General features: G+C 40.1%; 2 protein-coding genes and 1 pseudogene across 2 annotated transcripts; 2 read left to right on the forward strand and 1 right to left on the reverse strand.

The window, feature by feature from the left end:
* Window positions 1-4,012: 4,012 nt before the first annotated feature.
* On the reverse strand, window positions 4,013-13,623 carry LOC139455759 (t-SNARE domain-containing protein 1-like). Its single transcript, XM_071237302.1, has 4 exons — window positions 13,384-13,623; window positions 11,910-12,042; window positions 11,455-11,602; window positions 4,013-5,257 (listed from the first exon to the last, which is right to left on the reverse strand). Exons 1-4 carry the CDS (start codon window positions 13,528-13,530, stop codon window positions 5,050-5,052), a joined length of 636 nt encoding a protein of 211 aa, XP_071093403.1. The 5' UTR covers window positions 13,531-13,623; the 3' UTR covers window positions 4,013-5,049.
* A 5,799-nt stretch (window positions 13,624-19,422) lies between these two features.
* LOC139455073 (acyl-coenzyme A amino acid N-acyltransferase 1-like) lies at window positions 19,423-48,272 on the forward strand (annotated as a pseudogene).
* Window positions 48,273-52,151: 3,879 nt separating this feature from the next.
* LOC139455761 (acyl-coenzyme A thioesterase 2, mitochondrial-like) lies at window positions 52,152-57,334 on the forward strand. Its single transcript, XM_071237304.1, has 8 exons — window positions 52,152-52,350; window positions 52,655-52,918; window positions 53,406-53,575; window positions 53,857-53,970; window positions 54,559-54,647; window positions 55,456-55,537; window positions 56,356-56,557; window positions 57,234-57,334. The coding sequence occupies exons 2-8, from the start codon at window positions 52,666-52,668 to the stop codon at window positions 57,332-57,334; spliced, it is 1,011 nt and encodes a 336-aa protein (XP_071093405.1). The 5' UTR covers window positions 52,152-52,350; window positions 52,655-52,665.
* The last annotated feature ends 3,614 nt before the right edge of the window (window positions 57,335-60,948 follow it).

The raw sequence follows: 60,948 nt of genomic DNA on the forward strand, positions 1-60,948 counted from the left end.
TCGTTGACAGAAACCGGTTGCAAAATCTGGTTGCGCATGAATATATTGATATATGCCCAAATGTGGGCATTATTGACATTTCTATGCATACGCATTAACAACATGCGCCTGCAGTTGTGTTGTGCAAAAATAACAGCAAGAACGCTCAAGATCCTTTTGGAAGAATGTTTGTTACTGAATGTATAACAAAATTTCGGTCAACATTTATCAGTGTCTTCTTTTCAAACCAATTTAATATTTGCAGTTACATTTACACCACCAGATAGGAAATTCAATATTCTACATCTCCACGTAATTGTATAGTCGGAGGTAGATCCTATGCCGCTCGGGCGCGATTCTCGGACAACGTTAACTTTTCAGGCCTTATGGAATGAGCACATAAAATGTCTTAAAAACGTTGCCGACACGTTAGGGGTGAGTGAGTATGATTTTACCCAGGTTTTAGCAATATTCTAGCACTATCGCGGCGGGGGGCACCAGAAATGGTGCCGAGTTGTTAAAGCGTTCGCTCGTCACACCAAAGATACAGGTTCAATTCCCCACATGGGTACAATGTGTGAAGCCCATTTCTAGTGTCCTCCACCGTGATATTGTTGGAGGTGAGGTGAAAAGGGGTTTAACATCGCAATTACGTGTGTGCGTGTCTGTACTAGTCTGGACTAATGCCCACTGAGACACTATATTCACTGGACTCCGAAGTGACCAGGGCCTACTTGCACAAAACGATCTTAGCGCTAAGACTATTATAAGTCTATGTTAAAGTATGGGAGTTAAGATCATCTTAGCGCTAAGATCGCTTTGTGCAAGTGGGCCCAGTTTTACTCAGGACCTACGGAAGCCTTTTGTTTTTATCTTCTTCTTGAAATTTCAAGATACTAAGTTCAAATTTCAAGATGCTATGTTGAAATTTCAAGATACATGCTAAGTTGAAATTTTAATAAGTTATCTTGAATTTGTTTACTTAAGATTTTTGATATTTCAACATTTTTTTAGAAAAACAAGTGGCCCTAAAAGGCTTCTGTACTAGACACTACAACCAAGAAATTGGGCAGCACCTGGAACTGGATCATCGATCTGTGAATTCGGATGGGGGTAGTCAATTTTACTAAAGCAGTCCTCACTGTATGTTGTTTATGGGCATTTCCATATTTACGTCAATAATGTATCGTGTTACTCGAAGTCGCGGGGTTCCAGAAACGTACTGTTATCACGACAGGGAACATGATGTATACAGTTGTGAAGGAGGCCTAAGTGGGGTTGCAACATGTATTATAATTTTGGATACTAGGCAGTATATATGATTAACCAGTATTTCATCTTCCCGAGGCAAGTGAGTTAACTGACTATAAAAATCCAGTTTCCACCCTTGCCGAACTAGGCTGGTATTATGGAGTTACATTTTGGCTGGACTAACGAGTCTGTCCATAGTCCAATCAAAATCGCGCACCGAAATCGAAATCCGGTTCGTAAACTGTCATGCAGATTTCGGTCGACTGCAGGATTTGAAAAGCATGTGCACCGCTAACTCGTTGTCAACAGATATTTTCTAAATCTTTTCATCTTTTTAATCAAAGTGCTTACGTGATTTGATGCACTTCGCGATGTAAGACTGGTTTTATCACAATATAGATCTTGATTATCGATCAGATCGTCTTGACTGGGCGCCACCGTTTTGTTTGAAACAAATGCAAGTGATACGAGAGGTTGAATCTGATTGGTCAATAGGAGAGGCATAGAAAGGACATAACCCGTAATAGCCACTGGTGGCGCTACGGTCGAGCCCAAGAATTCCAGGCTAGTTCGGTAAGGGTGGAAACTGGACTTTTAGAGTCAGTTCACTCTCTTGCCTCGGGAAGATGCCAGTGTTTAGTCAGGCGCCGTTTTATGGCCACCATTGTGTTAGGTTTTCGATTGTAAGCATCCGATATAGCGTGTGCATAGCCTACTTTTATACAAACCAATAACAGTTATCCACATTTCTTCCGTGTTATTCCTGAAATATATTACTCAAAGTGTACAGTACTACTAACTTTGATTTTTTTGGTGAAACTATGAACAGTTTCGCTAATTTCAGAAAAGAGGCGAATCAAAACATTGGAAATATTTTCCTGTCGACTTACTATAGGCAACGAGTTATTGCCATAATCAAAAGCACAAAATTAGGTTATGGTGAGGGTGGCTCCCGTCAAGGAGACCCATTGGCCCCATATCGGTTTGTTATTTGTGTAGAAATGTTAGCTATTGTGGTTAAATCGAATGAACGTATAAAGGGAGTAGATGTCAGTGGAAAAGAATATGTTATATTTAAGTATGCAGATGAAAAATATTTCACTTAAAATGGATCTGAAAATTGACCCATGAATCAGTGGCTATTATACGAAAGTTATGCCGCCTAACTATCAATTGTGTCAAAACAACTGCGGTTGGTTTGGATCAAAAATAAATTCTGATAGTCACCTTTGTCCACACATGTGAATCTTTTACTGTACTTTTACATTGAAATATTGTTGATTTTCACTTTATTCTATGGCATAGCTACTAAAAAACTTTTAAAGAGAACACACTAACAGATCAATATTACAAGATTCAGTAACATACAGCAATACAACTAACCCCATCAATAACAAACAAATGAAGTACAATAAATACAAAGCTACTTTCATTTTGGTGTGTAATAGCAACACTATATTAATCGCTGATAAATGACTACAATTTTCAGGATACAAATTGCTTCTCAGAGTGTATATTGGGTAAAAATGTTAGAAAATTGAAAATGTTATCTTCAATACTAAATTACAAATGTTTTACCCGGGGGAGATAAACTGGGCGGCAAAAGAAAGCATAGGTCGAGTTCCATGATCGATAAAAAATTAACAAGAGGTTTTGTTGTGAATTATAATATAATCTAGGGAGGGGTAACAAATGATTGATCAACCACAGTATGAATGAAATTGTGCAATCACAGGTAATGTAAGCTCAAGGTAAACAATGGTGGGGTAAGAAATTTCATTTTCAAAAGCTGTCTGAAATGTCACCAAAAAATTGTCAGACAAGTTCATTGTCGACACAGTTGCCTTCAATAGCGTGTATGACCTCCAGTTGCCCCAATGCATGCTGTGATACGCCGCCTCATCGATGACGTCAGTCTTCTTATGACGTGGACTGGAATCCGTTGCCACTCGTCTCTCAAGGCCTGCTGCAATTCTTGTCTGTTGACGGAAGGCTGATGGCGTGCTCTAATCTGTCTGCGAAGATGCGAGGGTGAAATTCTCTATTTATCAGAAGATATAGAGAATCTCACCCTCGTGTCTTTTGATATCAAATATATCAACACAAGTTGAGAAAAGTGGAAAAATACCGAGGCTTGTCGAAGATTTTTGCCACTTTTATCAACGAGTGTTGATATATTTGATATCAAAAGACACGAGGGTGAGATTTTATTCATCATCCCACATCATTCTTCCAACTTTTTCAATTTGTAGAGAGTAATTAGCAGTGTCTTCATATCAGTGTAAAAAGTACTGCTGACAGCTTCAGTAGCAGAGCCATAAGTGATGTCATTTGATTGTGACGTCATGTAACCAGTGACGTCACAATTGTCTGCAAAGCATTGTGATGTCATTTCATTGCAGAAATATCTACAGTGTAGATATCGCTTGGTCTAATCCAAGGATATCTAATATCTACGGTGGGAGCCAGTTTGGGATGATAAAATCATATAAAATTAAAATTGGGAGAATAAGAAAAAGATGAACAAATTATGCTATGTTCTCAGTGATAAAAACTAACATTTTCTCCTCTTGAGTGGAGAGGGGAATTGGGCAGTTGTAACCACGGTTTCATGTATTACATAGGGAAATCAGACTTTCCCTGCAGAAGTCATGCAAGGTATAGAAATAATAAAAATGTTTTTTTTTCTCTTTTAAGTCAATTTCAGTTAAAAAAAACAGAGAGTCTCAATAGACTTACATTTTAATAGAATAATTTGTTTTTCACAATAATTATTGTCAGGACTAGATATACTGTTGGTCGATAATTAACAAACACAATTCAGTGAACATTGATTTTTATTCAATGAAGACAGAAACATTTCATAAATTTGACATCAAATTCACTCACTCACCCACTCAGCCCGTGAAGATCCGGGGTAGAATAGGTCTTCAGCAACCCATGCTTGCCCTAAAAGGCAACTGCTTGTCTTAAGAGGCCACTTACGGGATTGGGTGGTCAGGCTCACTGACTTGGTTGATGGCATCATATCCTAATTGCGTGGATAGATGCTCATGATGTCAATCACTTGAATATCTGGTCCAGATTCGATCATTTACAGACCACCGTCATATAGCTGGAATATTACCGAGTGCGGCGTTAAACAACAAACCAAACCAAAAACTCACTCACTGTCATGTGTACTTGTAGTGATTGAGTTAAAATTTAACGTCACATCGGAAATATTTCAGCCATATCGTGACGAGAGCATTAATAACATTTGAATTTAGATGAATAAGAACCTGTCATCAACGGAATTTGTACTTGTAAACAAAGTCAATGCGATTTCCAAATTGGTATTCTGTATCTGTATTGATGTTCAATATTTATTATCTTTTGACATATTTTATATCTTGCTTAAAAACTTTTTAGGCAAATCTATCTGAGCTCAAATGGTACATAGTGACATAATTGAAATGCAGACCATACATTTCACTCTTTGTCAAATTCAACACATTCAAATATTTGAGTAGTGGCCCAAAAAATATATATGGCAACCAAATTAAATTGACAATAATGCCAGGCTCAAATACTCAAATTGTCAGCTTAGTGAAGGCAGTGTTTTGGAAATGCCTCATCAACAGATTAATGGCTGTAAAACATGGTCTGGGAAACATTTCACAAGCAACATGCCTTGGAAGTGTGACTGCATTATCCCTGGAAAATATGGCAAACATATTTAACATGCTCCATCACCGATCTTAATTGGAACAACTTTCAATTTAACTGACACACTTAGAAATAGGTTTGATTTGCATCTTAACTGACACCATTTTACCTTTACACATATTCATCTAGTTTGTAAATTTTCTTTTTTAGATACTTTTTTTTTAATTTTAAACATTCAATTTCTAATAAAAGTTTTTCTTTGTTTAATTCTTCCATAGATGGCTGTTGCTGTTGCTGTTGCTGGCACTGGCAAGTCGTCCTCTCCGGCAGGTGGAATGCATTGGCCATGTCCTCAACATCACCGCTGACCAGGGTCGGTCTGTAACAAATGAGAATATGTTTTTTAAAATATCATATAGAAACATATATAGAATGTAAAACAGTACAACAGTGTAACAGACCAAATTGTGGTACTTGCCCTCATGTTTTACAATGTTGTTCTTTTACATTCAAAGACGGAATAACTTTCTATGTCCGTGAAAATATGAATTGTGCTTCAAAAAACTTGATTTATGTCATACAATGTGCTGGATGCAAGGCCAATTACATTGGACAGACAGGGGACACCCTAAGAGCGAGAGTGAGGGCCCACCGACAACAAATAAGGGACCCCTCTTTCCGGTGTATCCCACTCAGTCAACACATTGATCAGTGTGCCGGGAATAAAACACCAAATTGTGTGATATTTCCCGTTTACAAATGTGACAATGATGCACTGAGAAGATAGAAGAAAGTTATTTTATTAATACTTTCAAACCAAAATTAAATGGCCTGAAACAATTGAATTATTTTATAGAATTACATGTATTGTACATTTTACTGCCACTACAATACTTATTTCTGAATGTGTCGTACGCCTGCCCTATCGTCTTATGCCTGTCTTATTGTGACGTCACTGTGACATCAAAACAGCGTAACTGTATAACTGTTCTCTTGAAAATCACATGCGTGAAACCGGTTGAGTAAATTATACAGCTCATCTCTCTCTCTCTCTCTCTCTCTCTCTGAGATATATTTTTATTATATATATATAACATGAACACCGAGTGAACATTTACCTCTTTTGTATATATTATGGGCAATTAAATAAATCCTGGAAAAATATATCTGTCATACGCATATATAAACATTTCGAACATGTCAGCATAAACCTCGAAATTTATCTTTCAACTGTTTTTTTCCACTAAAATAATATTCTAATAAGAGCCCCTTATTTCTAATTGTGAGAGCACCCTGTGCGCTTATTACGTCGAATACAGTATATATATATATACTACTATATACTACTATATAGAAGTTATCACGCGAGTGTGTTTGGGGATGGTAAATATCCTGCATTAGGGATAAACATTGTATTTAGCGAGCCTTGGCGAGCTAAATACATAGTGTTTATTCCTAATACAGGATATTTACCATCCCCAAACACACAAGCGTGATAACCTCTTTATCATATAATATCATTCTTTAATTCTGTGCTTAAAAATCGCTTTCCCTCTCTCACAAACATAACCGAAACATTGAGAATTTTCCTGCAATGCGCGCATTAATATTTATGACGTCAGAGGGTAAGTGACGTGTCAGTCGGACAGTGACAGAAGCCAATATAGTTCCAACTGAAATCTATTTCTTATACAGTGGCGAAGCAACATAAACGCAACACAACAATTGTTTTTAATGGCCTTTTGCGGCAATCAATCGGTCTGTTAACTAGAGTAACTGCCCTTTGTCAAAGGGAAGCTACTCTAACCCTAGTCTCTGAGACGTCACGGCCAGTCAGACCTTGTTGACAGTCGGTCTGTCCTGTCATAATGTTAAGAAGTGTAGTCAGATGTACAAACAGCGACAAAACGCAACAAGGTAACAATTCACATATATTTCGGCCAAATCCAACTATTTTAATTTGTGGAGAAGGTTTCAAGCCGCAGAGGTCTACAAGCACAGATATGGCTACTGATCCCGCTTGGCTAGGCCTCATGCCCTCGCAAAATTGTTTCGAAATTTATATCTCCAAAGTTGCCAAAACTTCTAAAATGCCTTATCTACGTCACAGTTAGACACTGCTTTTCAGTGTATTAGACTGTTCTTTTGATAATGATAGCAATTATCCCTGTAGTTTATCCAGATTCCCGTTGGTTAATTCTGACTCGATCGCCAAATGACGAGGGCGACACCATGTTTGTTTATAAACAGTGAAAGTAGTCCCTACTTGACCTTTGATATTTGCACCTCTCTCCGCATATGACCCCAACGGATATCGTTTTTATCTGCTGGCTTTATCCTGCCGAGAAACCTACCCATTATATGATAAATACCGTTATTCAATTATGGCCTGATGAGACTTGTCACTGTGTTCAATCTTACTCCACTTATTGATTTATTACTGCATATATTTATATACATATTTGTAAATTTTCCAATAAATTTTATATTTATATACTTATCCTATCTCACACTATGCATTTCTTCTTATTCTTCGATCTTGGTGTGGAAACGTACTAGAACAAATTTTCCAGCTTAAAAAAACACCACTCACCCAAACACATCCCATACATCACCAAATCACCACTGCGATCATGGTTCACGCACCACTAAAATCCCATGTGACACGACTCCAGCGACCTGATCACCTGACATATCCAGCACCCTCATTCTCAATCTGGATCGTACAGGCTGGTGTAACCGTGATGCGGGGTTGGTTGGGTGGGCATGAAGCGTGTGAGATAGGATAAGTATATAAATATGAAATTTATTGGAAAATTTACAAATTTTTAAACTTATTCAATCTCACACTAGACAGACGTACACGAGGAAGCTGGAACTAATCAGGAAAATTCAAATGATTTTACAAGGATTAGTGATAAACTCGTGAATGGGTTGCTTCAAAAAGCCTCTTTGTGCTACCAAGAGATATACATCGTGACATCGGGAAATCATGTGTTCTTTGGTTTCACACAGGACGCCGTTCCAAGAATGACCGCGTAACCATGAGCCAGGTGACACCTACTCGGTCACGACTTAAACCTCACCCCGGATAGGAGCAGGTGTTTTGTTTCAAACACCCTGTACGCGGCATAGGTTCTACAAGACAGACCTCGGATATACGGTCCCAAGGACGTAAGGAGGACCAGCTTTAATAAGGTAAGAACGAGAAGAGGAAACGATTGACGATACCCGTTTATCACACAGGTCTTCAATCAAGTTCTGAGTCATCACATGCGTAAAGACAGAGGTGAGCAGGTAGAAGATCGGGGCACCATTTAAACAAATCGCAGCACCAGAGGGTGACTTCTGTTGGTGTAGACCCGTTTATCACACAGGTCCTCGATCAACTACTGTGACATCACATGCGCAAAGACAGAGGTGAGCAGGTAGAAGATCAGGACACCATTTAAACAAATCGCAGCACCAGATGGTGACTTTTGTTGGTGTAGACCGAAGTCACAACAGACAGGCATATATACCCTCCCAATGGGAGCTTGTCTGGGAAACCTGTGTAACATAAGCAATAAATGAAAATATTGCAGTATATACAGGAAACCAGACTTGGGACTTTTAGTCCACTGGGCTTCCTCAACTGCGCTGTGTGGCTGCAGTGACCTTGGACGTCGGCGACTGAGATTCCGAAAGGAGTAGGAGGCAAAGACCATATCAGACACCAGAACATCCCTCAATGATGGCTGAAAGTGGGCAATACTATGCAACGCCAAGGTGGAAGTCACTTCCCTCGTCTCATGAGGATTGGAAGCAGCTGGGGTGGTAGTCCCTCAAAGGTGTAGACCCTGAGGATGATAGAACGCAGTCATTGGAGATGGTTGTTCAAGTTACATCAGAGGTTGCAGGCGTCGACAAGTGGATGAAAACATGCTTGCTACAGCGACGGATGGTCTGAGATACCTTCAAGTAGATCTTGTAGGCTCAGGCTGGACAAAGTGAGACGTCTTCCATGATATCAGCTCTCAATCAATGAGGGTGGTGGAGGCGGAAAATACGATCCGGTTGTCCTTGAAACAGCGGGGGACACCAGAAATGGGCTGTCTTCGCCATGACGAGCTAACGCTTTAACCACTAGGCTACCCGACCGCCCCTGAAGACACTGGAACCGGACTCAACCGACGTCTAAGCACGAGTTCCTCTAACACGAGCTGCAGGAGCCAACGCAAGCAGGAAGATCGTCATGTGCATTCCAGTATCGATGCGACGACAAAAGGCGTTGTGAAGATGTGACAGACCGTACGTATAGTCATTGACTACTACTGTAAATGCTTTGCACGGCTCGTATGAGGTCAGCCTGTACCAAAGTCAGCATGGTAGTCTTGTTTACAAACAGCAATCTCGGTGTGATGTGTAATTCACTCTTGTGGAAATACAGTAGTCTTTCAGATCACGTGGTCAAAAGCTCCCATCACACAAGCGGTGTCTTGAGTAACGAAAAACACCAGTGTATAGGCAGTCAGTTCCTTGTAGAATATGGGACGAAACCGGTGTAGTACCTAGGTGAGCCTTGTATGACGCTTGAAACCATCTTCAGACATCGAACATCTGCCATTTGTATCGATGAAAGACTGACGATCTCCCCAGTCGTGTGTGACGATTCAATTCTGTCATAACCTTGTAATTGTGATTTCTCATAGGAGAGTATTGTAAGACGATTCATGACTGGCAGCCACATGTACCGGATCCATGAAGATCCCAGTAGAGAGGAGACGTCAGTATCTCAAACTCCCCATATGAGGTGATTATGCCTGTAAGAGATCAACGAGACCGGTTGGTCAAGTTCACTGATAGGTTTGGTGCAGGTCATCGTATCCCAAGACGAAGACGGATGCTCGTGATGACAATCACTGGATTGTCTGATCTAGACAACGGAATGCAGTGAAGGCCTTGTCCAAATTCGCGTATAGAAGTCGATGCACGATGAGAGGGAGGTCTATTGATTCCGTGGAAGAATGACGATCTTATGACTGAGGAGGATCTGTCGTTCGTCTGTATTATAAAACAAAGTTATATCTGGGATAACATCTTCTCAGTAAAGTACATGAACATACTTTATGGGGTTGAGTCCCGTCCGGGATTTGAACCCACACTGCCAGAGTAAGGGACCTAATCACCAGCACACAAAGTCAGCGATATAACCCACTCAGCCACCGAGGCTTCCTGCAGGTCAAGTCGAACTAGCGGATGAGTTCTTGATCGGACGATGTGTCGATTTATTCATGTATCGAATTATCCATGTGTCGATGTATCGATGTATATCGTAGAGTGGAGATCCCTCAGTATCAATCTGTAGGAGAGGCGAAACTCCGAGGTACGATCTGACGGACTGTCCATCCAACATCAGCGTCTTGTCGATAATGGTGAAGTATGTCAATAATGGTGAAGTATGTCGATAATGGTGAAGTAAGGTTATCTGTCGATCTGTCGATCCCTCGGTCGTCTATGATCCCTTGATCGTTACGATCCAGCGAAGGCTGACGATCCTGTGAGTGAAGATCCGTCGTCAGCTGGCTATCACTTCCTCGCCGATGATTGTAGTGTTTTCGGTCAGAAGGGTTGTCACCATTAGAAAGCCGGAGAGGTGTAGCTGTATCCTCCGAGAGAAGCGATGACCCGAGTAACAAACATGTTGGGGGAAGAGGCAACCCTCAGTTGACGGCTTGACAGCGATGAACTGGCCATTTAAATGAGGAACGACTGTAGAAGCCAGGGAGCAGGCACGTGCACAGGGGCGTGGTTCGCACAGAGACGGGAATCTCAGCAGTCAAACGAAACGGAAAGCGATCCTCCTCTACGGATGGCGATGTCACCATCGCCAAATTGACAATTATATTTTGTTAAGCAAGAAAACGAAGGTACAGCCACAGGGGATAACACAATCGTTTGGGTCTCAAAGCGGAAGAAAAACAACATGCACAGAAACCGTTGACAACGCCTTGAACCGACGAACAGTCGCATTTATCAAACACTAAGCTAAGTAAGTTGAGATCCAATTCTGGCAAGGTTGTACACAGTAGACATCGTTATTAATACCACTCTCTCTTCATGGTAAAGGTAAACTTTAGTAGTGATGTTGTGTATTTAAATTTTATATATAAAAAAACCCCAACAAAACAAACAAACAAAAATTAGTGGTGCGTGAACCATGATCACAGTGGTGATTTGGTGATGTATGGGATGTGTTTGGGTGAGTGTTGTTTTTTTAAGCTGGAAACTTTGTTCTAGGACATTTCCACATCAAGATCGAAGAATAAGAAGAAATGCATAGTGTGAGATAGGATAGGTTAAAAAAATATATATATTATTTGTGTATTGTGTTTATACAGAGACTTGTCAGTAATTGCAAATTGACTGCCTGTGACAGGCACATTGGGAACAAATTATACTGTAAATTTTGATTTCTTAAATATATTTTGGAATGTTTATGTATGTAATAAAGCTGGCAAACATGAAATACTAAGTGATGCAGTAATTTTAGTACAATATCAAAATGATTAACATAAACATTTTTGTCATTTGTACCTTTTCTTTGATGTCATGACATCAATCAGTTGTAGGGCTGTTGATTCACAGAAGTCGGATATTTCTGTCAAAGACATGTTGTCCCTCCCTATGGCCTCTGCAACTGCATCTGTGACAGGACTTACAGGGATGGGAGGTGGTCCGCCTTCTGTAAGTGCAAGAGGCAGTATAGATTATAGTGTGAATGGTGTTATAGTATTTAGAATCATATCACAAAATCAACAAAACATAGAGAAAAGTGCTCATTTTACCTTTAAACATTGAGATAGGTTTGTGTTGGTATATTTATACTCAAAATATACAGCAACAAGTTACAATGTAGGTCTCAATAATAACTGTGAAGGAACTAAAATATCCCATTTTCCACTTTCACATTAACTATATCCTTTTAGGTCACCCTTTTTATCAAAACTGTTTGATAACTAAACTATAAATGTAGCCATTAGTTTGTTTACCAGTGGCAATGGTTTGCTGCCTGAAATTCGAAAAAGTTTGCTTCGACTGGCTCTTCAGGTTTTTCCATTTCTTTCTAACCTCCTCCTTGGTCCTCTTGTACTTTTTGCCTTTATTGAATGTGTTTGTAATCATCTGCAATGTAAACATAACAACTCAAATGAAAAACACTTCAAATTACATTAATATTTTTTGTCAGTATTAAATCATGCCATATCCACATTGTACAATGCACACAGTTTTAAGACTTAATTTCTGTCCTAGACTTTTCCTAAGTGGTATTAACACTCAAGTTGATTTCTGAAATAAAGTACTGATTGAAATGAGATATCTCTATTTATAAATATGAGACCAAATATTCAGGATGTTTTTAAGTCTTTAAATAGTTTTATGCCAATTGAAATATAAAAATTGAGGTGAATTATGTATCGCGATACATATTGTATCATGAGTGAGTGAGCATGGTGAGTGAGTATGGTTTTACGCTGCTTTTAGCAATATTCCAGCAATATCACGGTGGGTGACGTCAGAAATTGGCTTCATACATTAATATTGTACCCATGTTGGGAATCGAACCCGGGTCTTCAGCGTGACATATTGTATCATGAACTGCGTATTGCGATATGTATCATATTTCTTATCCAAAGCAAACAAATGATTACAACCCAAAATACTATGCGATTGTGTTCCCAAGAAAATAATATAAATACATATTTCAGTATATCGTCATAAATATTTTACATCAATATTGTAAACAAGAGTATATGTGCATAACAGAATAACACATTTCATCATGTTCATATTGTGACTATGCAGCACCAGATCGAGATGTATGAGATCCATCACAATATATTTATTACTAATAAATGCATAGGAACACATTGGTCTTGATATGAAAATGACATCTTGTCACTGTAATACGATGCTTGTTAAATTAGTTAAACTTAAGTTAATTGTATGCTTTTGACATGAAAGTGATAGTAACGAAACTTTAGGATACTTACATCAGGCCTTCAGACTAATGAATGCTTCAGAAACTAATCCAAATGCCAAAATGAGTACAAAATGACATAGACCTAGGCTACTACTTTGGGGTCAAAATCACTGGAAATTTTGGGTAACCATTGTTTGGGGTACAACATCACTGTATAAACTACACTACCGACAATAGGCATACCATGATGAAGATATAAACAATAATGCAATTTGAGAAAAAGGAAAAGAATTGTTTGGGTCTCAATGTCTAAATATGACCAAACTGTATTATTCCCGTGACATGGACTTACAAAGTGTATTGATCATGTTGATGGAAGGTTGGAAAACGTCTTGGTTATTATTCGACCACATGCATTCATAGCTGCACACTACATGCTTGTATTCTACTTATGTACATGCAAATGTAATGATGACTGAAGCCAAACCTCTCAAAACCGATGAAGACAACACTCAGTCACCTCCGCGGAACAGACCACGTACCTTCCATGTCTGTCGTCGCTTCCAGGCGGTTACGCCGGGGCCCAGCTTTCCCTCAAGAACGTCCCTGTTTGCTGCCACCAGCCCTGAAAGTAACAACTGTTCTTCTTGGGTAAAGTTTGGCTGTCTCTTTTTCGTGTCTTTGGTCATTTTGTCGGCCTATCTTGGAGCTCGCCGCGTTTATTATGGTCTGCGCTTTCCGGGATTTCACGATGACGTTTTTCTCTCTCTTAGTGAAAAGATTTCCACTGGTAGGCTAAAAATAGCTGGGCGAAACCGCATTATCAGTGGTTCATATCAAGCTCCTCACAGCGATAGTACGTTCCCGGAGCTCTCTATATATGTTACAGAGAGTGTAACGAAGGTGTCACGCGCTGGGAAGGAGCTTGTGGTTCATATTGGGAAAGGAGGTCACTCTAAATTCAAACGGGAGCTATCTCCGTTGTTTTCGTATTTGCGAGAAATGGCGCCAGTCACGCTGTACGTTGTTGGTCTAGCGATTAAATGCCCAGCTTATCCCTAAGGTAAAACGTATTCTTAATTAAATGTTTGAATGCATTATATATTTATGTTTCCATCCGTACATCTTCTTTGATTGGTTTAGTGCTGACAGAGACCATAGATACCGATATATATGGTCGGTATATGGTCTCTGGTGCTGATAACCATTTTCTAAAATGTGGGCCCACATTGTCATTGTCATATATGGTGATCGAAACAAGTGGGCCCACATTTGTATATACCCTAGCTTCGTTAGGTTGTTTAATTAGTTCTGATAATCAATTCCTAAATGTGGGCAGACGTTCTTCCGTCATATTGATTGCAACAGGAGGGACCACATTTATTAATCGCGAAATTCTACTTAAATATTGATAATAATTTTCTCAAATGTGGGCCCACATTGTTCCCGTCATATATGGTGATCGAAACAAGTGGGCCCACATTTGTATATCATCTAGTAGGAAGACGTTCGTCCGTCATAGTGATTGCAACAGGAGGGACCACATTTATAAATCGCTAAGCTTCATTAGCCTGGCTTACTTATAACCATTTTCTAAAATGTGGGCCCACATTGTTCCCGTCATATAGTGATCGAAACAGGTGGGCCCACATTTGTAAATCGCTGGGCTTCATTGGGTTGACTGAGTCATTTAGACTAGTGGGCTCACATTTGCATGGGTATGTGACATTATATATTATTCTCATTTTGTAATATTGATGGGAAATATCTTTATAAATGCACACAAAGTCTTTGAAGTTTGAATAACGTCATCATAGCTGACCACACTAGTTTTGCAAAAATAGTTACAAAGCAAGAAACTTCGATCTACTTCAAATTAAATTTACAGAGGCAATACCACTCATTCTACTTTTTACAGTATAACACATCAATCTGATCATAAGTTTCCCGCTGGAAATATGTCTACACTTGAATTGATCTCGGACATGACAGTCATGATACAAGCCTCAAAGGAATAACTCATGAATATTAATGACCCCACGACCTAGTTTGGCGATGTTCGTAGAAGTGAGTTCTGCTGTATTGTCATCGCATTTGTACATTCTAATCCAATTATAAGTCATTATACTTATTTTTAATAGACAAAATAACAGTTCATAGTGCGAGTTTTCTTTACATTGTACATATTCTCAACAACAAGTGCGTTTAGTTTCGAATGTGGGCCCGAACTTTCGATTAGGCAAACGGAGTTAGCTCCCTTCTCAAACCACCGATCAAGCTCCTCACAGCGATAGTACATTCCCGGAGCTCTCTATACTATCGCTGCCACCAGTCAAAACTACCCACTGTGAATAGGTGGCCACAACCATGCTTGGAGTTGAACTCGCAACCGAATGACCGTTGTGTTAACAAACAAGTGTCGACTGTCGTGCGCCGAATACACTTATCGCTGCTAAATTACTTTCTTCGTTTGTCAATTTGAATTTCTGTTTCATTAAAACTATCGTGTTATTGATATAGTAAGAATGTAAGGAAGAAGTTGGTTGATTTTCCGTTAGTCTGCAAACTCGAACCAATCTGATTACCAAAACAACAAATTTAATTCGTCTGGAAAACATGGTCAGTCGTAAACCTTTTCAAATTGAAATATGATGGCATTCCCAAAGACAAAATCAAAAGTATAAACGTTACTACATATGGGGTTGGATGCAAATTTCAAGATTCTTGTAATCGCCGCGCCCACACTGGTGGCAGCGATGTTACTGAGAGTGTAACGAAGGTGTCACGCGCTGGGAAGGAGCTTTACCACCGATAATGCGGTTTCGCCAATAGCTGAGATACTCCTTAGTGATCACGTGATTGCATTCGGTGAAGTCGACTCAGTTTCTCACGACCGACTTAGCTAAGTTTTTGACTTAGACGCTTCGTGAATATCAACTGAATTTTTTACTTGGCTAAGTCAATTTTCAGAAACTTAAGTTTTTTCTTAAGTCAAAACCATGTTGTTTGATAAATACGGCGCCAGATTTAAATTTGTCAATGCCAGAGAATCAGCTAGGCTCGACTACAAGACGTAATGGGCAACATAGCAGTGGAAATTGCACAATATGCGTAAAACAAGTAAAAGTGCTTGTTTATTGAAGTTGGGCACAAATGGGATATCTCTTCGGGAAATCCCTTGCTGAAGAATAAAGCACATTGAACAGTATGACATGTCATAAACTCAGTTTTATGTCGCTAGACATAGATAAATAGGAGTCGTCATGATTTTACTAAACATATGGGGTAGCCTTGTGGTTAAAGCGTTTGCTCGTCACGCTGATGGCCCGGGTTCAATTCCCCACATGGGTTCAATGTGTGAAGCCCATTTCTAGTGTTATTTCGAGTGTTATTTCAGTGCTATTGGAAGTATACCGAACCAAATTAAAAACTTCACAATCCTAAAATTTTAACATTTTGACCAGTTATCATTGTGGGCCTTATTGTGTATTTAAACAGTAATGGCCACGTATTGTCTTCCGATAACACCCGTTTTTGTGCAGGTGAATCGATCAAAATCATGCACAGCACTATAGTGGCAAAAGTGGTTTTTCACGTGCATCTGGTGCATCTGGTCACATACGTGGCCATACCGCACGTGTTTTCAGCCATACTTGTCAGCAGTCATTAACAAAAAAAGAAAAACACAAGAAAACAAAACTCTTTACGGCCATTTGTCATGCCACGCCTTTCAAATGTGCAACGTGAACGTGCCATCGGCAGGTTGCAGACGGGAACGTCCATAGCTGAAGTCGCAAGGACGATGGGTTGTAGTCGACGGACTGTTTATGATTTACAGAGCGTCTACAGCAAACGGGTACCACCGCTGATCGCCCTCGGCCAGGTCGACCACGTGTGACGTCACATGCAGAGGGTCGTCAGATTGTCTTACGGCACCTCCGTAACCGATTTTTGACGGCTACATCAACCAGAAATGAACTGTTTAGGGGTAGACTGAGTGCGCAAACTGTTCGAAACCGTCTGAGAACTGCCCACCTTCAAACACGACGGCCATACTGCGGGCCGATTCTGACTCAATTACACCGACATCAACGTCAAATGTGGGCACAGCGACACTTACGATGGACTCAGAGGAATTGGAATCAAGTCGTCTTCAGTGATGAATCCCGATTTAATCTTCGATTTGCTGATGGTAGGGCGAGGGTGTGGAGGCGTCGTCATGAACGTTACGCCCAGTGTTGTGTACAGGAAGTTGACAGATATCGAGGCGAAAGTGTCTTGGTGTGGGGTGCTTTCTGTGGCAATGCACGTTCCAGGCTTCTTGTCATCCGTGGCAACCTCAACACTGCTGCTTACCGCGACCAGGTAATGACACCAGAACTTCTGCCTTTTATGGCAGCACATGGACCCGGTTTGATCTTCCAACACGGCAATGCCAGATCCCACACAGCAATTTTGACAAGGAATTTTCCTTCAGAATGCGGGAGTCAACGTCATGGACTGGCCGTCAAGGTCTCCCGACCTCAATCCCATCGAACACATCTGAGATGCTCTTGGCAGAAGTCTGCGCACTCTCCAGAACCAACCACAGAATTTGCAAGATCTTGACACCATTTTTCAGCAACAGTGGCATCGTCTTCCCAATCATGTGTTCACAAGCATCACAAGGTCCACGCGGAGGCGTTGTGTGGCAGTTGTCAACGCACATGGTGGACATACACGCTACTGTACTTGTGTGCCATCAGATTCTCGTGCTTGGGACTTGATTTAAACTGTTGATCTTATTACCGAATACCGTAGGTGCTTGGAACAAATTATGGTTACCACCGTTAATTAAAATCCTTCTTTGGACATTAATGATTAAAAATTACCTTCTCTGATACATTTGTCCGTTGTATATCATATATGGTATTACTTTTAAAAATGTGAAGTTTTTAATTTGACTCAGTATATATTGCTAAAATGGCGTTAAACCATACTCACACGCATAATATACAAAGCATGGTGGTGATAGGATTCCGGTGTAACAGCCTGTTTGGGAGAAGAAATAAATCGCCGTGACTCATTTTCATGCAACAACATAAAATTCATTAATTTGAAATAAAGTGGTATTTCCAGCTCCACCACCTGCTCTTTTTCTGATGCCGCAAACCTGATACATTTTCATGTATAATTTTGTAAATGTCTGCAACATAGTTTAGCATGTCAGACAGGCTTTTCCCCGGGGACACGAGCTAGAATATGCCACAGCACCTTATTGCTGGTCGTAAGAGGCGACCGAACTGGGCAACCTGTTTGCCGTGGGTTGCGTCCCTGTGTCGGCGGTGGACGGGATTCTAGTGGTTAATGGCATTGGTTACAGGAATAGCGTTCCTTTGTCCAATACACTATCTCGACCCTTACCTCACCTTGACGGTTGGTCGGATCAATCCTATCAATCGGCTGGTCATGCCAAGCCCTGTGCCTATGGGCCAACTTGTGATGTGACCTCCTATTAATGTTCCCAATTTCTTGTCAAGGGCTGAACTAGCCTAGCATTGAATTGGTAGATAAATTATAGTTATTCGTGTCGTATTTGCTGGAGTACAACCCTGTATCCTTGGTGTTTGCATCCTGGATATCCGGTGCACTGTCCTTGTTGACCCTCCATGGTGCGTGGGGAGCAGGGTTGCTGAATAATCTTCTTTCACCATGGCTCATAATCATTCTGGTTCAAAGCGTAGACCTTAAGAATAAAGCTCAACTGATCGGACTGCTGCAAATGTCGATTCCTGGGCTCGATTCCTTGTTTTTTTGTTTATTTGTTGTTACACACCGCACTCATAAATATTCCAGGTATGACGGCGGTCTGTAAGTAATCGAGTCTGGACCAGACAATCCAGTGATTGACATCATGAGCATCGATCTACGCAATTGGTTGGTTGGTTGGTTGGTTTGTTGTGTTACGCCGTACTCAGCAATATTCCAGCTATATGACGGCGGTCTGTTAATATTCGAGTCTGGACCAGACATTACAGTGATTGACATCTTGAGCATCGATCCACACAATTGGGATCGATGACATGCATCAACCAAGTCAGCGAGGCTGACCACCCGATCCCGTTAGTCGCCTTTTACGGCAAGATTGGGTTGCTGAAGACCTATTCTAACCCGGATCTTCACGGATCGTGCCCACACGGTCCCAAGTATGGTGATTTCCCTTTAGTTACTGACGATCTCTAGCCCATTTGTATATTGTGTTGTTGACAACACTTTCTGCTTTTAAATGATCTCAACGAGTTCAAGGTCGTCAAGGTCGAATATGTGATATTCTAGTTATTGTAGTGTCCATCGGTTTTATTTAGTCTATATAATTACTGTATTTACTTCTCGTCACGATATGGCTGAAATATTGCGATGTGACGTTAGATATTAACCCACTCACTCATTCACTCAAACAGGCTTTGTCATTATCCAGACATCGACAGATGGGCCACATCTATAATCTTATCTATAACAAAGTTAACGCTATGTTAAAAAAAAAAAAATTTCAGAATAGGTTTAAACAAATAGTTGTAGATACAGGTCAAACATATTCCAGAATGGTTTGTCTGAACATCAGTCCGGTAGTGGCACTAATCGACGAGAGAATCTCCATCACTGTCACTGGTCTTCATCCACTGCAGCGAGTGACGGTCCAGGCATGGGTTAAAGAAAGAAAGGCAGTGTTCAGCGCATGTGCACATTTCATAGCAGACCATTAAGGACAGGTCGATATTACCCGACATGCTTCTTTGGGAGGAACATACAGAGGTAAATAAGGGTGAACAACATCTCTGTACTGGACTCAATTAACACATTAACAGATTGTTATGATTTATATGTTCTGAGGAGTTATGGTTTTACGCTGCCTTTTGCAATATTCCAGTAACAACATGACAGGAAACAGAGTGAGTGAGTTGTGTTTAACGCGGCTTTTAACATTATTCCAGTCATATCACGGCGTGTCAGCTTAAAGTGGGAGGAAAGCCCGAAATGATGCAGTTCTTAGACGTTTACCACTTTGGTGAAACTAACGAGCACGGCTATGGTGCTGACAAACCTAGAAACATAATCGGGGCGAACCGGAATTCGAACCCACAATCATAGTTTTCTGGCGTGCCCAAGGGACGCCTCTCTGCACAGCTAATTGCGGCGCCTTAGACGACTGGGCCCTGCTCGTTGGTTTCACCGAAATGGTTAACGTCTGAGACCTGCATCACTTCGGGCTTTCCTCCAACATTAAGCTGACACGCCGCGATATAACTGGAATACTTATTAAAGCGGCGTTAAAGCCAACTCACTCACTCACCCACAAATCCTAAAAAAAAGCACTATGAACACTGAACACTATGGAGGGTGTGAAACGGCCTTTGCCCTTGACATTGTGAATAATGAAATAACAACTAATCTCTGTAACTAGTTTTTTTATGACAAACATTCTCTTTAGATACGAAATGTTTCATGCTGCCTTCAGTCCTATTTCACATGATGAATACTTGTTGGATTAATTCCCAACTAACGATGATTCAGGAGACGATATGTTCCAAATACATACCATATTGATACAACCATTTATCATGACATGTTGCATCCATCACAATGTACCCTGACATCAAGGGTTATTCCTCTTTCAATTAGCCACAAGTTTGCTTGTCATAGGCCATGCTGCTGTACTGGTCCATGGAAGATACGAATAGCTTCATTTGCCCAGCCTATTTGCGGTTGTCACATTGAAACAAGACACTAGTTAAAGTACCAACTGCGTATTGTGACATGCCTGATTGTATGTCCATGTACCTAGACCCTGCAGTTGGTCATCCATCTAATTATCTTGTTTGTTTTGTTAGTTTGTTTGTTGTTTAACGCTGCACTCAGCAATATTCCAGCTATATGACGGCGGTCTGTAAAATAATCGAGTCTGGACCAGACAATCCATTGAGATGACATGCATCAACCAAGTCAGCGAGCCTGACCACCCGATCCCGTTAGTCGCCTTTTACGACAAGCAAGTATGGGTTGCTGAAGACCTATTCTTTGCCTGGTTTAGACCAAGCTACTCTGTGGCTACTGTGTAGGACAGTTTGTATTATCCTTTGTCAGGTGTTGACAATATGGGTCTGTTCTGGAGTCTTACCGCTGTTCCAGGGGTGTCAGAGAGCCCCTTTCTCAGAAAGGTAGATGTGACGATAACTCTGGTCTTCCAACTGACTGTCATAGATCAACACATCCCTTCAGCTTCTTGCGACAATCCTGCTGGCGACAGGCGAGGTAGAACGCTGGTATAAACATATGACTGAGTAGGATCGTCGTGCGGGAAGATTCCCTCAGAGGAACTCTATTCTTGCCCGCAGGTAAGTCATTGTACTTCTCGTGGCTATGTCAACAAGCCATGATTTGATGATTTTCATAACAGCTGCTGATATGTCATCAGAAAGACAGTGAGTGAGTGAGTTGGGTTTTAAGCCGCTTTTAGCAGTATTCAAGTTATATCACGGCATGTAAGCTTAATGTGTGAGGAAAGCCCGAAGTGATGCAGATCTCAGACGTTTACCACTTCGGTGAAACCCACGGGCACGGGTATGGTGCTGACAAACCTAGAAACAATCGGAGCGAATCGCGGAGCCTTAGACTGGGCCACCCGTGCCACTTCAGAAAAAGGTGAAATGGGGTTTAACGTCGCGTCCAGGATTATTGCACTTATATAGCGACGTGCATGCACGTGTGTGCGTGTGTGTGTGTGTGTGTGTGTGTGTGGATGCTTGTACTAGACCGGACTGATGCCGATTTAATATGCTAGCTCACTGAGATACCATGCCGCAGTTTAACATGAATACCCCACTCAGACACAGTATACTGACTCCGAGCCGACCAATCCTTGTTTTAGCCCCTTAATGCCGAGCGTCAGGCAGGGTAACAACAAGTACCATCTTTTAACGTGTTTTGGTATGACGCGGCCGGGGATCGAACTCCGGACCTTCCGGCATAACGAATTGAACTAGTCAATGTAGTACAATGTTTGCGAGGTTCGTTGCAAGTGCACTTGTCCTGTTGAGGCCGTTTTGTATATTAGGGACTGCCAGTTGAACGTGATGGGGGTCCAAACAGACACAGAAATGGAAAACAACGAGTACCGAGCAGTCATCAGGTTTTTATTCGACAGAAAATTACTCTCCAAGACATTTATGACCGCAAGTCACAAGTGTATGGGGATAAGTGCCCTAAATATCCCACTGTTAAACGTTGGGCAGCTATGTTTAAGGATGGGAGAACAAGATCTGGGCGTCCCTCAACTTCCATCAATGACGATTTAATCAAGGCGATTAAAAATACTGTCAGATAGAAGTATTACCATTACTGAACATGAGGAAGACACAGGTCCAAGCCATGGGTCCATTGACGTTATTATTCGTAAACATTTACAAATGAATAAGATATCTGCTCATTTGGTTCAAAAGTTTGTAAATTCTGATCTAAAGGAAATAAGAACTGACATTGCGAGAGAAAATTTAGAGCAAAAAATAATTAAGGATGATTTTATCAAGTTCTGAAAGAGATTAGTAACGAGTGAAACATGGGTCGAACATGATCTCGAGCCAAAACGTCCATCCATGGAATGGAACCATTCCACTTCTCCTGCACCAAAGAAATCCAAGTCTTCAAGGTCAGTGAAGAAAGTTACGGCCACTGTATTCTGGGATGCAAAGGGTGTGATCCTTGTTGATTACTTAGAAAGACGATTACTGGTGCCTATCATGCTCACTTGCTTTATCGCCTGAGTGATTCTATCAAAGAAAAATGGCAAGGAAAAGCTGAATGCTGGATTTCTTCTTACATCTCTCGACTTGCAAAGGCTGCTGTGCGACAATGTTGGTTCGAAGAGCTTCCTTACCCTCATTACCAGATTTCGATCTGTTTCCTAAACTGAAAGAACACCTTCGTGGAAAACGCTATGACGACAAAGATTACCTCAAAGCTGTCGTGAATGGGTTTTTCAGGGTGGCTTCAGAAACCTTCTTCCGGGCTCGAATTGAAAAACTTCACTATGGATATGAGAAGTGTATTGAAAAGCAGGGAGATTATGTTGAAAAGTAAATATCAAAATAGTTTCACAATTGTTGGGTTTGTTAGACTTAGAACTTTATGACCAGCCCTCTTAGACGTAGCACCTCAGCGTCGTAATTCGTTCATCTTCAACGGATCTTGGGCTAATGTCTTTTTACCATCCCTGAAACAATACACTTGTTCCTTGCAGTGCTTTTGGAGTTTCTTTAATGTAACTCATTCTAAAACCAACTAAATTACCAGAACATCATCATGAACACATCACAGCGAACAGTGTTTTCAAACTCTGTCACATGGAATGAACATAAATATAGACGGTTGATTTAAAACAACGTGAACGCTAATAATAAATTCTTAATGAATTTACACACCAACAAAATTTCATATTTTAGTCGTATGTTGCTCTTACTTTTTATAAAAAAGATATTAATTACTTACATCACCTTTGTCACTCACCTCAAATGCTGTAACCCTGATCAAATAACCTTTGTGCCAGAGTCGAATAATGGCTTTTGAGATATTCTTAGAAAGGGCATACTCCATTGTACCTACACAAATTGTGAAATGTACATCTCGAAATGAAACGGATGCGACAGTTTCATTGTTCGCTTTTACTTTTATTTCAGAGAGAAGAATCAATAGAAGAGAACTGGTTATTTGACAATTAATGAACGATATCCGATCATCACTGTACCAGAAGCTGAAGATAAACTTATTGGCGAAATTATGTTGTTTTGATTTTTGACAATCCCAGCGGAAATTCCTATTCATATGCATAACGAAACAGGTCAGAAAGGAGGAGAGCAACATTGGTGCCCTAAGGGATGCCTACTTCTTGCCTAAACGTCCCATCCCCAAATTTCACATACATGTATGTTATCAATGAGGAATTCCAGCATTTCACATTTCACAAGTTGTAACAAATGTCCCATGGATCCAGGGATGCAGTTTTTCCTGAAGATTGACGTGTGGGATAGTGGTGCACAAATGTGAAAAATGAGTACTCTTAATGTTGAAATTCGTTTTTGTAACAAATTCAAGAAAATTCTTCGAGTGTTTGAAAATCCACATAATTGTAGTATTGCAATTGTCACAAATATGTTCTATCCCTCATTGTCTCATAAAGTATGGTTATTTTTATACAGGGATTTAGTGGTACTTTTGCTGGACCAAACACTGCAAATATTTATCATCTTTGATTGTTCAAAGGTGAAGGGCCTTTTCCTGGAGTGGTAGACATGTTTGGTGGTGGAGGACTGGTTGAGTTTCGTGCTGTATTGTTGGCTTCTGAGGGTTTTGCTCTTGCCTACTTTGGATACGATGATCTCCCAGACTCAGTATCTGACCTTGACGTTGATTACTTTCTTGTAAGTTTGTATATCTTTAAATTGATTTGCATTATTGCAATTTTACTAATGCTGTAGTGATGTACATATCAGTGTGTGTCACTTAAGAAGTACAATCAGTATATGACATACTTACACTGGATGAATCTAAATAAAACAACCATGATAAATTTTCACCAGAATGCTGTTGACTGGGTGGCATCCCATCCGTGTGTACGGACTGGAGGTATCGGTGTGGTTGGTGTCTCGAAGGGAGGTCAATTAGCCTTCTTGCTTGGCATGGCCACTGATAAGGTAAGCATGGTTTATCAGTCAGTAAATCATTGAGGTGTTGTATGCAGTTGTGCGTTTTTTTTGAAAGCGGGCAAACCGTTGCTTTTATACCAAATAATGTAATCTTGAACGTCATCAACAGGTGAAGGCCGTGGTGAACATCACCGGCCTTCCGTTTATTCTACATGGAGATATAACGAAATCCGGACAGATGTATTGGAAAGCGATGAAGTATGTCTTTTTCTTAACCTTGCAAAATTTGTTGCCTCACGAAAGACCACTTTAACATTCTCTCACACTTGTGTTCTCAAACATAGCTGATCCATACGTATAATAGATAGCCATTGTCTCACAATAAACATATGTCCTTTTCATGTGCCTCTGAGAGAAACAAGTCTCAAGATTGCACAACAACAATGGCAGCCTAATTTTATTATCAAGGACTATAAGAACAAAACAAACTAACCGTAACTCATTTTCTGTTGGATGGTGGAATAGTCTACTGGTTTAAGTGTCCTTCTGTCACGCTGATGGCTGGTGCCGTGTCATCCACGGTGATACTGCTGGAATATTACTAAAAGCGGACTGAAAAGCATAGTCACTTGGTCATTGCATTTTGATGCACCACATACCTACATTTTGTTTTTAACTCATTGGACACCTGATGATAATATTCAATGTATGTTGTTTTTCGCTTCACATACCATTGGATAAATTCAATTTGGTCTTTTTTACAGGTTAGACGCCAGAAAATTCAAATATACCGATGAAGGTGTTCATCTTAAAGATGCATTGGTCTGTGACACGGAAATGATTCCTGTTAGTGGGTTCATTCAACTTGATGATTCAACACTAATCTTCAACCTGTTGCTATCTGCCTTACATTGCACACTGCTATTACTATTTGCTCTCTGTATATCTACCTTCAGCTGGTCTTCGGTAGTCAGATCGTCAGAATCTGACGAGTGAGCTCTCTGAGCCCTGCATCATCATGGGCGATTAAAATGGGCATGATATGGATGGGCGAGTACCAACGATAAGGGGACTAAATTTTATTTCTGATAATACTTTATGTATACTTAAAGACGATTCTAGCACCAATTTACGTCCTGTCACTGGAACCTATTGTGCCCTTTATGGGTCCCTCACAAATTCGGGTATTTACAATAAATTTGAATGGTTTATGCATGACGACCTTTGTGGAAGTGATTGTGACTTGAGAGGACGTTACTTCATTTTATATCACAGTTATTAACAGACAGGCTATTTCAAGACTAAATGGTTTCAACCCTATCTGATTTTTATAATCAGGATCAGGGTGTCCCCAAATGTCTGTAACATTAATAAGTATTTAAATAGATGGACCACTTTCGTGTGTGATTTTAATATTTCTTGTTGTGATAAAAAATATGCATTCTTTAGAGAGGCAGTCACAAATCTGTCTAAATAAAATTCACACGTGCTCCCTTGAATATGGCTTAAATTTTCTAAATCAAAAACTAATTGTATACATCTTCTGCAGAAATATGAGCCGCATAAGGCATCTGGACAATCTTTGAATGGCACCCCTATCAAAGTTGTAAAGGATGCCATTTTCTTGGGAGTTATTGTTTGATAACCATTCAAAGTTCTTATTGCACATAAAATACCTTAAAGCTAAATGTCTGAAGACCCTCGATTAGTTGTAAATTTATTAAATTCAAAGTGGGGAGAGGATCAGGCAACCCTTACACTTATACAGATCACTGTTCCGTTCAAAATTTGATTACTCCATCGCCTATTTAAAGGTAATTTACGGAAACTAGATACCATCCATCATCAAGGCCTGAGGCTTTGCATTGGGGCCTTTCAAACACCTCCTATTTATAGTCGGTACGTGGGGCGGATGAGCCCTCCTTAAAACAAAGCTGTCTGAATTTATCTTTACAATACAAAATGATATTCTAATCAGTCACATCCAACTTTTAATTGCGTATTAAATCCTATTTATGAAGATATTTATAATACGAAATCTCTTATTCCACCACTTTGAATAAGGATCAAATCTGCCTTTTATGCTGCTCATATTAAACTTCAAGATATAGTTCCCATCCAACTTCTGTCATCGCCCCATGGGCAAATGATAAGGCCAGATGTAGACCTGACATTAACAATACTTAAGAAATCCGACACAAATCCACTTATTATAAACAAGAATACAATTATTAAGAAACGCCCGTGACACTTATAAATACGGTCAATCATGGTCTGCTTGACTGTGCTGATATTTTCATAGCAGGTGATCAATCAAATAATCAAATAATCATCTGTCAAGGATCGTTTTACTGGTATTAATTCTCGTTTAATTGTTGTTTGTTTAAAGGATACAGAATTGTTTGAAAAGATTTTGATTAATATGTTTTGAGAATAAAAAGCCGGAGATTATTAATCATTAATGTCAACTTAGTGTCCCCTGAGAGGGTATATATGTTCCACACCTTTGAAAGTAAATTTGAAACTATCACATTTTTAATCGTGGGGTATTTGTTAGTTTTAACTGGTTACTAGTATAGTATATCTCCACGGTCCCTGGTATTTCGGCCTCACTTTGGTGGCTGGCGATCTCTTGGCCGTTTTTATTTTGTGTTTTTGTATTACAGTTAATTCATTTTCATGCTTTTAAACTTAGTTTGAATAAAATCTAAAATATCCTAGTTGTTGTACTGTCGGCGATATACGGTATACCTATACTCACCGCCAAAAGAAACACGAACCATAGTAGCAATTAATGACAAAACTTAGAATCAGTGAAGTCTTACCACAGAGTGTCATTCTAATCACGATATGCTGCATGTGATTTCAGAACTTTACACGATAATCCTGCACGAGACAAATGGTGCATCTCGAGTCATGGATCTATGACGTCACATGTGATGCGTTCATGAGCGTCGGTTCACACAACCTACCTGTATGTTCATATGTGCATCAAATCAATCTAATTTATCTTGAATATGAATAATTATTCATATATTAGCCAACATGTATAGTATTCGCGTATCTGTTGGCGGTTAGTATATTTTGTGGTGACTTTATCTCGTCACGATGTTGCTGAAATATTGCCGATGTGACGTTCAATTTTAATTCACCCACTCACTCATACTCACATAGTGATGTTACCCCGTGCTCGCCTTATGGTGAACGTCTCCTTCCCCACCGGTGGCATCCATCACAAACACACGCAAAGGCAAGTTAGGTGTTTACCAGAACAATACCTTGAAATGGAAACAAGGCATCATTTGGTGTGCCTAACCTAAACCTGCACACTAACTTTCCAATTTTTAAATTAGCCTAATGACATATCACTGAAATTTACACACTTTATTCCTTCCTTTCCTATTTTGCTCAGACTGTTTCCCCAACGGTCATGACATTGATGGTGGGAGGGCAAACTGAAGCTCATGCTACAGCCAAGGATGATGCCTGGATAAGACTTCTCCACTTCCTCCACAAACATTTTTCACAGGAGCAACACCCACGCAGTCAATTATAACGGCACAATATGGTATTGTTCCCTGCAGAAGTCTGTCCCAAGCGTAAATCTCATGCGGAGGACTTCCTGAAGATCATGCTGCAACACAGGAGGACGCCCGGTGAACACATTTACATTTCCTCCACTGGCACCTGTGTACAACTCAAACATCTACGAATGGTCATTTGGTCCAAACCTACGTGAACATGTATTGTTCAGTGTTGCCCTATTGTACATTAGATATGCCGAAATATAGTAAATTACCTTTTGGATATATTCGGTTAATGTCCTCTTATTGAATGACAAAGCATGATATTACTTTTTGGCCTGCGGTATATTTTAAATGTGGTATTTAAGAAATGAGCAAAACTGTAGAAATTGATATGATGCAGGGATAAAATGTGTCAAAATGGGTGGTTTTTTCAGAGGTTTTCAGGAAGTACATTTTTGAATATTTGAATATGAGGAAATCTGTGACCCAAAGGTACTTTCTTCGACCGTATGATAAAACGCTCATCGATACAGTTTCCCTTGAGTTTGGAACATAGATCTTTAACTTACATGTGTAGTTGTGCATTTGAACAGAATTAATCAAACAACTTGCAAGTGTATTAAAAAAGGAAAGGCTAGTTGTAAACCATTTGAACATGTCTGATAATTTTCATCCCTTTATTACGGAATTCTCTTACTTGACAATTTGACATTTCGAGTGTCCCGAAAAAACATTATCCTATCTTGTCCTACGAAGTCAGAATTATTCTAGCTATAGAACAGAAAAAAATAAAATTTGTATATTGAATATCCAGGCTGAAAGTGTGAGCCCCACAAAGTGCTCTGCTTGTTATATATCTCTACTAAATAACAAAAGTTCCCGTTTGGTTTTCAATATTGTAGTACATGTATGAAATCAAGTCACTAAAACGCAACTGCTACAGAAAAGTATGCATTCCATGCAAAAGTTGAATGGGTATAAAAACATGTGCGTTAACGGGATTCCATATGCATTGTTTAGCATCGCGCTGACAACAACCACTCAGAAAAAAACAACAAAATTACGCAATTATTCAACGAGCCATAGGTATGCTTAAAGCATTGAAGCAGGATCGAGTCAACGTGATTTTGCAAGACAATTTAACGTCCACAGAAACACCATTTGGTGTTTATGGCAACAGGCGAATGTAGTCAGAGACCAGGAGTGGCAGGCCACCTGTAACCAATAATCGCCAAGACAACTGGATTCGAACAACACACCTACGAAATCGGTTCCAGCCAGCAACAGTGACTGTAAGAAGCATTCCTGGCCTTCGACGAATATCTTCACAAACCGTACGTCGTCGCCTCAGATGTGCAGGGATTGTCGCCAGATGACAGGAAACCATCGTCAAGCATGCCTACATTGGTGCAGACAGCGTCTACGCTGGACGACCATGCAGTGGGGACAAGTTCTAGTCACTGACAAGTCTCGTTTTCACCTCAGCCACAGCAATGGACGGTTTCTTTGTACCGACGTCGAGGTGAACGTTACGTCAATCATTGTGTCATGGAAGAAGATCACTTCGGGGGCGTGCTTTATGGTATGGGATGGTATAACAGCAGACAGAGGACCTGTTTGATAGTGGTAGAGGGAAATCTCAGTGGACAGAGCTACCGCGACGAGATCATCGCCCCTGTTGTTCTACCGTTTTTGCGTAGTCATGGCCCAGGCATTACTTTTCAACATGACAACGCCCGGCCTCATATTGCTCGATTTGTTCAGGAATCACTTCAAATAAACAACGTGAATGTCATCCCCTGGCCGGCTCGCTCCCCTGTCTAACCAATCGAGCACATGTGGGATTAGCTGGATCGGCGCCTTCGACGTCGACCACGTGTTCCACAGACACTCCAGGAACTTCGAAACAGCAGATATGGACAGATATCCCACAGGACTTTGTGCGACACCTGGTCCATTCCACGAGACGAAGATGCGTTGTTTGCATCGCAACCAGAGGTGGACACACACGCTGTTGATTTGTTAATTGACATTTTGTCATGTTCATGTTTTTTGTATGAAATCACGCATTTTCTGAAGTCAGTATGGCAAATTAAACCATTTGAACACTTACAGGAGTCTTTTATCTGTTGCAGACTTATTGCATTAAATCTTATTAATTGTCACAGGAACTTTTGTTGTTCAGTATATATAACGCACAGACAAACTTTGTAGCATCAGAAGTGTAACAGAAGTAAGGTGGCCACAGATATTATATTCATGAGAAAATGCAATTTTAATGTGCTGATCTAAAGACTACTTGCGTTTCCAAAGTTATGACTCAACACATGTATTTGTTGACATGCTGCAACAGAAGCAACCCGATTTTGGAACACCTGACTTGTCATAACTAAGCATCTGTTTCATTTCTGCCATAAATTATTTGGCAATAAAATACTTTGTCCTGACTGTGCAACATCCCTTCTCATGGATGTTCACAAACACGTAAGTTTGAAGCATGGCAACTATATGACTAATATGAGCTATCATATTTATGTTCTATTACTCAACACATTCTTAGCATTAATAATTACAAAATCAGTGGATTCAAAAAGATCGAATTGAAGTGTAAATGTATTTATCTTTGAGCTTCCGGTCATTTCTTCGGATTAAGGGTTAGCAAACACATCATAGACAAAGTCAGTCTAAGATTTCTCTGAGAGGCAAGTAGAATTTGGAGTACTAAGTGAGGATGTGATATGTGGATGAACAACTCCTTTATTACAATAAGGAGTGTCGTTTTGGTGGTAGGTTCTAACACCGTTATCAAGCAAGTGACGTGAGTATGGTTGACAAGCATATGTACAGGCAGGAGGCAGTGTTTATACAGTAGAGTACAGTAGTAAGTACGTAAGTGCCTCGTAAAAAGACGTAAGATATAAGGTACACTGTGCATAAGCGATGACTTTTTACACGCGGATGGATACTTATAATTGCAAAGGGGAATGCCTCTCTTACAGTTGACTAATAGATGTCAAGAGATGTCCACATGGGATGAATTTTGGTAATAGTAGATATAACATTCTCGACAGTCGGAATTACCAAGCCTCAGTATTTCTAACGTTAATTTCACACGAGAAACATAATCTGTAATTCCTCGAAGCTCGTATGTTATTCGCTAATAAATACGACCCCAACCAACACATTGTTGTGTTCCCGTGTGCAACACCTGCATTACACTGCAACATGATAGTGTATCAGTTTGCGAAACAAATATCTATTACAACTCTTTTCCATCCCCCATGGCGATCTGGTGTAGAATATGTCTCTACCACCCCATTGCTGGTCGTAAGAGGTGACTTAATTGGGCAACCTGTTTTCCGTTGGTTGCGTCCCTGTGTCGGCAGAGTACGGGCGTCTGATGGTTGAGTGCACAATGGTTCCAGGAATATCGTTCCTTTGCCCAAAACACCACTTTGACCCTTACTTCACCAAAACGGGTGGATAGGATTGACCAGGTCCTATCAATCGTCTGGTCATATCAAGCCCTGTACATTAATTGTATCTGCACACATTTGAAATCAAATTTGACTTTTACTGTAGTTCTTGGCCCAATTGTTTATGTGAGAAATCTTGATTGTGAAATCTTTCAGATGCCTAGAGTCGTATGCCCAGGTGTTTCATGAGCCTATCTGGTGGGCTAATTACTTTGAACTTTAATACGTCTGCTTGAGTATACCATTCCAGTGTCCTTGGTTCTGCAAGTTGGAGATCACTTGGCTTATAACATTATCCCTGTGATATTCCATGGGTTGGGAGCTGGGATGGCAAACCATTTACAACTTTAAATGGCACAACCCAAAAAACCCATGTGCATAAGGCGTTTCCTCAGGTGACGAGAATACCATCTTGAATAAATCTCCTACTACTTGGTCTATATTTTTAGTGGTTTCTTCCGCTGATGTTACGCCTTTAAAGCTGAACCCATTTGCTATTTCCAAAGCACTTTATAGCATTGTTGGAGATGTCAAGGATGTCCCCAAAATAGGATCTGGATTGCTCCTGGTTGAGTGTAAAACTGCACAAAAAATCCGCATCTTCACTAGCTGCCAAACATTTAGTTTTACTCTAGTTTTGATTTCTCTACAGAAAATCCTAATTCTAGCAAAGGTATTATCAGATATAGGAAACATTGTCTCTCTGATATAGCAGCAATTGAAAAAGCTGATAAATTGATGAGTTACAGAAGTCAAACGTTTCACATACAAAAGCGATTATGCACTCTTCAACTGAAATACTTGACCTGAAATTTACAAAGACAAATCGTTCCAAAAATATAAAAGCAGGAAAGTTTAACATCGAAGTGGATCAATACATTCCAAACCCACTTCGATGTTAAATATGTCAACTCGGGCACGGCTCACAGTCATGCAACTATCACACGATATGTCAACAATGTGGAGAAGATGACTACGGTTCAGATTCTGAAGGTGTAAAACAAACCTGACTTCCTGGAAGTTCTGTCAAAAGTTTAACATTCAGATTCAGATTGTAAAAATGAAACACGAAAAAAGCCTTCCCAGAACCTATGCGTTTGGTCATGGCAGCTGTCTCTCCAACCACAACTGTAACTCAGCAGCTTTGACACACATAGGTTTTAAATCAGTCATGTCTCTTGATTGCCAGACATACAGTCTTGAGTTTCAACAGGCACCTGTTCCTTCGTACAGTCCAGTTCACACACAGACGATATATCAGCATCAGATCCTGTGTCAACTCAGTGGCAGCAGCACTGACGCCAACATTGCCTCTGGCACCAGAACCGGCACCTAAACCATCCCCTGTTGTGAAAAAAATGTCATCAAGAAATTGATTATTCAAAAACTTCGGATCCTGTACCAAAGGGTCACGGTGACCCTATGCAGATGTATATTATACTCAGCAACAAATGTTCCTGTGACACCACTTTCCACTTTCCAATGTGGAGACAGAGAACTCCTTTGCAAGTGATCGATGGTAATTTAAAAGGGGCAGCATTACAACAATACACTATTCCTGACGTGGGAATTGACAATTCTGTTTTTGCATCTTTCTCTTGCTATAAAGTCCTTTCTGTGCTAGATATGTGTTGCTAAATGTGTAAACTTGTTTTACTGGTCCATTTTTCTCTTTGAATGAATATGATGAGAGTGATGAAGTGTTGACGTTAATTCTGAGGGAAAGGTCCCCGACGATTTTAATTCCGATAACAACTAATGCACTTTCAATGATGGATGAAGTATATATTCACATCCTGCTACTCACATCTATTCCACATTAGATCTGTTAGTAACAGATTCAAATTTATTAAACGAATTTACATGGTCGGTTATTGTGTGAAAGCGACCATTATCCTTTAACACTAACAGTTCTACACACATCAAGGTGGAATTTTACCAGGGCCAACTGGCCTTCCTGTCATGTACTTTGTACTGATTGATAGGTTCAGGATTATTCCCTATCCTATCCAGTTGTTTTCAGATATTTTGAATGCATTTGTGCACATAACCGTTTCAAAGTCCTCTGCAAATCCACACATTCGAAAACCATGGGTTGATAATGAGGGCAAACAGGCTAGGATGTTAATTCTCGCACACTAGTATCCAAGGTTACCAGATACATTGCAAAATGAATTGGGTGAAACGCTGGCCACAAGCGCTTTGTTATCGAACTATGTTCCCACATTTGAAAACTTAACTTAACTAGTGAAATCTGAAACAAATAAATTAATTTTTCAACAAGACTATTATCAGTTAAGAGGCAAATATGACACTTACAAATCTTAAAATAACAGGCGGAAACAAGGATGGTGGCCCGGCTATCATTGGATCTTCACGACTACCAGAAAATAGTCCTGCTTTCTGAATTATCCTGAACTACGGTCCTGCTTGAATGCATTGATTATCCCATCACAAGGGATAATTATTACTCCCAGGTTTCATTCATAAAAGGATATTTATGATGTAACTTCCCGTTTAGTTCTTGTTTTGTTAGTGGCTGTACCTTCAACGGGATTGAAGTAACGTGAAAAAGTTGTCCCCTTTAGAGGGTACATCAGTCCTATTTTATTCAAAGTACTTTTCATCTGTCCATTGTTTTAATCGTAGAATACTTGTTGGTTTGAACTATTTTGGTTCAACTTACTAACAGCCACCCGTAGCCAGAGGAATGATGTAAATCCTGCCGGGGTACCATACAGGAAGAAAATGTTCCGTAAGTACCCATGGTCCCTAGTATGGTGGCCTAACTTTGGTTGCTGGTCATCCATTATAATCCATTTTTATAATGTATCGTTATGAACAATTAACGTGTAATGGTTACATACTTGTTTTAAATATATATCTGCGATAATCTATTGCCTTTACTGTACTTTGTCGACAGATTTTATGGACTATAATTATGAATTATTACTGTAAAACTTCATTTAGTCATAATATTCCTGAAATATCGCCGATGTGGCTGTAAATCGTAACACATTCACTGAGTCTTTTTCCATCTGTATGCACCATGTATTTGTACTATTATATAATATTAATCAGCTGATGTGTTCCAGTGTAACAGCCACTTGCGACAATAATAACTTATTCATGGCATATTATCAGGCAACAATTCATTTTTAGTAAAAGAGTACAAACTAAAGTGTATTTAGCATAAATAGGCTTTGTATATAACACAAGCAAGCAGTTCAAGGCGCCACTTTACACATGAAAGCTTTCCTAAGGTAAGGTACCAATTACAGGTTCTCTTATTCACTAAACAGGATAATACTATGATAAACACCGAACAGGCAAGTGTTTTCCATGAGCACAGTATTAAAAACAATTAATTTGAAATGAAGTGGTATTTGATGTTCCTTCTGCTTTTGGACCCGTGAAGATCCGGGGTAGAATAGGTCTTCAGCAACCCCTGCTTGCCGTAAAAGGCGACTATGCTTGTCGTATAAGGCGACTATGCTTGTCGTAAAAGGCGACTAACGGGATCGGGTGGTCAGGCTCGCTGACTTGGTTGATGCATGTCATGGATCCCAATTGCGTGGATCGATGCTCATGATATTAGTCACTGGATTGTCTGTTCCAGACTCGATTATTTACAGACCGCCCACATATAGCTGGAATATTGCTGAGGGCGGCGTAAAACAACAAACCAACCAACCAACCATCTGCTTTTGATGTTATTGCCACTCCAATCAGTTCTGGATTTCTACAGTCTCGTTTAGCATTAGGAATTCAAATAGGCTACTTCAGTAGTTTTGCGACTACCATACATGTCCTGTGCACAATACACTCAGTCTAACTATTTGATCACATTAATCATGAGACAAAGCATTATTTTACACATCACTGGATGAAAACTTGACTCAAAATTAATAAAAACTGATGAATCAATAAGCGAAAATTCGTCGTTACAATTTCAAGTTGACACTTTTTTTCAAACTTTGGCTCTACCCGGGCATAACTGAATGTCCATTACATGGTTGCGTATGTTAAAGGCATGTGATACATTTCGACTCCTTAGCATAAACATCTGCAAATAAAGTCATTATGGTATTACACTGGATTCCTAGGCTTCAGAAGAATCATTACAAAAACATGTGCCACAAAGTCTCTGTCAGAAGTATTTACAATGATTATATATTTAAAGTATTTAAAACCTAACAAGTGCTAATTAAATCAAGAACATGGAGTTAATCACATGTCGATCTTCACAAATACGCTTCGTGCTCTTCTTTCCTGATCCGTTTCTTTATGAATAGGAATCGGGGTTTCTGCTTGGATTGGCACCATTAAAATATGGGACTTTGGCAAAGCAGTCTATCTTAAGCTTCAGTGTATCAATGACCAATATATTACACTAATGGTCAAATGGCCAATTCCTTTTTCTTCTGATTTACCCACCCTAACTGGATATTTAAGAGACCAGTGTAACTGCCTCATATTTAAAACGGGCCCGTGAAGACCCGGGGTCAATTGCTAGGATCGATGCTCATGTTGTCAATCACTGGATTGTCTGTTCCAGACTCGATTATTTACAGACCGGCGTCATATAGCTGGAATATTGCTGAGTGCGGCGTTAAAAAACAAACAAACAAACAAACAAACAAAATTTATTTATCATATTTAGATCAATTGATCACCTAAAAAACTATGGAACAAGACCTTTTACATCGGGTATCACTTTTGACATTTTTATGGCCTTAGTGTTGACAAGACTCGCCCCAAGCACAGGCAACATTAATTATTAGCCTAAATGTCAACCCCCACTGTTCGACCTGAGTTAAGGCATTTCAGCTTAACGTGCCAGGAACCAATTAGCTGCTCTTTATGTTGGTTCTTATACAGGTGTGATGTTCGCTTTGAAGAAAAAGTGTTACATTAGGACTCATCGCAAGCCAAGGTCAAACATATTCCAGCATGGTTTGTGTGAATATCAGCCCTCGTGTGACACTAGTTGACGAAAGAGTCTCCATCACTGTCACAGGTCTTCGTCCTGTACAGAGAGTGACGGTACAGTCAAGGCTGAAACAAGGAGAGGCAGTGTTCAGATCCAATGCACATTTTCTAGCAGACGGGCAAGGACAGATCGATGTTTCACGTTATGTTTCATATGGTTAGCCTAGTGGTTAAAGCGTTCGCTCGTCACGCCGAAGACCCGGGTTCGATTCCCGACATGGGTACAATGTGTGAAGCCCATTTGTGGGGTCCCCCGCCGTGATATTGCTGGAATATTGCTAAAAGCGGCGTAAAACCTCACTCACTCACTCACACTGATATTGATTACATTCATCTATATGCGTATGATACAGGTCATAGTTCTTTTTTTATTCAGGTGTCGACAGCATGGGGCTGTTCTGGAGCATGAAGCCTGTTCCAGGGGCATCCAGGAAGACACGTATCCTGAAGGATGATGTGATGACACCTCTGGTCTTCACATTGTCTGTCATGGATGGCCACATTGCCTTTGATGACCTCCAGCTGCCCAGGACAGTAGAGCTGGCCACAGGCGAGTTAGAACGCTGGTACAAACATCCTACCGTGCACAGGATCGTCGTGCGTGAAGGTCCCCTCAGAGGAACTCTCTTTCTGCCTCCGGGTATGCATCTCCTTTATTCCAACCAAGGGAAAGCCTACCCCATTTGTCATCGGTACACACTGACATATCCTTACAGATATTCAACAAAAAATGGCATAGACATGATTTAACCTCTCTTTGAGGAATTATAGACCTACAAAAGCGCACATCTTCATGCAACAGGTTTAAACGGATCAGTTATTGACATGTGGAAGAAAATTCTTCGTCTGTCTATCAAAGTCTTATATACTCGTACGCGTATCTCAGTCACAAATAACACCAGCCGCTGAGGTATAAATATAAATGCATGTATGCAAGCAACATCAGTATTAGTGTTAATCACTGGTGGTCCTGATCATTACCTTTTGTGAGAGCTGAACATTGTCACAACTATATCTATGTTTGCCTCACACAGAGACTCATTTCACAAACTAAACATTGGAGATTGGTTACAGGTGAAGGGCCTTTTCCGGGATTGATCGATATGTCTGGTTCTATTGGAGGACTGGTGGAGTACCGTGCTGCCTTGTTGGCTTCCAGAGGCTTTTCTTGCTTTGCACTTAGCTACTTTAGATATGAGGATCTCCCATCCTCAATGGCTGACATTGACTTTGACTACATACTTGTAAGTTTTCGAAACATGCATAAGCAAATTCTCCATTCGTGGTAAAATCAGGAATGGTTAAGCAGTAGGCCCAGACGAGCGTTCCTCATAGAGAGTGTTGGTGGGTGGGTGGGTGCGTGCGTGCTTGCTTGCTTGCTTGCGTGCGTGCGTGCGTGCGTGCGTGCGTGCGTGCGAGCAAAACATACATTTTTATTGCTAACTAGGCTGGGCGGATGTCCAATCACATGCCCTATTTTAGCAGTCAAACTAAAACGCATATCATTAAATCTAAACATGATTATGTATATGAAATTATACTGATTCTGCATTCGTAGTTTCGTGGTGAAATCTCTGTATGTAGATATAAGAGGGGTTGAGCAAAATTCCCCTGTGAAAACGTTGCAAAACAAAATCGGTAGCAACAGGTGTATGAGCACTTCGGGCCTGAGGAGCCCGAATGTACAGTTGGCTTGAACTCGACCACAGCTATCGCAGGTGGTTTTCTTAACCACACGATTGTAACAGATGTTACACATTTCACACATGAAATACATACTTTATACCACTCACGAATGATTGGGTGATCCGGAATGTCAAAATATACCCATTTATATACCCATAAATTGAAGATAACTGAACTCAGGGTGGGTCCAAGATTGAAGTTTTGAGTGAACCTAAAAGTAAGGTTTTAATAGCGAAAGGTCACAATATGAAACATATCTTGAAAGAGTGAGTGAGTGAGTGAGTATGGTTTTACGCCGCTTTTAGCAATATTCAAGCAACATCACTGCGGGGGACACCAGAAATGGGCTTCACACATTGTACCCATGTCGGGATTCGAACCCGGGTCTTCGCCATGACGAGCGAACGCTTTAACCACTAGGCTGCCCGACCGCCCCTGTCTTGAAAGAGAACTGGAGATACTGACATGTCTGTGAAATATTCATACTCCCACATAAATAATATGTAAAAAGTTGTACTGATGGTTTAAAACTATATTGTTTAAAACCCATTTGTCCTCGCATATGACTAATGCGACTCGGCCATTTTCTCAGTAGACCCGTGAAGATTCCGGGGTAGAAAAGGTCTTCAGCAACCCAAGCTTGCTGTAAAAGGCGACTATGCTTGTCGTACGAGGCGACTAACGGGGTCGGGTGGTCAGGCTTGCTGACTTGATTGATGCATGTCATCGATCACAATTGCGTGGATCGATGCTCATGATGTCAAACACTGGATTGTCTGGTCCAGACTCGATTATTTACAGACCGCCGTCATACAGCTGGAATATTGCCGAGTGCGGCGTTAAACAACAAACAAACAAACAAACAAACAAACATTTTCTCAGTAAACAATGATGTGTGTAACACAATGGACTGACTTTTCGCACTCGTATCGTTGCATAATTGGTTTGTGAGCGAGAGGATGTCCAATGTTTTTAAACTTTATGATCAATCGTCATTTCTGACGAAACAAACGATGAAGCGAGACGAAATGCTTGCGTTCATCGATACAATCAATAATACTACAATAGGACTATGTACATGTATATTTCCGCGTTTGTTGAAGTTCATTTGACTACAATCAACTTAAATCAGATTACAATCAGTGAATATAAACCATAATTAATTACATCAACACCTGTTACGTCTTTGTTATCAATTATCAAGTTCAATTCAAAGAGCTCTCATTAATGATTGCAAACAGTTTATGTTAGAAAATAACTGTCATTGTGATATAATGGAGACCTCTGATTCGTAACAACACTCTCCATTTGAGCATTTCTGGCAGTTTCGCAATGAGGTTAAGGTCAGGAGGTTGGAAATGTGTCTTGTTAGGGTATCTAGAGACATTCGGTTTTTAGGTTGCACTGCATTGTGTATGTAATTATATGGAATGGCAGTGATGTTATTGACCGGAGTCGGACATAACTGTCTTATAGAACCACAATGCTGACAATTTCCCGGCCAATAGTAAGGCCATTAAACAAGTTAAAGGGGAAGTGTACACGCAAAAATCACTTTCTTTCTTTTTCTAAACAAAACGCAATTTTAGAATTAGTTAGTATCTGTGTTTGAAAATATACACTAATTTTTTTTCACAGTGAAAGTAGGAAGCTCACAATAGTGTGAAAGTGATATGCCGTTATGAGGCCTTCGTTGAACGAGCGAAATAGGCCTGAGTTATCCCCCTTAGATTATGACGTAATTGGTGCCAATTCAACTGGGTCCCTGTCTATTCTCAACGCAAAAGATATCAAGGACCAGTTTGCGGTAAAACAACATGGTCTACGACACACTCCGGCGCATTGGTGACTCAGCATAACACAATTCTGGCTGGCATCTGAGATGCTAGAATCACAAAACTGTACCTACACCACGTGAAGCGGCTCTAACAAAGCATGATGACGTCATAATGTTTATCAATTGGCACCAATGACGTCATATTGCAAGGGGCATAAGCCATGGTGTTTTTGTTATGGAAATAGAACACTTGGTAAATGTGAAAAATATAAATCGTTTTAGTGCAAAAAATATGTTAATTAAATATGATGTTTTTATATTTTTGTCAATGACACTTCTATGTTAACACATTTGATGTGGAAAAAGTACAAGAAAAAATGGTTCATTTCCGTGTGAACTTGCCCTTTAAGCATCAACGTACCTCTATGCAACCTTTAATTTGTTTGGGATTATAGTGAGAATGAGTTCGGAAAAACTGATGGCAATGGCAGCAGACTTAACATGCAACGTTAACATTGCATGTAAAGATTTCTGTTGCCATCTGATTATTGCGGTTAAGGGGCTGTTTTTGTTTCTGCAAATACCAGCAAACCAGCAATTTCTGTAATGTTCGCAATATCCTTAGGCGCCACTGATAGAATTTGAACCTGCTATGTTAATACGTTATCCTTTTTCTTTCGTCATAGATAAATAAATCGTTTCAATATTTTCCTGTCACTGAGAGGTTTTAACTGGAAATATCCTTTATGTTTCTGTGAAAATTTTTTTGAAATACACAATTATACCTTGCATGACATATTTTCAGGGAGCTGTAGATTGGTTGGCATCTCATCCCCGTGTACAGGTAGGGGGTATTGGTGTGATCGGTGCCTCCAAGGGAGGTGAAGTAGCCTTCTTGCTTGGCATGACAACTCATAAGGTGAACATGTTCTTACAACCAATGCGTTATTATTGTTGTAAATATAGCCAAACAATCATTGAATTATTCCAGTTTTTTTTTATAAAAATGACACAATAATCAGTATGTTTCTGAAGTGACTTACATACTTAAAGGGACACATTCCTGATTATTAAAATCATAGAAATGATTATAACAGGAACAAATATAATATTTTTTCCTCACTCGCTCAAGAGACAAATGCCATTCTTTGACTTGATTTACTGAATATTTCATACATCTAAACTTGAATGGTAATTTCGGATTTCGCCAACAGGTGAAGGCTTTGGTAAATATCTGTGGCGCTCCATTTTACTCATTTGAAGATCTGAAGAAATCGGGACAGGTGTATTGGAAAGGCGTAAAGTGAGCTTTTCTCTTTGCATATACACTATTTTCTGTTGGAAACTGTTGTTGTCTCACAACGTAAGTCTTGACAACGGAATGGTCGCATTGTTATAAAGTACTTGTTTATAGTTCAGTCTAGGATATACACACATATACACACAAAACAATGAAATACCAGTGAAATCCCAAAATATGAGATCCGTGAAGATCCGGGTTATTAGAATAGGTCTTTAGCAACCCATGCTTGCCGTAAGATGTAACTATACTTGTCGTAAGAGGCGACTAACGGCATCGGGTGATCAAGGCTCGCTGACGTGGCTGACGCATGTCATCGTATCCCAACTGCGTGGATCGATGCTCATTCACTGGATTGTCTGGTCCAGATTCGATTATTTACATATCGCAGTCATGTAGCTGGAATATTGCTGAGCGCGGCGATAAACAACAAACAAATTCAAATGTGTCTTTAATTTGCTTTTCATTAGAACAGATATGTTTACATTATGCAAATAAACCTAAATCCTGGTTCAAGACCCGTGAAGATCCGGGGTAGAATAGGTCTTCAGCAACCCATGCTTGCCGTATAAGGCGACTATGCTTGTCGCAAGAGGCGACTAACGGGTTCGAGTGGTCAGGCTCGCTAACTTGGTTAATGATATCAATCATCTGGTCCAGGCCGCTAGAATATAGCTGGAATATTGCTGAGTGCGACGCAAAACAACAAACCAACTAGAGCTGGGACGGGTAACTCGGGTCCTCGCATCAGTTGAATACTGAGTAGGTCCCGGGTACCCACAGGAGTACCCGAACCCGTGGTTAGTCACGTGATATATTGTCTAATGACTACAATTATCTGGAACTCTATGGTTACACTACAAGTCATTAATGTTTGCTTTTCTTTTTGACTATGCACCCATTCCGTCCGATTTTTGTTCAATGTTCAATGTGGTTGTTTGATGGTGTGTTAATGTTCACAGATCAGATGTAGCTGCCAGCACTGTTTTGAACAGTATTTCTGTGATAATACGGCATGCAAGTTAAATGTAGGGGACATTCTGATGTAGGCATTAGACGCATACCACTATCATACTGACAATTAACACAGCCACGGTCATAGAAATCCAGCAACCATTTTGCACAACTGTGCTTCACTCGACTGTACCACCGATGTACCCTCATCAAATAAGTTAGGACACACCTGTCACGTTTTATATGAATAATCAAGGGATTAATGTCGATCATATAATAATTGATAATTCCAATTATTTTTCAGGTTAAACACCAATAATCTGAAATACACCGAAGAAGGTGTATATTTGAAAGACAATCTCAGCTATGGCATTGAAGTCATTCCGGTCAGTAGACGTATTTTCATGTCTCCTTGGTCTCATTATTTATTATTCTGTGGTTAGTATGTTCCACGTGGGGCAAAGACTGAGTGAGTGAGTATAGTTTTATGCCGCTTTTAGCAATATTCCAGCAATATCACGGCGGGGGACACCAGAAATGGGCTTCACACATTGTACCCATGTCGGGAATCGAACCCGGGTCTTCGGTGTGACGAGCGAACGCTTTAACCACTAGTCTACCCGACCGCCCCTGGGGCAAAGATTGTGTAAAAATATATATTGAAGCATGTTGATTCGTAAGGTGGAGAATTAACGGATTAATAGTCAGGATTAACGTCGCGCTCAAGTTTATTGCACTAATATAGCGACATGCATGCACGCGCGCGCGCGTGTGTGTGTGGCTGCTCGTAGTAGGCCGGACTAATACCGATATTATAGTGCTAGCGCACTGAGATATCATTGCCACAGTTTAAAATAAATACCTCCACTGTGATGGTAAACCGACTCCGAGCCGACTTGTCCTTTTCGTAATCCATAATTGCCGAGTGCATGACAGGGTAACAACAAATACCATCTTTTGGTCTGACGCGGCCAAATATTGAATCCCCGACCTTCCGTTCTACCACTAGACCACGGAGGATAAGTTATGATATTGAATGGGTCTGATGGAAAAAGGTAAATGTACCTTAGGCTATAATGGGACATAGATGTGTAAATATTTTTTGATTATTTTGATTTTCAGATATTTCGCACTCAAATTATCTCATTGCAATAGGTCCGGGCCAAAATATGTTTTAACACCGCTTTTAAAAATTCGATTGGGGTCATAATATCTTAAGTAGGTATTTCATAAGAAATGTCACAAAAACAGTACTTCTTGACTGACAGGAGAATGTGATGGCGAAAGTTTCATGTTTTTCAAAATACTCCCACATGTCCCTTCCCAATGAAACCGTTAGCGATAGGAAACAATGATGCGAATGTTCATGAGAACTTCGCGTTGATCATGTCGACATTTTGTTGTAACCAACGTACGAAGGGCACTGTCAATGCAACATCTTCCATTTATGTTTTCGGACCTGCTAAAATTACGTTCAAACACCTTTTTCTTTTTTCTTCCGAATCATTCACTATCGGCCAGTCTCCGAATAATGTTTTAACAAATTTATCTTTAGAGATGTCTGTCTTATAATATAAAATTATTTGGCTGTCAGTATACCGCATAATAAAAGCGACAAAACCCTTTCCATATTCAAAAGCAGAGACGATTGTACGATTCCGATGTGTCTTAGAATCACCGGCAAATAGGGATAATGCCAGGTGTTCGCGAAAAGGTGAGCGAATCCTGCCCCACGTGGCAACCGTCACAAACACACGCAAAGGCAAGGCAATTTTTTTACCCTCTCCCCCCAAAAAAACAAAACAACAACAAACAAACGGGGACATATGGTACAAATCAAAATAGGGAATTGCATTGGAGATCATTTGGAAATGTCCTCCACACGTCTAACATTTAACTGTTTGACATTTTTACTGAGGCCTTGAATGTTGTAACCTTGATCAAACAACTTCTGAGCAAGAGTCGTATGGCGTTCTTTGAAATCCTGGAAGAATGGGCATGCTCGATTGTATGTCAAAAGTTGTGAAATGTAAACGCCAAAAGCTGGAGCAACTGAAATTTTGCTCGACACGAAGGGGAAGGTGGCTCTTGGAAAGTTGAACTCATCCCCCTTGTCATAAAATCTTGTGGAGAGTTTTTGTGAAGTTCTTGTGAAGAACATTCTCATCATGGTGTCGAACTTATCATATTTAAGTTACCTTATGAAAAATATACTACAAACACACATATAATGAAAACATTCAAAAAACATAAATGCAGCTGAACCCTTTCAATAAGCATAAGAAACTTCAGCTAGAAGCATAGCCCATTGTACAGTTCCATCTATTTCACCAGCATGTGGTTATGAATCCCAATCAAATGGTGATGATACCAGGTGTTCGCGAAAGGAGAAGCATTTCTATACTGCCCCTTTTAAGACGCGCACAGGGGAAAATATATAAATGAGTCGTTTTTATTTCAAACAACATTTCGTAATCGAAACGGGGCGGTCGGGTAGCCTAGTGGTTAAAGCGTTCGCTCGTTACGCCGAAGACCCGGGTTCGATTCCCGACATGGGTACAATGTGTGAAGCCCATTTCTGGTGTCCCCCGCCGTGATATTGCTGGAATATTGCTAAAAGCGGCGTAAAACCATACTCACTCGTAATCGAAACAAAAATTTATGAATGTCAAATTTAACATGATGAAAATTATAGTGCCTGTTGTCAAATCTGACAAACGTTCACACGTCGTGAAATAGCAGCGTTAACGTCAATACCAGTTTTGACTCGCTTGGCCTGTATTACAGTTCTGCAACTCCGATCCAGTGACCGAATAGGTCGCTTAATTCGATTCTGTAGTATTCGTTCCCATTCATACTGCAATGCCTGGTGAAGTTGCGGAAGCATTTGAGGCGGTAGTTAAGGTTATCGGACACGGTGTTCGAGTTCATCCCATAGATGTTCAATTGGGTTTGAATCGGGTGATTTTGATGGCCATGGAAGCAAAGTAATGTTCTGATTCTGTAGGAAATCCATCGTGACGTGCAACATGTCGTGCGGTGTCCTGCTGAACTATCCCTCTTTAAGGGTCGATAACGGGAAGCAGGTGACGTTGGAGAATTTTATCTCGATAATTTAAAGCTGTCAAATTGATTCGCACGTGCATCAGGTTGGCTCTACGGGTGTAGGATATGGCTGCCCACATTATGACTGCCCACATCATGACTGCCATCCCGGAATCCACTTCGACGACACACTTTTGAGCAAAACCCTCATTTCTATGTCGTCGCAGTAATGAACGAGATTCATCACGGATCCAAACTGTACGCAAGTGTCTCAGCATCCATGCCTGAACGTTCATACACCATCGAACGTCGGTGCTGACGTCGTAGAAAAGCACCGCAATACGACCTTCGGGCTTGTAGTCCAAACTCACGAAGACGATTACATATTGTTCGCGCTGAGACCCTATGCAGAAAGGGCACATTGGAAGCGGTGTCTGTCGTTGTAACGGTCAGATGAATGAACCTGTCTTGTAGTTGTGATCCTTGGTTTGTTAGATCTTGGGCGACCTCCCGTAGACCAATACCGTTGGTATCGGAGGTTCCATTGTGCTGTGGATGACGTCAACTAGCGGGCAATTGACTCTCCAGCCTCAGTACGTCCGATGGCGTGATTTCGAGTTACAGGGTATAGTTGCGGCATATCTAAAATTACTCAAAGTTCAGGCAACAGTAGACAGTTTACCAAAAGAATTCCACCCTTTTATACCCGACACCCCAGCTCTCTATTTCCCCGAAAACCACGTGCGAAGTGCTTGCATATTCTATTTTGAAAAAAAATCCGTTTTAATGTCAATAAATAACTTTAAGCAAACGGTGCGTTTAAGCGATGTAATCCAATCAGAAAACACTGTGAAGTACATTTGAGAACATTTAAGTAACTTTATCAAACATTTTTGGCGAAATACGCAGAATATTTATAAAGAAAATCACCAGTGCGTTTCTTATTGGGGATTGATCTTCACGGGTCGACAATCCAATGATCAGTATCATGAGCAATCAAGCATGACCACCCGATTCATTAATGCAAGTGCCAATGAGTAAGCATGTGTGAAAACTCATGTTATAATGTTGTAACGTGTCATATTTAGTTAATTCCTATGAATGTTTACCATACAATGGACTGACATGACCCGTGAAGATCAGGAGTAGAATAAGTCTTCAGCAACCCATGCTTGACGTAAAAGGCGACTTTGCTTGTCGTAAAAGGCTACTAACGGGATCGGGTGGTCAGGCTCGGTGACTTGGTTGATGCATGTCAACGATCCTAATTGCGTGGATCGATGCTCATAGTGTCAATCACTGGATTGTCTGGTTCAGACTCGATTATTTACAGACCGCCGTCATATGGCTGGAATATTACTTAGTGCGGCGTTAAACAACAAACAAACACTGGATTGTCTGGTCCAGAATAGATTGTTTACGTGCCGCCGTCATCTGGCAGGTTGACTGCGGCGTTGGGCAACAAATATTAGATTTTCTATGAAATGTCGCCGATGCTATCGGTAGAGCAGGACATATTAGACTTTTCGCGAGCAACTGGTTTCATTACTGATTTTCATATATTTTTCCTTTTATGCCATTTTGAGAATCTTTTTCGGTAGACCATCGCGATAATTTCCATTTCAAATATGTGGCATGTCATGAAACCAAACCTGAACATGCATCCGGTATAGTCTCAGGTTTATGTCTATGAAGGGTTACAAATATGGCCTCCAATTAACCACAGGCAATTTACATGTTCAGACACTATGTATTATTTCAAGATCACATAATATTATGTGTAAAGAACCATCAAATAACATTCTACTCCACTTTTACAGTTTTGACAAAGCCCATGACCAAACGGTTTCATTACTATATTGGACAGGAGAACTAAAGGACTGTCGAAATGTGAGGTCGCAGTGTTGATGAGCGGATTATGTAAATGGTTCCTCTTAAAATTGAGCAAGCTTAGCTAACTGCACAATGAAGACTAACGTTTCCACTTCAGGCTTGGAAGAATAATGCCCAAATCCTATACTTGCTTGGTGAAGATGATGGCGTGATGCCAATAGATCATGCTAAATATTTCATTGAGACTTGTCCTGAAGAGAAGAGGAAGAACATTGAACTTGTGTCCTACCCAGGAACAGGCCACCGCATCGAACCACCATACATGCCTATGTACAGGACACTGTATCACCCAGTACTTGGTAAGTAAACGAGCAACACCTTGTAAAGAGCCCATGAGGATCCGAGTTGGGTTTGGCCTTCATGAACCCATGCTTCTAACCAAATTGCAGAGATCGATATTCATAATGTCAATCACTCGATTATTTACCGAACGTTGTCATGTAGAGGGAAAATTGAGCAGTGCTACTTCACAATTTACATGTCTGACTTTAATTATTTAATCCGACATAATACAGAATGATTTTTCTGGATTCACTTTACTTCAATTCCCACACTTTCAAGCTGTAGTCATAATATGATTCGACATAGGTACCTAGAATGAGAGAATATAAACGCATATATTAACACTCTGTAGTTGGCATGCAATTAACACAGCGTGATGATGGTTGAAACCACCAACCCACCAATGAGAGATGTTATAAAAGGGTTGAGTATGGGAGCATGGCGAAACTACTTTGAGTGAGCATGTTTTATCAATATCCTCAATACATAAGCAATAGGTCCACTAAAGACAATTTCTTTTACAATAGGTTTACAGTTCAGATGGAGACATGACACTTTTATGGATTACAACTTCATGTCCAACAGTATCACAGACAATTTAGCTGAATAAACTAAAGATGTAAACAATACTTTAGTTACTTGTCTATTAGACCTGTGTTGACAGATTCTTCACACAGACCTCAGTTCCTTGGTGTACTCTGTATGTGTTTCCCCCAACAGGCATGACCCTAGTGGTGGGAGGACAGCCTGAAGCTCATGCAGCAGCCGAGGAGGATGCCTGGAGAAGACTTCTCAACTTCCTCCACAAGCATCTGCCTCATTAGCACCACACATCATGTCCATCAAAACCGATATAACCGGTATTTAGTTTTAACCTCTTGTGGGAAGGACACGCTGAAGCTCAAGCTGCACCTCAGAAGCTTACATGGAGAGGAGATCTCCTACTTATCCTATGTTCTGGTGTAGACATCTTGGACATTCTCCTGTCTACTTCAGTTACCCTTACTTATTTTAATAAATCCGCTCTGAACAGACAAAACTGTTAGCGACTAATTGTTCAAATATTTTCAGCAACTGCTTAAATAAAATTGCAAGAACGTACATAAATATTATTCAAGCACGTAACACAGAGATCGCTAACAGATCACATCACTGCTCTGCATGATTCACTTTTGTTTATGGTCGGTAGATTTGTGAAATAAATGATTTAATCATTTAATCATTGTGCATTCTATTTCGCTGCGCATAAAGCGACACATGTACATTTTAATGCACAGATGTATAAAGGAAATCCCTCACTATGTCAAGAGTTTTATACATCTATTCAATTTTTCTGAATATATACGTAACGTTCACCAGGTTCATCTCTCAGAATGCTTTTTACTTTCTCTGTGATATTATGCCAATACTCTTGTCTTGGAAGAACATGCTGCATCATTTAGACTTGTACGAAATGTTCCCGTGTTTGTTCAGGAGAATTCTTGGCTTGTCTTTGGGTGTACTTGCGACCTGCCATCGGTGTAGCATGATAAGCGCACCATTACAGCAAATATAGTGTCAGCACTAATTAAAGATGATCTAAAATTAGGGGACATCTCTTTTACTAGTGTTGAGCGAAAGAAAAGCTCCAATAAAAGATAAGGCATAGTGGTTGTGCGGGTCAGCGATGCTGAGAAGAAATGAAGATTAACGAAAACAAGTCACAGTTAAAGCAAAACAAGCGATACGAATATATCTACATTCAGAACAATATGTCTCCTGTGAAGTTGGAAGACACAGTCCAGCCTTTTAACCCTTGTAAGAGAGCTAGAAAGAGCGAGACAAATTCTTTGTTAAAGTCAGCAGCATTTTCAAAAGGAAAGTACAGAAATAGGATTTACGACTGTGCCATCGGAATTGTGCTGGTTGGTCCACAAAAATGAAAATGAAAAGTCTAGTTTCAGATAAAATCTTATCAAGGCAAGTGAATATCTCTTCCCTCTGTGAGATTTTTATATGCGACTAAGAACAAGTACAAGTTGTAGATTACAAATGGTTCAGTCATAATAGAAAACAAGTTGACAAGAAAGCTAAACAGGTCTCAGGAGGCGTTGGATTCCTTATCAAGAACAGTTTAACCAACGTGTTCAAAATCTCAGTTTTAGATCATCCAGCTGAAGATATTAGAAGCCCGTGTCGTCACTCTGTGTCTGTGCGTGTTATCTCCCACCTGCAGGATCATCTCGTGCCAGTGACCCGGATCAGTTGCTCCGTGGTTTGCTACACCAGGCGTACACATATCAAGTTCAAGGTACCTTGTGTGTGTGCCGATTTCAACTCTGGATGCGGAATTCAAATGGATTGCATTGAGGCAGTGGACAAAATACATCCCAGGTCAGTCATTGATACCAATGAAAATAACTACGGAACTATGTTTATCGACTTTCCTTGTGATTTCAACTTCTGACAGTAACGACTTTACTTCTGTGTGTACTACGGTGCGATCGGTCTTTGACTATGCTGCAGTACCGCATGAACACATTTGTCACAACGCAGATTCAATCTATGTCAAGTATTATCTCTATCTTAATGTTTCAGTGCCGGATAAACTTCCCTATCATTCTGTTCTCGAATTCAAAGTTGTTATCAATGTTTGTGATCGGCACACCGTTTATATTGTCCCAAATCCTCCCGAGAGACACGTTCGTAGACCAGATATCCCTCATGATTTCTTGATACTAAAATATAGAAAGAGCAACACATTCGTGCATTGGCTGATATGTATTTTATGCATTAATCCCGTGGAACATAACAAATCTAACATTTTCCTGCGTGAATTTGTTAAAATATTAGAAACCATTTTGAACTAGTTGGCGAACCCGTGAAGACCCGGGTTAGCATATGTCTTCAGCAACTTTTGCTTGTCGTATGAGACGACTAACGGGAACGGGAGGTCAGGCTCGCTGACGTGGTTGATGCATGTCATCGTATCCCAATTTCGTAGATCGATGTTCATGATATCAATCACTGGATTGTCTGGGCCAATACTTACAAATCGCTGTCATATAGCTGGAATATTGCTGAGTGCGGCCTCAAACAACAAACAAAGAAACAAACTAATTGACATTTGAGTATAAGCAAACTCCAAGTGCAATAGGTACTGTAAAGATTGCTTTAAAGTTGAACATATTACAAGTGTCGAGGACTGTTATTTTCAAACCTTGAAAATTGAAAGGGATCGTAGTGTTTTTCGTTTTCATGTCATTCTGTTTTTCATATGCATGTACTTTAGCTTATTCTCATTCTAAAAACAATATTCAAAATAATTAAATTCTGAACTGATAGGGTATCATTTGTATATGTATATGTAGAACGGATTTATGTTTTCAGATAACACTGACTCTAGGTAACGGCTGGCGTTGTCTGACTTTGCTATTTTTTGCCTTGCAGAACCTCACTTATAATGTGTTTTTTTTATCATAACCCACTGTTGTCCCATATAGCCACCGAGGTGGGTGATGAAAGAGTGTTCAATCTAACATGTCATGACTTAAATTATCTCATGCTGCACATGGGCTCACTTTCGCATGATGTCGTCTAATTCGTTTTATTCCGCGATTACTGCATTGTTTCACGATGAGGTATCCCGATGTTCTTTCTGGTATGTCTTGTCAGTTAAATCACTACTCCTCCGGTTTGGTTGAACATGTATAACCTCAAGCTTTTTATGTCAAGGAATATTTCAGCAGGTCCAGGCTTTGGTGTCTACATTTTACAACTGTACCATCGTCATGCGAGTCTTTCTAAACCAGATGTTTGATCTGGTTTACAGCAGGCAATGCCCTAGTACAGCTTTCAAAAAGTATTTATGATAGACGTGTGAAGAACATTTCCAAATTTAACGCATCAGTGACTAAAATATTGTCCGTTGCTATTCCCTATTTTGACTTGTACCATACTTGTTCAAGTGAACTCTTGACTTGCCTTTGCATGTTTGTGACAGGTGCTAACTTTGGGACAAGATTCGTTCACACTTTTCCATAAACACGTGGAATATTGTTGGAATCATACAATGGACTATGCTTTGACTAGTTTGTTTGTTTGTTGTTAACACCACACTCAGCAATATTCCAGCTTTCACTAGACATTTAATATAAATGAAAAGAGATTTGTCGCTTATATTATACTGATTATGACAAGGCTATTATCGTTTTTATATATTTCAAATCCGTTTAGATAATTAATTTTAATGGCATGAGTAAAATGTAAAAATAAAAATGATTATTTTCAAGGAACATATTTACACCTGTATTATTTATATGTTATGTGTCATACCTGGCAGTTAGTAAATTGTTTAAGGACGTAAATATCCTGTTTCATTTCAGTTTGTTGTTAAGAACATAAATATATGATTCGGTTTTAAAAGTCTATGTAATAAAAGTGATTTAGTGTACAATGAGTCAGCTTGCTTTTGATCATTTTTCACATTTAAACGCGCAATTTGGTAGAATTCTTCGAGTACATATTCGGCATTCTCCTCATCTGGTCGCCTCTTTATTTCTACTCTAACAATACAGTTCACCTACAGAAACTTCGACACTCATCTCATTTCTATATATACCCATGTCAATGTAATGTTTGCATTACGGGGACGATATTATACAAGGCCAATCATAGGACTCGTAGGCAGCCAAGGACAAATATATTCCAGCATGGTTTGTCTCAATATCAGCCCCCGTGTGGCACTAGTTGACGAGAGGATCTCCATCACAGCCAACAATCTTCGTCCATTACAGCGAGTGACGGTACAGGCATGGGTGGAAGAAGGAAAGGCAGTCTTCAGCTCATGTGGCCATTTCCTGGCAGACCAACAAGGACAGATCGATGTCAGTCAACATAACTCAGTTGGTGGAACATACAAAGGTATTTGCATAATCTCCATAAACTAGGACTCGCCTAATACTAAATAGGTGAGATTCAACAACCACAGTTCCTATTCAACCAAGTTTATACATAAATTAATCGAATTCCTCTCTGTTGAATGAGTTTGAAGTAAGTGTTTGTGACATATGTAACTACACACCATAATTCTATCTTTCGTTCCTGTCACTATCGACAGGATCGTGCCTTATTGTCACTTCATTAATGTGCAGGTAATTAGGACAGTGAAGGTACATGTTCTTTGACTATCATTCGCATGTAATTAAATGTATCAGGATTTGTTTAGGTGTTGACAACATGGGCCTCTTCTGGAGTATGAATCCGGTTCCTGGGGTGTCTGTTAAGCCAATTCTCAGGAAAGTAGACGTGATGACACCCCTAGTCTTCAGACTGTCCGTCATGGATGACCACATACCCTTTGATGACCTCCAGCTTCCCTCGTCTGTAGTTCTGGCAACAGGCGAGCTACAACGCTGGTACAAACACAGAACTGTTCGGAGAATCGAAGTGCATGTGGGGTCACTGAGAGGAACTATTTTTTTGCCTGAAGGTAAAGGATTGTATCTCTTTCGGTTTATATATGCATTCAACACAATAGGGGTACTTAAATAAGCATTATGACAGAGAAATAGATACTCACAACACCCTGTTAAAACAGGCTCGGCTTCTCGGACTGCCAATTCCACCCGTTTACTGGCGACCATGGTAGTTTCAAAAAGAACACCACAGATTACACAGATTCTTTTCTTTTCCATTTACTCCAAATATATTTTTTTCAAGGTCAGTGTTATATATATAGTTGTCATACTTACATGTACACACTTGAGGTTAAGAGGATAATACCCTTCCATTTACTTTCTCATCAGTTGAAGACATATTCTGGTGGGTAGTTTGATATTTGTTACGTTAACATTGGTGTTCACATATATGGGCACATGTTTATTAGAGAGCCGTTATCTATTTAAAAATCCCAAATATTCACTTATTCACTTCACCCGTTCAACATTATATAACTGCCAAAAGTGAACTGTTTACAGGTAAAGGTCCATTTCCTGGAGTGCTCGACATGTTTGGTTCTACAGGTGGTCTGGTGGAGTTCCGAGCTGCATTGTTGGCTTCTAGAGGCTTTGCTTCCTTTGCTCTCGCCTATTTTAATTACGATGATCTCCCATCCTCTTTGGCCGACTTTGACTTTGATTACTTGCTTGTGAGTTGTTATCCTGGATTATGTACATTACATGGGTAATTGATGGCAAATCTATTTTTCTGTAAACGTACATTTTTATTGACTGATGGTAGCCCAGAATTGTGCTTGTCACTTATTACAACTGATAACAATAGGGCACTGGCTTTTATTTAAACCTGAGACATCATCGTTCATGTACTATATTTCTTCTCCGTATAAGCCGTTTTAAACCATGTCACTGCCACACTGATGGGATTCAGGTAGGAAATGAAATGAAAGACTTTAATGTTTGATTTTTTTAGGATGCTGTACACTGGCTGGCTTCTCATCCTCATGTCAAGCCTGGAGGTATCGGTGTGGTCGGTAGCTCAAAGGGTGGTGAAATGGCCTTCCTGCTTGGCATGGCCACAGACAAGGTGCGCATAGCTAAACCGTCTGTACATTGTCTACAAATCAAATAACTTCATGGGGTTCATTAGGTTTCATTAGGTTTTGAAATAAGGTTGGTTGGTTGGTTGGTTGGTGTGTTGTTTAACGCCGCACTCAACAATTTTCCAGCTATATGACGGCGGTATGTAAATAATCGAGTCTGGACCAGACAATCCAGTCATTGATATCATGAGCATCGATCCACGCAATTGGGATCGATGACAAGCATCAGCCAAGTCAGCGAGCCTGAGCACCCGATCCCGTTAGTTGCCTTTTACGAAATAAGGATATGTGTGTACCTTATCCATATGGAACGTAAATCTTCCTGTATGATCAGCAACAAAATGTAGAAGGAATCATAACAGTGATATATTCAATGACCAGAAGGCTTTGAGGATCAATGTAGAGAAAAAGTATTCAAATACTCAATGCTATATACATGCATATCCAATTGTGTTTTCGTGGTAAAATTATACAATCCATAGTAATATTTCAACACACTGCGTTCACTGTATGTTGAACCTAGCTCCAATTAACGTTAACTTGGTGTCTTACTTTCTTGCTTTTATTAACAGGTGAAGGTTTTGGTGAATATCAGTGGCCCTTCATTTCCTACATTTGAGGATGTAAAGAAATCAGGAGAGATTTATTGGAAAGGGGTGAAGTACGTTCTTGACGTATTACGAACAGACCAAATTCTGTAAATCTCCGATCTCCGGTGTGTCACTGTTGCCTAATACCACGTTTGTGGATTGTATGGCCACAAATGCGGTTGTGCATGGCAATAATGTACTTGATTTGGAAACCACCTAGATATGACAATGATAATGCATGTTCTTTGATAAATCGATGCTGTCTAAATCAGCAGCAGTTTCCGTCAACGTATAATATACAGACCATTCTCTCTGGGAGTCTTTAAATCTAAGCTCAGTGGTACCTCACTGTTGCATCACGGAGAACCTATATCATTCGTTGATTGGATGGGCACAAAGCATGGAAAGTATGTACTTAAATTGGAAACCAACTGGTATTGACCATGACAATGCATGTTCGCTGATAAATTCATGCAGTCTCAACCAGCAGCAGCTTCCCTAGTCACACGGGTCAAAACCACATGTATGGTGTTTTGTTGCTATTTGATTTTTGTTTATGTTTAGGAAATTAAATACTTTAAGGTTAATGAATATTCTAATGGCACGTTTCATGTTGTTTTAGGGGGATTGTATTTGTTAGAACATAATTATTTTTCAAATGGTACAGTATTTTAACTTGACAGTATGTCAGGTTTGTTTTATTACTTGCCTTGTTACGTTCATATTTCATAACATTTAAAACCGTTAAATGAATCACAAAATGATAAATGTGCATATATTTTACCACAATGTTGCGGACGATTGATCACATTGATTTAAGTGACAGCATTTATCAATGAATATATACCATACCTCGTTTCCCTGCTGATTTATATTCAGGATGGATGCTACGAAGGTGAAACACACAGAGGGAGGTGTTTGCATAAAAGACGCTGCTCCCTATGCCACTGAGGTTATTCCGGTTAGTTCCTTTGGCCATCCCTCTATCTACTGCAGTATTCTGTTCTTCACATCGACGTGTTATCTGGGATGGCTGTATGTCCTGAAAGAAGTAGGGTGCGAACAATATTGAACCAGTGACTGAACAAATCCTGACTATGGTCGGTTTCCTTAACGTCTTCGACCTGAGTCACTTATGGCTTTAATCTCATGTAGTGAGTGAGTACGTTGGGTTTAACACCGCTTTTAACATTATTCGAGTTATATCGCTGCGTGTCAGCTTAATGTGTTAGGAAAGCCCGAAGTGGTGCAGGTCTCAGACGTTGATCACTTCGGTGAAACCCAGGAGCACGAGTATGCGAGTGGGCCACCCGTCCCCCCTTAATCTCGTGTAATGTTCGAAACCAAATGTGTTTAACTAGATTCATCCAAACCTGTTTGATTACAAGTGAGTGAGGGTGACTGAGTTTGGTTTTACGCCACTTTTAGCAATATTCCAGCAACATCACGGCGTGGAACACTAGAAAGGGTCCTTTTATGCACTAATTTGACGAATATGACTAACAAAAATGATTTGGTGATTCTTTTCTAGCTCATGGCCTTGTGCCATGACATTTTATGGCATGTGTGCAACAAATTCGACAAGGTCATTTGGAAGAAGTCCAAGAAAGACTAATCCAAAATGTTAATTATCATTGTGCAGATGACATAAGAAAGTTCGATGGGCGACTAATTATTCAGGTTTTGAAATTTTATAACAATTATTGTTTTTCATATGCCAGATTGGTAAATGTGTTCTGTACGCTTCAAGTCAGATAATGTGATAATGTATATCTGCAGGCATGGAAAAATAATGCCCAAATACTATACCTTCTTGGTGATGATGATGATGTATGGAAAACTGACCATGCCAACACATTCGTGAGGAGTTGTCCCGAAGAGAAAAGGAAAAATATTAAACTCGTCACCTATCCAGGAGGCGGTCACCTCATCGAACCTCCATATATGCCTTTGTATAAAGCATTGTACCATCCATTGGTTGGTGAGTAATTAAACAAACACCATGTAAATGGTGACATTTTAAGGTTTTGTAATAATTTGACAAGCCCATCCCTTTGATTCTTTAAATATCAAGATGTTTGAACACTGATATAACACTGAACATGTACGAATCAAGGTCGTTTCCATGGTCTTGACCACTGCAGGGGTCGGGTCCTCGGGTCCTTGTGTTTGCCTGCTGACCTCGTCAAGAGTAGTTGTTTGTATATTGTTTACCGTGAATTCTGGTATTGAACCAAGATATCAGTCTGGCTAACCCTTGCCGGGAATGAGTTTAGATTGAAAAGGGATTCATAATTCATCAATATCAGCTTCTTCATATGTTTGAAAGCGAATATGGTAGTTGCTCCGTGTTGTATACAGCAATGAAAAGCACCTTGGACGTCAAACTCTTTTCACTGGCGGTAACGTTTATTTTCCAAATGAGACAAATTCTCTCTGCCTCTAATAAGCATCTGTACTTCAATGTCCTTATACATCAGCAACTGCAACGTCTGTTCATTACTCTTATTGATACAGTTCACAGGTGCGTTCTAATATTATCAGAAGTGTATAACTTGTTTATAATGAAACAGGTACACTGGTAAATGAGTATTTTAAGTCCTGAGAAATGTACCCTTGACCTGTATAGCTTACTCTGTATGTGTTTTCCCAAACAGGCTCGATGGTGGTAATGGGAAGACATCCTGAAGCTCATGCTGCCGCCCAGGAGGACGCCTGGAGAAGACTTCTCCACTTCATTCAGAAACACGTTGCGTAGAAATATCTGACATCTGACAAGAGGCGACTGAATATCGTAATAATAAGATATAACAAACTAACCATGTTCAAAGAATATATCCTTTAATATCCATAGCAACATTATCACATCAATCTCATGCCATACTGTAACATATCTCGGACATACAGATTTGTTTCATTACTGATCACGACTGTCAAATGATGGAAGAATTTGGGTTGTCCAATGCGAAAATGAAGTGATTTAGTTTTAAAAATATGTGAACCAGGTGTACATAATATTGCTGTGTGTATAATAATTATTGACAAAATATGTAGAATAATATATGACATCTGATGTATACCGATAGTCTTCGCCTCATCGACAAAGTGGTTATGGATGAAATTAGGGTAGTGTTTTACTATACAGACTCGATCAAATCACTGATGGAATAAGGCCGCCCTGTCACACCGACATATGGCTGGAATTTTGCCGAATGCGGCGTTACATCATAAACGATGAAACAATCTGATATCTACAGCTAGGTTACTTAAGGAGACACAGATACAGACAATTGTGTACCGGTTTGTGGAATAAAGCTCTGAATCACGTCCGCGTCACGTATTAAACAGACACCATATGTCACAGCCTCGAACACGTAAGTGAAATGAAGCTGTTAACTACCTCCTCCCTATGTTTTTTTTGTTTTTTTTAACGCCGCACTCAGCAATATTCCAGCTATATGACGCCGGTCTGTAAATAATCGAGTCTGAACCAGACAATCCAGTGATTGACATTATGAGCATCGACCAACACAATTGGGATACGATGACATGCATCAACCAAGTCAGCACCTCGCTATGTATTAAACATACGCCTTATGTCACAGTCTCATACATGTATGTGACAAAATACTGTGAGTCTGTTAGTCATGAATCCCACTTAATTCGAAATCATCAACCCACTATTCGTGCTTGAGGTTTTCTGCTGTATTCCTGGATATAACAGAATATGAACGAAAGCAGCAACATCCTTTTCATAATCATAAGGAGGGCACGGGTGGCCTAGTCGTCAAAGGCGCCGCGATTCGCTGTGCAGAGTTGCGTCCCTTGGACACGCCAGAAACCTATTATTGTGGGTGATGTTTCTATGTTTATCAGCACAGTACCCGTGCTCGTGGGTTTAACCGAAGTGATGGACGTCTCTGACCTGCATCACTTGGGGCTTTCCTCCTATATTAAGTTGACACGCCGTGATATTACTTGACTACTGTTAAAAGCGGCGTTAAACACAACTCACTCACTCACTCACTCATGATCATAAGACATGCCTGCTAACAGCGCAGAGTCCATTGTAAGTTTTCAACTACACCATAAGTATGTGTTTCTGAATCACAATGAAATAGTAATAATACAAGGTGTTCGCGAAAAGGTGAGGCAAGTCAAATGTTCACCTGAAAATGCACGGGAACATACATGTATGTTTTGGAAATGCGAGTCTGGTTTAGTGACAACACCTGTTGCATGTGAAATAACAGTTATTCCGTAACAGCGGATATCATAACACATAGGAGTTAATGTGGAAATCCACTAAACTATTGCCATTTTTCTCACTATCTCATGAAAGTGTGCTTAATTTGAATTACATGTCTGCGATAAGGTATAAGAGATTCAGCTTCAAGTTCAAGGTCGCAGGCAACTCCTGTTTAACTTAAAAGTTTAATTGGTGATTTACAATGTCAATCATGATATTGAGTACATAGCTAGAATATTGCTGAGTGCGGCGTCAAACAACAAACATATACGTTCACTGATCAAGTGCGGAACAAGTATATGTAGTAGTATGAGGTATTTATAGTATGCGCAGTCTGCATTGGTATTGTGTACAGAAATACTACTAACTGGTAATAAGAAAATGCGGTATTGCTTCTCTGAGAATAACACCTCTCCACTTTCATGACTGGTTGTGAGTGCATTCCCTTTGTTACGCTCGCATCTGGTACGCCTGTTGTACTGTCAGCTACATACTGACATCCCGTGGGGACCCGGGGTAAAATGTGTCCCAAGCACCCCATTGCTGGTCGTACTGGGCGACCGAATTAGGCAACACGTTTGCCGTGGGTTGCTTTTTGTGTTGGTGGGGGTTCTATTGGTTGAGGGCCTTGGAGCAAAGAACGGTTATTCTTATTCCCAACACGCCACTTTGACCCCGACTTCACCCAGACGGGTGGTAGAATTGGCATGATTATATCAATCGTATGAAGTTTTTTTTATTAGGTTTGACTCAATTCACTTACTTTCCAAATAGTCTTCTGTTCATCAAGTTAATGAAACTTGCCCAGAACGTTTCCCAGAAGGATCCTCTGGGGAATAACATTTCCGTATCCCTATAGCATTTGTTTTGCTGGAATGTTGTTACACATGACATCGCCTTTGTTGGCGCTCCGTGGCGTCCAGGGACCAGGTTCGCTGATCCACAATAAATACAACCGTGGGTAAACACAATAGAAAACCAAACAAAATGGCAACTATCAGAATCTGATTCTGAGCTCCATTCATCTGATGATGAACAAAAAACAGTGACCTGGTAGTTGTGTTCCGAAAGGAATACTTAGCCTCGTTTTCTTGTCATGGAATCTAACCCATTTATTTTGGAAAAAAGGACTCAAGGTAAAGCTGGTGAGTGGAAGGATAGTAAGAAATTACGATCTGGAGCGCTTTTGATTGAATGTACCAAGGAAACACAGGCGATCAATCTCATGACATCAACTAAGTTCGTTGATATACCTGTTAGCTGTTCTGCTCATAAGACCCTAAATTTCGTCAAGGGCATAATCCGAGAAACTGTTGTGGAAATTGTATCTGAACTTCGGAGGCAAGGTGCGATTGAAGCCAAATTATTCACATGTCATAAAGAGAGCTGTGAGTTTCCATCAAACACATATCTTGTGACTTTCGACACAAAAGCTCTACCAAGTTCCATGCACGTGGACCTCTACATCCCACGACCTGTTCTATATGTTTTAACACATGGTAACATCTGTTACCTCTAAAATGCTCTAATTATCAAGTTTATCATATGTCATCTTCAACTGTCTGCAGTGAATATAAGTTTCAATCCATTGTCCAAAAGATTAAATATGAACAAATATCAGCTATTTCGATGCCAGGAAACAAACAAAACTAGTCGAATCAATAGTCACATCTGGACATCTGCCGATAAACCAGTTAAAACGATTCTAACAGCATCAGTCCACTGTCAGACGAATACTCAACAACAAAAGTTCCTGTGACACCAATATTTTAGTGTTTTTTTCACACAAGTAAAGTTTGGTTATCAATATTGTAGTACATGTATGGAATCAAGTCACAAAAACGCAACTGCTACAGAAAAGCATGCATTTCATACAAAAGTTGACTTTATGCAAGCCCCATGCATTTCACTACCGATGAATGGGTACAGAAACATGTGCGTTAACGGGATTCCATATGCATTGTTTAGCATCGCGCTGACAACAACCACTCAGAAAAACAACAAAATAACGCAATTATTCAACATTACGAAATGCCATCCTGTCCGAAAATGAGCGTCTGCGAGCCATTGGTATGCTATACCTATACGAAAGGTGACTGAAAAACATGCTTGAATATAATTGC

This window comes from Haliotis cracherodii, unplaced genomic scaffold (assembly GCF_022045235.1).
Source record: "Haliotis cracherodii isolate W230 unplaced genomic scaffold, xgHalCrac1.p SCAF_11, whole genome shotgun sequence".
Classification (NCBI taxonomy): Eukaryota; Metazoa; Mollusca; class Gastropoda; order Lepetellida; family Haliotidae; genus Haliotis; species Haliotis cracherodii.

Excerpts from the sequence above, each read along its gene's own strand:
- LOC139455761 (XM_071237304.1), top strand. The coding sequence starts at position 52,666 with ATGGGCCTCTTCTGGAGTATGAATCCGGTTCCTGGGGTGTCTGTTAAG. Across the intron at positions 54,648-55,455 it reads ATTTATTGGAAAGGGGTGAA|GATGGATGCTACGAAGGTGA; the intron begins GTACGTTCTTGA and ends ATTTATATTCAG. Across the intron at positions 55,538-56,355 it reads ATGCCACTGAGGTTATTCCG|GCATGGAAAAATAATGCCCA; the intron begins GTTAGTTCCTTT and ends GTATATCTGCAG.
- LOC139455759 (XM_071237302.1), bottom strand. The coding sequence starts at position 13,530 with ATGACCAAAGACACGAAAAAGAGACAGCCAAACTTTACCCAAGAAGAA. Across the intron at positions 12,043-13,383 it reads AGCGACGACAGACATGGAAG|ATGATTACAAACACATTCAA; the intron begins GTACGTGGTCTG and ends TTTACATTGCAG. Across the intron at positions 5,258-11,454 it reads GTCATGACATCAAAGAAAAG|ACCGACCCTGGTCAGCGGTG; the intron begins GTACAAATGACA and ends CATTTGTTACAG.